Genomic DNA, 60,948 nt, shown 5'->3' with positions numbered 1-60,948 from the left:
ATAAAATTAATATATTCCACGGTCATGGTGCAGGACTAGCACTCGCCAAATCACCGAGCTTGACCTCACCGTCTCCATTCTGAGTGAGTGAGTGAGATTTTACGCCGCTTTTAGCAATATTCCAGCAATATCACGTCGGGGGACACCAGAAATGGGCTTCAAACATTGTACCCATGTGAGGAATCGAACCCGGGTCTTCATCGTGACGAGCGAATGCTTTAACCACTGGGCTACCCGACCGCCCCTCCACTCAAAGTAGCTCATCTGCATGTTGTGTTCATTAAGTGAATGGATGCGTTTCACATATTTTACCATATTTTTTAAAGAATCAAACCGAGTATTGGGCGTGACGCTATTGCGTTATGCTTTGTGGGTAGTGAGTGAGTATGGTTTTACGCCGCCTTTAGCAAACTTCCTGCAATATCACCCCTGGGGACACCAGAAATGGGTTTTACACAAACCGGGCCTTCGGCGTCATGAGCGAACGCTTTAACCACTACACAACACCACCACTCCGCTGTGGGTAACAGCGGCCGGTTAGCCTTGCGGTTACACAAGTTGGCTCTTCACAAAGAAACTTATTAGTTGTTTATCCTGGCGAGGATGGTTATAACAGATGTGCAAAAACAAACTCACTTACAGAAACCTCCCAGTAAAAGAAAACTAGTCAGAACAAGATAAACTGGACTAAAATTTAGTCCCAGAAATAAAGTTATCTTATTTATAAATACATATCTACAAATAAAAAAATATAATCCAAATGGAGCCCAGAATATTGCTTAATTTCAGCTTAGGCAATCTAGACTTGCCAAATTATTCACTGTTAAAATTTATTCTCTAAGGCCTGGGAGACAGACTAAAGATAAACCAGCAGCTGACAGTGTTACACAACAAACAAACAAACAAACAAACAAACAAACAAACACCGGAGTTCACCCAGTCAGCAAGTTTACACAATTCTGTGGTTTACTAGGTCTCAAATTAATTACTTGTTCTATGGGTGTGTTTTTTAACAGGACCAGGTATATATGTCATGAAAGAATTTACAGTACGTTGATTTATCATGACTGTCGATACTTGATGCGTTCAAGAAGGGTAAGATTCTTCAATGAATTGTAACCGTGATACAGCTGGAATAGTGTTGACTGCGGCGTAAAACAAGTTTAAACACACTTTTAAATGTCGTTAAAATATTTTGATTTGCTCCCCAGACAGAAGCCCGGATGTTGCTATGACCTTAGCACGCAGCGCGATGTCGCCTCAGTCGGACTGTCGGCTCGCAAGAGGGCGGTGAAAAATAGAAAAGGGGCTTTCTTGACTGACGTTAAACCGAATATTTTCTCAGTTTGACTGAAACCGTCATGATGTAGCTCATTTTTCGGCTTAGGAGTAGACATATTGAAATATTATACCTCAGATAAGCTGTTTGATTCTATATAAACAGCTGATTAATCGAGATTTGAGACCACGACATCGTGAGCGAAACCGGAAGATCGCTCGGTTTGACTCGAGTCGAAGATCAGATGAACTGAGTAGACACAATCTTTCGTAATATGTCGTTCAGTTGACATGATGAGGTTTATAGGAATTAGCTACCTCCGTAGTTGATGCAGTTGTAAACGAAGTCGAACTAACATTTGAGTTCGAGGCCATTTTACTCTGTTAGCATTTGACAATTGAATCTTTAAACATGGCCGATATCCAGTACGTTAACATAAAAGACATTCGCCCGGGGCTGAAGAATATCAACGTGATGTTTATTGTGCTCGAGATGGGTAGGTATCGCTCGGTACGAGCGGAATAACTAATCGATGATTGTTTGCAGAAGGCAGGAGGTGAACCATCCATTTTTGACGATAGACTCGACTGGTACAAATGTCAGGCGAGTCTAATGAGCAGAATCGGGGGTGAAAGGTTATACTATACGGCTGCTATGTACTCCGGTCGTCAGTTCATCTTGGCTCTGAGCCAGAATATCTGGAAATCTCCGTGAAAAGCTGCTGAGGGAGAAATGATATACAAATTACGTTACTTTAATTTTCGTGCCTCAGAAGTTCATTTTTAGGAAGTGTTTGTGTAAATCTTTATATGTAAAGATAAAAACACACCATTTTTTTAACTTTTAGAAGGTAAAAAATATTTTAAAAGTCAAATCTTAAGTCTGATGAACACTGTACAAGTTCTAACCAAGCTTATTACATATTTGACATTGTATTTTATAACGTCTTTTTGATATTAAGAAAATGGGGCGTTATTTTTTAAATGTAAATAATTGAAATTTTACCTTTTTCAGGTAAACCAACAAGGACGAAGGATGGTCATGATGTAAGATCGTGTAAAGTAGCAGACAAAAGTGGCTCCATCAATGTGTCTATCTGGGATGAGGCCGGCGACCTTCTCCAGTCCGGTGATATATGCAGATTAACTAAAGGGTACACACTCTCGTCAGTGAGGAGATAAACACATGTTTTCAGATTTGCGGGTGTTAATGAATATTCAATGCCCTGAGATTAAATTTAGAGGTGTTAAATGTTTAAATTTCTGGGCAATGAATACTCCAAAAATCTGCAAATCTTAAAACATAATGCTTATGGACATTGTAAAAACTCCATCTTCCTGAGGCAAGGGCGTTAACTAGGGCTGGGACGGGTAACTCGGGTACTCGGGTCGGGTGGGTACTGAGTAGGACCCGGGTACCCATAGAACTACCCGGACCAGTGGTTAGTCACGTGATATATTGTTGAATGACAAAAACTTACTATAGCTCAGGGGTAACACTACAAGTACAAGTCGCTAATGTTTGCATTTCTTTCTGACGATGCACACATTCCTTTTGACTTGTATATGTTTGACTAAAGATAAAGCTTCAGTGTACGCATGATCGGATTGTTTGATACATGTATCTAAATAGTTTTAGCCAGGGCTGCGGCAAAACAACTACCAATCAGAATTTTGTTCCCTACTCTTGAGACCTGCAGTGGGTACCTGGGTAGGGTCGGGTACCTGGGTAGTAAATTTGGATTCGTCCCAGTCCTAGCGTTAACTGAATATAGAAGTCCAGTTTCCACCCTTGCCAAACTTGGCTTGACTCACGAGTCAATGCATAGTCCAATCAACATGCCATAACAAACTTGACATCCGGTTCGTAAACAACATGGATTCCAACGTGCAGATATCGGTCGACTGTAGGATTTGCAAAGCATGTGTTCCGTCAACTGGGCATCAACAGATATTTTGCAAATCTTTTCATGATTTTAATCAAGGTGCTCAAGTTGTTTGATGCACTCCGCGGGACCGTTTTATTACAATATAGATCTTGATTATTGATCAGATCGTCTTGACTGGGATCTGCAATTTTGTTTGAAGCAAATGCAAGTGATATGAGATATGGAATCTGATTGGTCAATAGGAGGGACATAGAAGGGACATAACTCATAATAGCAACTGGTTACTCTATGATCAAGCCTGGGCATTCCAGCCTAGTTCGATAAGGAATTTATCTTACCAACATGTTTTAATATGACATTGTAAAATAATTAAAAATTCATAGCTGTTCAATTGAGCTGAGGTTAGCTTGTGCTGTCACGTGACTTCCATTGACTCCGAAAAAGTGTGAAGCTTTTTGCTTTGAAGTGGGATATAAGGGATTCTCAGAAGTCCACGTGCAGCCTGATTTGCCCATGGCGGGGTATAAGGGATTCATTCCCTCACTGAAAAATTTATTCCCCTCCAAGGCGGGTTATACAGTATTGTCTCAAGATCACATGGACCAATCAGATCTCATCATTCTGACATGGAGGTATGAAAAACCATTTTATCATGAATAAGTCCCGCCTGAGAAAGTTACTGCATGTGTATTTGTTACAGGTATGCATCTCTTTGGAAAGGATGTTTAACAGTTTACACCGGAAAAAATGGTATCATCGCAAAAATAGGAGAGTAAGTGCTGCTTTGACACAACTGATGGTAAACTTCATCCCAGAAATAACTTTTCTTCTTTTTATCTTGAGACCGCCTCCATGGTCTAGTGGATGGAGCGTATGCCCAGAGAGCCAAAGGTCGTGGGTTCTTACCAAAACACGTTAAGAGATGGTACTTGTTACCCTGCCTGGTGCTCAGCATTAAGGGGCTAAAACAAGGACAGTATAATGTGTCTGAGTGGGGTATTTATGTTAAACTGTGGTATCTCAGTGAGCTAGCACTGAAAAATCGGCATCAGTCCGGACTAGTACAAGAAGCTCCCTTCCACATACACACACACACGTGCATGCAAGTCGCTATATAAGTGGATTAATCTTGAACGTGATGTTAAACCCCATGTTGAAAACTTCTTTTACAATTCTGATTTTTGAGTTAAGTATTTACTGTTGATTTTATAAACTTAAAACACACTCAACTTATAATGACTGGAAAATGTTTTTGATGATGAATATAAGGATTATCACTTGATCATCTGTATCGATTATTAGATTTTTATCCAAATGTTTGAAAATGTGAGAAGGGAAGTGTTTTGGACATTGACTGTTGACTGATGTGCTTCTTATGAAGAATTTGCTTTGCCTGTAGGTACTTCAGGACAATAAGACCCGTGAAGACTTTTGTTACAATAGGCGACTAACGGGATCGGGTGGTCAGGCTTGCTGACTTGGTTGATGTATGTGGGGGTGGGGGGTTGGGTAGCCTAGTAGCTGAAGTGTTCACTCGTCACATGAAAGGCCGTCAATTGATTCCCATATGGGTACTATGTGTGAAGCCCATTTCTGGAATATTGCTGAAAGCTGCATAAAACCCAACTCACTCACTCACTTATATTTCAAAGTAAACCTTCCTCAAATATGCGTTACAGATGAGCTGGTTTTCTTTCAGGTTCTGTCTCCAGTTTTCAGAGCTTCCTAATATGAGTGAAGCAAATCCTGATTTCCTTGCCAAAAATGTAAGTATTTGTGGTACTATTCCATTTTTTGAAGAAAGGTGAACGAAAAAGTGAGTGGGAGTTTTGTAGGCTTGGTGAAAGAGAGTATTTGGAAAATATTTGATTCTGATTGGTCATTCAGAGGTTTGAATTCACAAAAACCACATCTGATTGTAACATCGATGCTTGGGTGTCACCCTGACTGTCGATTCACAGATTATTGTTCATGCTATCAACCACTTGTTCCTGGTTCAGTCATGTTTACTTTCAGCTAGCTGTGATATAGCTGGAATATTGCTGACAAAAACTCCCTTTTTAATGGGTAAATGTTACCAAGAAATATCACCTTATCTCTCAATATATGTGATAAGCTCTGAGTATTCATTATGATGCATGATGGGACGTATTGAAATATTTCAGGATCAGCCACCGCAACAACGAAAGTCCCCGACGGAGTCTGACGGGTCCCAGACAATGATGCCCTCCCAGACGCCAGGAAACCGGCCCCAAATGTCCGGTGGCCCGCCTCAAATGGGTGGTCAAGGTGAGTTCAGAGGTTCTCTGAATTAATTCTATTTTTGTTTGGGACCACCTCCGTGGTCTAGTGGTAGTGCACGGGGTTATACCAAAAGATGTTAAAAGATGTTACTTGTTCTTACCCTGCCTGGCACTCGGCATTAAGGGGCTAAAACAAGGACTGGTCGGCTTGGAGTCAGTATACTGTGTCTGAGTGGGGTATTCATGTTAAACTGCGGCATGGTATCTCAGTGGGCTATCACTATCGGCATCAGATAGTGCCAGTATATACAAGCAGCCACACACAAACGTGCAATTATCTTGGATGCGACGTTATAGCCCATTTCACCTCACCTACTTTTGTTTGTCACCCAATATGTTACGCCTGAGGCTGGTCCTTCATGGTGATTCTAGATCTGAATGGGTCCCCAGCAACCGATAATTGTTGTAAGAGGCAACCATATGGATCCAGGATTTGAAATTAACATAATGCCGTTAGTCTCACTAAAAATTCATCAAGGACTAGTGACATTTTGTTGTGGACTACCACTTTTACCATTTTTGTGGAATAGTAAAAATTAAAACTAATTTCAAACTCTGTGGATTCGATGGTCAGACTCGGTTGATTGTTATCATACCCTTACATCATAGGACTTTGCTTGTAATGTCAATCATTGGATTGTCTGGTCTAGACTTGATTATTTACAGGTTGCTGGTTTGCTTGATTATTCCAGTGTATTCCTGTTGCTGCTCTCCCTCAAAACTCGGCTCTGACCCACTGCCAGAGACCAGATATAGCTATATATACAGATGTCTCCCTTGATTCCATAGGATAATATTGATTCTTGCATTATAAACTATATTTCAGGTGGAAATGGTCAGTACCGTGGTCCCCGCCCCCAACATTCTGGCCCCAGGGGACCACCGCCGATCAATGGCAGAGGGAGGGGCATGAGGCGTTGATTCTCAAACTGGTGCTGGAGTTCTACAAGGTTGTCTCCCTTCAATGGTGCAATGGTTGTCTCCCTTCAATGGTGTGCCTGCTCTTCAAGAGCAATATAAGATCAACATAAAAAATGGTCAAAAATGATGGAAATGGTTTAAAAAAATGGAAAGTGTTGTACGTTATCGTTCTAAAATTTATGAATTCTGAAACGCTTAAAAATTAGGGGACAGAATTACTTGAAGCTAGGCCTGATGTCAAACTTGACCATCAGCATCTTTATGATAAACCCATCAGACCCATAATTGACTGTGTGATATAGTGCTGTTCTGGAGACACGTGTACATATTTCCCTGGGTATGTGAGCTGTGAAATGGATGTTTTGCTGGCTGCTTGTGGACGTTGGCTGCATTGGACATTTCCCCATTGTACAGATACATTGCTGCAGATGCATGTGTCTGTTCCATTTATGGGGACATCTCAAGTTCAGGATAATTGCATAACAACCATATTGCATGAATTTTTCATTACGTTTGTCCTGATCTGAAACCATAGAAAGACATTCCTCCGAGATGATTTGGGAAAAATTCTGTGAGAAAGTTTTATAAAAAGTCCAGGAAGATCCAGGTTTATGAAGACTACTGATATTCTACAAAGATTATTCAAATTCAAATTATTTAAATCCGAGTATAAGGTATAATTCTGGTTTGGTTTGTTTGTTTGTTGTTTTACGCCGCACTCAGCAATATTCCAGCTATATGACGTCGGTCTGTAAATAATCAAGTCTGGACCAGACAATACAGTTACTGACATCATGAGCATCTATCCATGCAATTGAGATCCAAGACATGCGAGCCTGACGTATAATTCTGGAGCACTGCACAGTGGTAAATGTGTTCTTTTGTCCAATAAAAGTAGGGGTTTGAATACTGGATACACTTGTAAATGGAATCATTCTGGGAAACATTTTCTATTGGTCAGTGTTTTACTGCAATAACAGTAACACTGAGTGAATGTTGCTTAATGCCTGCATTATTGCAGCTGTGACAGTAAGTAATTTGCCTGTGGTCTAGATTGGTGACTGAAAACATGAGCCTCAGTTACGATGACACAGAATCAGCTTTGTCACATGTGGTGAAGACCTAAGTCAGCTCTTAAAAAAGGCAGGGCACTGGCCCAGTCTTAGGTGCTGCAATTCACTGTGCAGAGTTGCGTCCCTTGGACATGCCAGAAACCTATGATTGTGGGTTCGAATCCCTGTTAGCCCCTGTTTCTAGGGGCCTGTTTGTCAGCACCATACCCGTGCTCATGGGTTTCACCAAAGTGGTAAATGTCTAAGACCTGCTTCACTTCAGGCTTTCCTCCCTAAGACTGAAATACTGTAACGTGACATTAAACCCAACTCATTCACTCACTCCGAAAACAGCCATGAGTACCTATATTCCCCGACCATCCCAACACGATTTGACATCCAAGAGACCCAATAGTTTTTGAATTAAGGGAATTAAGATGATGTTGGAAAATTTATTATTGTCTGGTATGATACTGCCGGCTCAATAGCTTTTCGGGGCGGTGGGGTAGCCTAGTGGTTAAAGCATTCGCTCTTCATGCTGAAAACCTGGGTTCCATTCCTCACAAGGTACAGTGTGTGATGACCATTTCTGGTGTCCCCTGCCGTGATACTGCTGGAATATTGCTAGTAGCGGCGCTACAGAATACTCTCTCATTCCCAATAGCTGGAAAATGTCTGGAAAAACATGACGTAAATCCTTCAAAGTAATGTGATGAAAATTAAAAAGCATTGTTTGTTATTTGACTATTGCAAAATAACGTGTGCGTTTGACTGGTGTTGAGTTCGTGAGACGGATGTATTATCGAGAATGAATTGTGCTGGCAATGAGGATGAGATTCAAAGAAGACTGGTTCAGTATTTCCTCATGTGGTGCGTTAAATATATATTGTGTTGTAGTATGTGAAATAAAAGCAAAGATATAAATAAGAAACAAATTAGTTCGGAGTTTGTTTTCACCAAGGTTGGCACACACTAAGCTGGTATCCTCCCATTAGTGACACGTCTCGTGTGTCACATACCTTAAAACAACATAGGTCATGGCTGAAGGCGCTGACTGGTCTACCCTATGTTACCTAAGTGTTAGAATGGACTGATCCAAGAAAAGTAGAAAAGTAATCCTGTACTTTATGTGGGTCATAATCAAAATGTGTACCCCTTTTGGTCCTGTTGAATAAACAGAAATATAACTTGAAAATTGCAACTTTTAGTGATTTAACAAGAAACATTTTAAAGTAGCTAATAGTTGGATACATTATGCCATCAAAAAGAAACATAATTTGATCATATTTTAAATATTTTCACATCACAATCTTTCGGTAGGAAATGATGCACTACGGCTCATGTGGCATATTTGCAATATTTATTTAGAAATGGCTATCCAAAACAATTGATTTTTCCTATGTTCTGAACACTTGTGTCAAACCATGGATATTTCCTTTGCTGTTTGATATTTCATGTCATTCTTGGAATTATGTCATACATATTTTTGTGTGAAATAGATCCTTACAATGAAGAAAGAAATTTAATATAGAAATATCAGTTTATCAGTAATGTTTATTCCTGATAACTTGAATCCATCCAAGTCCTGTGATAATTGTGTGATATTGCCCATAGGGTATTGATGAAATTATTGTAATCGGTGCAATGTTTCAAATAGTTGAAGAGGACTTCATCTTTTGTTTATGGGGTCACATAAAAGTTCGTGTGACTGAAGTTGTGATGGAAAACCCTCATTTCATAGCACACCTGACTGAAAGACAAGTAAGTTGTAATGCGTCTTGTGTTATTAATAACTCAATAACCACGGCGCCATTGAAACAGAATCTTCAATGAGGGGTGGTCGGGTAGCCTTGTGGTTAAAGTGTTTGCTCGTCACACCGACCTGGGTTCAATTCCTGACATGGGTACAATGTGTGAACCCCTATCTGGTGTCCCCACCATGAAATTGCTTGAATATTGCTAAAAGCAGCGTAAACCATACTCACTCACTTCCAAACAATGATAACACCCTGAGGAAAGCCCAAAGTGATGTCAGCGATGATGAAAGCCTGATTTTTGTCTTTACATTTTTGTTCAAAATTAAATGAAATTTGGTGTGAATGGAATTAGTAGTGTGACTTAGGACATGTTCCATTTTTCGTTCGCAATAGTTGACCTTTCTGGCCTTTGAACTTTGACCATGTGTTCACAAATGGATTGGCTCAGTAAAGATATCCCCAGAAACAACTGGACCAATATCTTAAATGTTAAGTGGCACCCTTTGACGACCTTTTATACCGTTGACAACACATCCAATTGAGCGACAGTGCTGTGGCACAATTTTCTACATTTCTTTCAGAAAAATATATGTTATACATGGAATAAATTATTCTGTCTCGGTTTATAAATTAACTTTTCTTTTGTGAAAATATTCTTCAAAATTGTTTCTCATGATCCAAGGATCTTGTAGGTTATTCTCTGATAGTATTACTGGTGGTGTGTTGATCATTGCTGCAGGAAATCGACCCATCAAAAATGCACGCAACATCCTTCTCACCAACCTTGCTTGATAATTGCTGTGTACTGTACCTATATATATGCTTAATTCAGGCACTTCTCAAATTATGAATGAAGTAGTCAATATTCAACCATGCTCTACTTTTAGTATTTAACCTTTACTCATTAAGAGTAACCTCAAAAATTGTTCATGGGTTCCAAAACCAAAGGATTGGAATCATGTAATATGATGGAAGTGGAATAGTGCAAACAAAATCATTTCTTATAGATAACAGGTAATGCTAATTTGCATGTTATTATTCTGTAGGATGTTAAGTTTATCTTCATTGAAGATTTCTCATTTGGATGATGGGACCAATTAAGTTTTTAAGAGTGTAAAATTATGACCATGCCAAATTTTACCAAATCAGCTGATCCCTTTCAGATGAAGAGAATCTTACAATAAAGTAGAAGTAGGTTTAAAAGACATGTTTGGACATGAATTGGAGACTGATTTGTATATAAAGGGAGGCTACTCTTCCATGACTATGATGACAAATCCCATTTCCAATTTTGGTCCCATGAGAACAACCAAACAACTAATCCAAGTTTAGAATGATTTGGCAAGTCAATTAAATTAAGCATTCTTCCATTTAGGTATTATTTTTGTATGTGTCATTAAATAAGAACTTTATTAAAAAAAAAGATAAGTAGCTGGCACAGTTGCTCACCTGGTATATGTCATCCAAAACAACTTAATGAGGCCCTCATGTATAATCACATCCTGGCTTCGAGTCCAGGAATGATTTTGTTTGAGTGGCCTGCTCATCTAAGGCAGCACTATTCACTGTGCCGAGGTCAGCATATTAAAACATATGATCGTGGTTTCGCATCCCAGAAATACCAAGATGATGTTTCTAGGTTTCTCAGCACCATAACTGTGCATGGGTTTTCCCCAAAGGGGTAAACATCTTCACTTCTGGCTGCTTCAGACAGACATGCTGTCTCACAGCTAAACTGCCGTTCAAAACGGCATTAAACACCAATCTGTTATGTTCCACCCTTCAGAAGGATAACCGATTTTCAATTTACCTTATCTCATGAGATGTTGACAGTTTTACTATGCATGATGGGATAAGTGTTACAAAACATTTGGTAATTTTAAAAATAAAATAGAAATCCCACCATTTGAAGTCACTCTGCTTGTCCAAATGGTGATTTTGCAAGAAGTCGTCTTTGCATGGACTTTTGGTTGTTAAAAGTAAACACCCGGTGTGGGATGAAGTTCAAATGAATTGAGAAAATGTTAGTTTTGCACTGTTAACAATTTCTATGAGTGAACTCATTTCTATATCGAAGCATTTTGGCTATTGTGACTTATTGGTGTAGGAGAGGAATTGTGACCATGCTAGGCTTAAAATGTGACTAATCTGTGGTGCAATGGGGCTAAGCATCGTGTGTACTTATTTTGCATGTGTGGTTTCTTGTATTAGGAGACTTATGCCTGTTTTTTTTAGTGCCAACCAACTGAGATGCCATGCCACAAACATGGACACCCCTACTCAGTGTACCGACCAATCCTTGTATTATGGAAACCCCTACTCACAGTGTACCGACCAATCCTTGTATTATGAACACCCCTACTCCAAGCATACCGACCAATCTTTGTATTATGGACACCCCTCTAACAGTCTACCGACCAATCCTTGTATTATGGACACCCCTACTCACAGCATACGGACCAATCCTTGTATTATGGACACTCCTACTCAGTGTACTGACAAATCCTTGTATTATGGACACCCCTACTCACAGCATACCGACCACTCCTTGTATTATGGACACCCCTACTCACAGCATACTGACCAATCCTTGTATTATTGACCCCTACTCACAGCATACCGACCAATCCTTGTATTATTGACCCCTACTCACAGCATACCGACCAATCCTTGTATTATGGACCCCTACTCACAGCATACCGACCAATCCTTGTATTATGGACCCCTACTCACAGCGTACTGACCAATCCTTGTATTATCCCATTACTGCATAGCTCCTGGAAGGGTAACAAGTACCACCTTTTAACGTCTTTTGGTATGACCAGTGATTGAACCACCGACCTTCCCCTCTCTGGGTAGACACTATCCACTAGAACAAGTAATCTGAATAGATTTTATTCCTACTTTACCCTTTGCACAATACTGAAAGTCTCCTATTCCTTATACTTCCATCTTACTGAGGCAAGGGCGTCTACTGATGTCAAGTCCAGTTTCCAACCTTGCCTAACTATGCTGGAATTTCCAGGCTCGATCATAGCACCACCAATGGCTATTAGAGTTGTCCCTTCTATGTCCCTCCTACTGACCAAAAAGGATTCCATCTCTTAAATTACTTGCTTTTGCTTCAAACAAAATGGTGGCCCAAAGTTAAAACGATTTGATCGATAATTAGGGTTTATGTTGTAATAAAACAGGTCTTACCCCCACCCCCCACCCCCCACCCCCCAATTGGGATACGATGACATGCATCCACCACCGGAATACTGTTCATGTACCAGCCTTGTTCGGCAAGGGTGGAAACTCAGTTATAGATTAGTGACACTCAACTGAAACTTTTGAGCTTAAATGTCATCCAGCTGGCTGGTAAGTACATGTATTTGTACAATACCAGTGTGTAATGTTAAACCACGACAAATTTCATGTACTGCACACCAGACTTCTGCTCAAGACAGGTCTCCTAAGAATCCAGTGACATGTGCGTGGTCCATACCACAATATTCCAGCAAATACAGTTGCCTGTAAATAATACTGTCTTGGCCCAAGAAGTTGAGGTTTGAGAACGATCAACACTGGGTACAGATATTGACCGTATCGCCTTTGGGCTTGGGATACCATGTGACCAATTTGGCCCTGAATCATGTTCGGCTCTGGGGTCATGTAAGAAATTCCTTGCAAGGCCCGACTTGACAAACAACAGGGTCAACAGTATATATAAAACACCATCTTTTTTATTGTCGTCATGCACAGAGGTACTAAAACAGTCAGCTACAACTACATTTGGCTAAGAGCGTTACAAAAAAGTGGCATGAATGAATCACTAGGTTGATGGTATACTAATTAACGTCAAAAAATGAAAATCTATCAAAATTGCCTCTATTAAATGCAAATACTATATACTTTGAAAAAAAAAATCTCTTCACAAATATTCATCATGTAAAACATGTTCATAGATAATATATAGATAAAAGATGGGGGGAAAGAGTGAATGCATGATAGATGAGTGGTTTATGTAAAAAAAACTTTTAAAATTTCACAACCCTTAGTAATGATAGAAGAAATTTTGCTCACGCCAAAGAAGCAGTTATTCACCAGATACTTCTGACTAAAATAACATCCTACTACATTTCTTGGTCATAAATATATATATTTGTAGTTAAAATAAACTCGTTCAACAAAATAAAATTTTGATTGATAATCAGAAAAACGCATGTAAAACGGAAGCGTCACATGGCATTTTTTGTATTCCTTCAATACAGCTGCAGAATGACATCTCAGAAGTGACAGTGCCAATGTAGTGTTAATGTGTTGAAAAAGGACTACCTCTCCAAAACTTGTTCTGAAAGGAATGAAATAATGAAACTATATACATTACTGGTCCTGCCATTATAAAATTCGGATTAACATTTCAAAAACTGACAAAGTACAAGGTTTACATTGAGAATCATACACATAGCCAACAGAAAACACCTTAGACATTAAGTCTTGCTTCTGTAAATAGCATAAATAGATTTTTTTTTTCAGTCAAGTAGTCACTGATATGCTTGAAGGCTGCTCCAACCAAACCCTGTCAGTCCACTGTCAGTATTTGACACAGCTAGCTGTATCCTTGTGACTCGATCCTAACAGTTTGCACTAGCTTGTACAGATCCACTTCCTTCTCAAGTCAGTCAATCCGACTGTTGATTAAGTGTCTTTACCACTGTTCTGTTCAGAGTTCAGAGTTCAAAGGTCGGTATCGAACCAGGCCATGCCTTGATTATCCCCTCCTTGGGGCTGTTGGGGGAGACTGGAGTCGAGAGTTTCGAAATTAAGATCTCCTGATCCAGGGCCCAGATCGGGCAAATTGTCCATGTGGCCATAGCCACTACCGTGGTGGCTGCCGATTTCTAGGCCTTGCATTGAATTTATTGGGACTTGTCCTTCATAATCTGGAAGAAATTCGTTCCTTGGTTCAAATGTGCAGATTTCAGTTGAAGCCTTTTAATTTAAGAAATATCTGGATATCAGGTCCAATAATGCAATTGTACATATCTGAATATTTTCATGCTCTCAATTAAATCATACTAAATTGTTATTCCTGAACAATTACATTGCTATATATTTCATTCAATATTGTTTACTTTGGCAATGCCTGAACTATTAGTTATATTGAATACACAATGCCTTTATGAATCCCCTCTACTAATTGTTTAAAATTGCCCTGAAACATCCATGAAAACCATGATTGGGTGCCTCACCCTGAGTGGGTTCAAACCCCAGATGGGACTAGAATATGTACTTTATCTTAAACAATTGTCATCCCAAACCTAACATTTGTTATAGATGTATTGATACTAGTCTGTGGGAAATTAAATCTTGTAACTTTACACGATGTCTTGTCTGAGATAAGGTTAGTGTCTATACCTGATTGTCCTCGATCCATGTCATGTTGGCTACCACTGTACATACTTCCTTGACTTCCATGATGGGGAGGGGCATACAACGTGTCACTGGTACCCTCCGGGGGCAGGTTCATCCCGACATTGAACCCTGGGGGCTGAAGTAAACAGACATGTTAGCGAGGCATCTTCACTTCGTATCTCACAAGCTCAATTCCTTAAGTCCCCAGATGGCTGGTAGACCAAAATGGTTTTACCACAAAACACAATTAAAACGCTCGAGCAGGCATAGATATGGCCCCAAGTCCATTAATCATAGATGAGTGAGTGAGTGAGTATGGTTTTACGCCGCTTTTAGCAATATTCCAGCATTATCACGGCGGGGGACACCAGAAATGGGCTTCACACATTGTGCCCATGTCGGGAATCGAACCCGGGTCTTCGGCGTGACGAGCGAACGCTTTAACCACCAGGCTACCCGACCGCCCCTAATCATAGATGAATGAAAAAACCTGGAGGAACTAGCTGTTTTTTATGAAAGCTATTACACATAAACCACTTCTCCAAAATGAGTTGCGGAATACAAATTTGGCAAACAAATTATGGGGCAATCATATTTCTGGTAAATGTTGATTGATCTCAAATGGATTTCTTTACATTTTACCATTAGATAATTAAAGTTTCATTTAATGGAAAAACTGAAAACAGCGACAACATGCAAGTGTCCTTTCCACAACCATTGCGAGTCACCTTCGACTTATTCAGACTCAAAACTATGACGCATGTTCCAAGGACCTACCTCTGACCAAGGGATGTTCTGGTCTCCTCTGTACAGGGAGCTGGTCAGTTCCATGGACAGTCTCTTCTTGTAGTCCTGGGGCTTATCTTCAGACATGCGGAACAGCACAGCAGCGGCATAGGTTGCTGCAGAGGAAATATGTACGTCAGCAACATTTAAATCTCACAAGTTGTGTTTATTCGTTTGTTGTTTAATGCCGCAATCAGCAATATTACAGCTAAAGGAAGGCGGTCTGTAAATAATACAGTCTGGACCACAGTCCAGTGATATCATGAGCATCGAGCCACGCAATTTGGATACGATGGCATGAATCAACCAAGTCAGTGAGCCTGACTTAGGTATGGGGCTGACAAACCTAGAAACATAATCGGGGCGAACCGGGATTCGAACCCACAATCATAGGTTACTGGCGTGCCCAGGGCACGCAACTCTGCACAGCGAATCGAGGCGCCTTAGACGACTGGGCCACCCATGCCCCCCATCTACTGTGCTAGGCTGAATCCAGTGGACATAAATGAATTTCTATACTGATGCATCTTATTGTTTTGAATATGTACACATTACCACTTACCAACACCCTCATTCCGTGAGTGTAGCAGCTCGGTGAGGGGGGCAGTGGCGCCCTCTTGTTCGATCATCTCGGCTCCCTCCTTGTCAGCGGCCAGCTCGCACAGCACGCCCGCTGCCACTCTCTGGATGTTCTCAACGGGGGAATACAGCAGCTGCAACCACACAACCAGCTGAACTTAGTCTGCGTTTACAGCATCATGCATAACACAGGACAGTTGGCCCACAGGGGCTGGCACGAGCAGGGTTGTGTCAGTACCAACATATCGACATAGCCATTAATAACAAAATTATTGCTCTATGAAAATGACCTTTGTAGACCTAGAATTAGTTTAGTGCTAAATTGAACAGGTTGATCCATTAAATGTCCAAAATTGAAATCAGCCTTCTCACTGTTCATAAAAAACGTGGTAATAATTTGTGGCAGTGAATTTCAAATTTTATTGATATGATATATGACAACATCCCAAGTCATGACACTGGACTAAAAACATTTCAGACACTCAGCACTTGCAGTAGCTTCCAGGACATTTATTCTCAAAAAAGAATGTGCTTTGGAATACGAGGAACAAAAGCAAATCGAACCTTAAGCACTTCTGCAATGACATGTCGGTAATAATTTCTATTGTAAATAATTTCTGATAAAGTCTAAGTACCTGAACGAAAAGTGGGATACAATTCAGGCCTCTGATGACTGCTCTGTTGTGAGCCTCGCGGGCGAGGATGTGAAGTGCCCCAACTGTTCCCTCAACGATCTCCTCCATTCTGACACCATCGACATAGCTGGAACCGCCATTATTGGAACTGATGGAGGCTCTCTGCAACAAAAACAAGGCATCTGAAACTTTTGCTCTTAGTAAGACACTAAATAAGTGATAAATATTTTTACAAATTTTAAAAAAGAAAACAGCATTTATGTTCTCAATCACATGAATAAAGTTAATGCTTAACAGAAATAAGTAGGCATGTTTACAATGAGATTACTAGAAATTATTCAGAAGCAAATTTGTAACATATGCAAAATAAACCACTGACCCGGGTGCTTGTGTAAAAATACACATGAATTGCTTTGCACAAAAACCCTGAATAACATTACACTGTATAATTATTGTACCACATCAATGTCGGCATCTATTCATAAACTCTGTTGAAGGGAGCATTGTTTGACCTGCCATGTATTATTAGCTGTGATGTTCCGACCAAACGAAAACTTGAATATCTTACAAAGCACATGGCAACTTACCCTTTGAGTGTCCTGGTGTGCTCTGATGAGGAGTTGTACGATGCGGGGTAGAGCACCGTGTTCCCGGAGTGGGGCGTGGTTTGCAGGGCACAGGGCGAGGTTACGGATCAGACCAACAACAGCCTTGATGAGGGGCCAGCGACTTGGTGGGTGAAGGAGCTTGACTAGCACTGGAAGGCCGTAGTGGAGGCGCACAGCATTCTGGGCCATTTCTGCTTCTGGGTGACGGGCTGTCAAGTGGCGTAGAGCACACACCTAGGAAAGAAATAAGGAATAACTTATTGGATGTTTGCATAAACATATATGGATGGACGTTTGCATCAAAAGGTATGCTGATGGCGATGTTTTCATTATTTTAATAGCAGCCGGGGAAAATAAAGAATGGGTTTGCATGCTAAGCTTTCTCCAACTTGCAACTTGCAACCATAGGGTAGCTGTACAGGAACAAAGAATGTGCTTCACTCGCTGCACCCTACAGTTTCAACTTCCAACATAGCACAGGCATCTAATTCACCGATTGTGAGGTGAGATGGGGTTTAACGTCACGTCCAAGATAATTGCACTTATATAGCGACGTGCATGTACGTGTGTGTTTTTGTGTGGCTGCTTGTACTAGTCCGGACTGATGCCGATTTATAGTGCTAGCCCACAGATACCATGCCGCAGTTTAACATGAATACCCCAGTCAGACACAGTATACTGACTCCCAGCCGACCAGTCCTTGTTTTAGCCCCTTAATGCCGAAAGCCAGACAGGGTAACAACAAGTACCATCTTTTAACGTCTTGGTATGACGCGGTTGGGGATCGAACCCCGGACCTTCCGCTCTCCCACTAGACCACGGAGGCGGTTCACCAATTGTGAATTTTTTTTAATAGGGTCCCGGTTTTTCAGTACATAGATATGTTTCCAAAAAGACGGAATTGTGAAAAAAGTCTTGAGAAAATCAAGGGAAGGTAATCATGGACTTGCTACTCACAGCTGGTTCGGTGATTTCCTCTCGGTCTCCGGCCTGCATGATGGTCCGTACTAGCGCCTCGATTCCGCCAACCTGGCATACCATCACTTTGTTCCTCTGGTTGTTGCAGGTCAAGTTGGACAGAATACCTGCGGCACAGGTGACTACATTGATGTCGTTGGATGTTAGGAGTTGGACCAACATCTGGAGGAGGCCTTCAACTGCATCCTGGATGGATGAAATCAACATGAAATCATGAAACTCCGGCACAGTGAAGGATAAAGAAGCTAAAAATCTATTAAGTAACATGATGTTAAGCTGATAATTCTCATGGCACTGGCTTGCTACTTCATGAAGAAGCAAGCAGTTTTCGAGTAGCAATACATAGAAATGTTTGTTTTTTAATGCCACACTCAGCAATATTCCAGCTATATGTTGGCAGTCTGCAAGTAATCATGTTTGGACCAGACAACTCGGTGACTGATACCCTGAGCATCGATCCACGCAATTGGGATACGATGGCATGCATCAACCAAGTCAACAAGTCTGACCACCCGATCCTGTTAGTCACCACTTACAACAAGAATAGTCTTTTACGGCAAGCATGGGTTGCTGAAGACCTATTCTACCACGGATCTTCACGGGTCGGTTTCTTGGTCGCAATACATGGAAATGAAAAGACTGAAATGGACGACACTGTCAGTATGGCTGAACAGAGATTATTGCTGAACACCGCATCAGCAATATTGCAGCTATTGCAGGAAGATGGAACAAGTGAGAAGGGTTCAATGGGTAAATTTCTGCTTCATGTAGCATGTGACACTTACAATTCTTGTTGCAGCATCAGACAAGTTTCTGAGTGTCCACAGACAGTTCTGGACCAGCCTCTGACTCTGATGACCAAGGTGCATAGCCAGGCTTGCCATTCCTCCTGCAGATGGGAAATACAGATCAATATTTACAGTAATTACCATTATCATCTTAAAGCTTCATCTTACTCTCAAAATGTCTTTGCCATGTTTACCATTGAAGTCCATAAACTAAGTGGGTTTAATGCAGATTTTACAGTATTCCAGTTATATCACGGTGTGTCAGCTTAATGTGGGCGGAAAGCCCGAAGTGATGCAGGTCTCAGACTTTGACCACTTAAGTGAAATCCACGAGCACGGGTATGGCGCTGACAAATCTAGAAACATAATTGGGGCTGCAAACTAAGACAACAATCTACTGAAACAACAGAAAGATACAACTTTAAGCAAGAAGACCAGGCATCATACATCTAAATTTCGAGGAGCTTTTTCTGAAATATCTATCTTGACGGTTAAAACTCCCAAGACACTGAACTGACAATAGCGCTCATAGGTAGGCTACATACCTGCTTCTACAATGGCTGGCTTGTTGCTGGAGCAGACCGATAGCACCTTCAGAACACGAGATGTTGTCCACAACAGTTTTTCATATGTGTAGGATTTCATGATACGGACCAGCTCTCCGGGTCCTCCACTGGCTAGGATGATCAGCTGCAGATGAGAATTCCATGAGTTAGCCAAACACAACAAGCAGTATTATCTGGAAGGGACAGTGGTGAGCAAGTTGGGTTTCCATTTATATCGCGGCATGTCAGCTTGATGTGGGAGGAAAGCCCCAAGTGATGCAGGTTTCAGACGTTTAGCACTCCGGTGAAACCCACGAGCACGGGTATGGTGCTGACAAACCTAGAAACATAATTGGGGCAAACCGGAATTCGAACCCACAATCATAGGTTTCTGGCGTGCCCAAGGGACAAATCTGCACAGCAAATTGCGGCGCCTAAGACGACTGGGCCGCCTGTACCCCCTGGAAGGGACACGCTCGGACCTGTTGTGGAGTATACTACATGCAAGTTCCTCCAATTATCTGTACTGAAGACGGGCATTGTGATGGAGTTAGAAAATCAAGTTTGATACCTGGTTTTCTAAGTGAGTGAATTTGATTTTACGCCCTTTTTTAAACAATATTCCAGCAACATCACGTCGGGGACACCACAAATGGACTTCACAAATTCTACCCATGTCAGGAATCGAACCCGGGTCTTCTGCATGACGAGCGAACACTTTAACCCCTAGGCTATCCGACCGCCCCGGTTTTCTAAGTCTAGACAATAGTAATACTACTATGAACCTGAAATTGTTATTAGTGTATGGACGACTGATTTTGACAACATGGGAAAGGAGTGAGCTTTCCTGCCTGGCACATGCATAAGAGGTTTGGGAATGGGAACTATTTAGTGGCACAACTAATTATGGATAGTTGATAGTGAAGGGGACTTCTGTTGAAAATATCTGAACATTTTTCTAGTATGACGGCCAAAATACAGGAAATTGGCAATAACAGAGGTAGGGTATTCACAAGTCTAAATCATGTTCCAATAAGACCCAGCTTGTTCGTGTCATGTCATGTTCTCAAATAGATGTTGAATCCTAAAACACTCACTTTGCTTTCCTGGTTTCCATAGGCAAGGATCTGCAGACAGTCGGTGGTGATAGCGAGGAACTTGACATTGTTGTTTCTTTGTAGGAGTGCAACCATCTTCTGTAAGCCTCCCGCCAGGCGCACGGCCATCTTGGACCCCTCTTGATGGAGCAGGAGGTTGTGCAGTGTGGTGATTGCATAGAACAGGACTGACTCCACTGGTGAACTGGAAACAGACACTCATGATATAAACTAAGTGAGTGAGTATGGTTTAAGCCGCTTTTAGCAATATCACGGCAGGGGACAACAGAAATGGGCTTCACACATTGTACCCATGTCAGGAATCGAACCCATGTCATCGGCATGACGAGCGAACGCTTAACCACTAGGCTACCCGACCGTCCCTGATATAAACTATGCTTATAAGTGACTTCCTACTCAAATCAAATGCACGGAACTAAATACTGACCTCCATAATCATATTTTCAGGTTATTTTGCAGTTGGTATACAAGCTGAAATAGTAGCTACCAAATTCCTGGCATATATTTGACAAGATCCTTTTCTGGGTAATTTATATTAGGTATATTGAAGGAAAATCAGTATGTACGACTGAATAAAAGAAAGTTAAGGAATACACATTTCATTAATATTACCGTCACGGCTTAACATTTTTTTGTACTGATTATACACAATATCGTAGTTATTAGTTAGTTATGACTGAAATGTTAAACATTGAAAATGACAATTCTTGCATGCAATTAAGTCAACAGTTTTCCTTCCTCCTTTCTGAAATTGTTTGAAAGATTGGTTGGAGCTTTCCTCGTACCTGAGGAGTTTGACAAGAGCTGGTATTCCTCCAGATTTGAATATGGCCAGGAGACCCTGTCTATGATGTGACAAGTTGTGCAGGGTTCCGGCGGCACAGCGAGTGGTCTCCAGGTCGTCTGTGTTGTTCATGGCACGCACGAGAGCAGCAACCATTTGGGGGGAATTCATGATGGCGTGGCGACTGGCCTCTTTCTTTGACAGCTGGTGTACCATCATCGCTGCTTGGCTCACCACCACTTGGTCCTCGTCATTCAGCAGTTTGATCAGCTCGGGGATGGCCCTTGTTGCCAGATCAGCATCATCCTAAACAACAAACAGTATGTATTAATCTGTTTCAAATGAAACCAAATTAATTATATCATTTTATTTATTTTAACATTGATAAAGGCTACTTTCTAGAAGAAACTAAGTTTAAAGATAGAAAACTGTTTACTTGTTTATTAACGCCGCAATATTCCAGCTATATGACAGTGATCTGAAAATAATCGAGTCTGGACCAGACAAGCCAGTGATTGATGTGATGAGCATTGATCCACGCAATTGGGATACGATACACATGCATCAACCAAGTCAGCGAGTCTGACCACCCGATTAATCGCTTCTTACGAAAAGCATAGTCACATTTTACAGCAAGCATGGTTTGATGAAGACCTATTCTAACCGGATCTTCATGGGTAAGTTACAAGCTTGAAGTGTATAAGCTTACAAATGTTGGTGATTTTTGCCTAAAGAAAATCTCCATTAAGGAAACACATGGACCTTAAGAAATATGGACATCACATCCTGTATCTGTAAGGAATCAAACCTGGGCTGATAAGCCAACATAGTAACCATTGGCCTATTCAGATGTTTGTGCATGTTGTTTAAGTCTGCAATAAGTGGTCCATAAGTTATCCAGATAATCCAGTGATTGATTCCACAAGTGAGGCAAGACTAAGTACCTGGTAGTTGATGAGATTGACAACAGCGTGTTTCAGCATCTGCGATGGTTCGCTGAGCCTCTGAACTGCTGTGGGCTGGTCAGGGTGTATTTGTGTGGAGGGGATCTGGACACCAGCAGGCAGCGTCTCTGGGAACATGGCTGCTCGCACTCGTTGGGAGCGGGTTTGATTCAACTGCTGGTTGATATCTGAGAAAAAAGGCATCAACGTTATTTTTTTATCAGATTTATTGATGTATCTGTATTAGGATCATGTCACTACATTTCTATTCTGGAGTCGACATTTTTGTCATCAATTGTAATTTATACTTAAATGAATATGAATAAATAAATTAAGATTAGCTGACGTTTCTTTAATCTCTCCACTATTAAAGCAATTAAATGACATCATTGACTTAATGATTTCACGTACCATCCACCTGTTCCTGGCCATAGCCGTCGCTGAAGTTGCCTGGCCCCCAGTCAAACATCATCTTGGATGGATCCATGTTCTCATCCTCTATTTCTTCCCCGGGGCCAGTCTTGCTGCTGATGGAGGGGGCCTGCAACACCACAACACACCTTGCATTGTCTCAACATTCCCAGCATTGATTCCATTTGGTTCCAACATGCCAGGTATAATAAGCTTATTGACACGCCTATCTTAATGTGGGACTGATACTGTACAGATTTGGTTTTGTTCACACGTCACATATTTACCAGGGAACTGGCTTAGAACTAATACAGGGATGACAATGGGTATTTTCCTTTTCCGTCGAACCGTCTTTGCAATGGAGCGTGGTCAGTAAATTGGAGGTGTTGATGGGTGAAGCCATCAGATTTTAACAAATTTATGGTCAATAAAATTCTCAGAAGATTCTCACCCCTGCTTATATCAAAATAGATCATTATCAAAAAGCAAACTGTCTTTGCTTTTTATCTGTTAAGGGCAGAGGCAGTAAAAAAGAAGAATTATCTTCAAGTATCAAGGTTTCAGATCTGTTCATTTTTAGGATATTAACCAATGGTAATAGAAAAGTGGCCAAAAATATTTTTCAAATTTGGAAATTAGAAAGTCAAACATTGCTGAAAATCATAAAACAGGTTTCTAGCATATTCTCACCTGTGTGGTTGCACCTGAGTGGATGCCAGAATCTGTCATGTACTGGTTCTGCTGCCACATCATGGTCTGTTGTTGCTTGTTCTCCATTGGCATGTCGGACAAATCCATGTAGTTACCGCTGCTAGGACCAACTAAAATACAAAACAGTCATTAATTGGCCTGTCATGCTATGAACAATGATCATACTATGAACATTGTGTAAAATGCAATATTTATCTATAAAATTTATTTCATTTAGAGAAGTGACAACTTATGCCGGAACTACTTTCAGTCTACCTCAATGACACCATGGTTTTGAGGGTCACACCATGAAAGAAAACAAATATAACACTGTCTTTATCTTGTGAAATAACATGTTATATTTCATCTCATGGCCTGCAAAGTTGACATTTTCACTTGTGGCTGCACCATTCAATGAAATATCTTAAAAAGACAATTACATCGTCTATATATTCTCCATATAGCCATTGAAACCTGGACAGTACAATCTTTTTTCTGTCAGCTCAGCTCCCATACATCATCCACATTGTAACACCAAAATCTACGGCAGCAGTTTGCAATATAACCACTTTTAAGACCCCCCACCATCTTGTAAAATTGCTTTTGGTCCATTAAGCCAAGCTAAAATACTGGAAATGTCACATGTTAATACATACCACTCAGAATAATTTTTCATACAAGCATTAAGTAAACAATATGCCACTTTCAAGACAGAAGGAAACACCTTGAAAATCCCAACTGTGCTGCTAACACGAACAACTTGTTACCACTATTTAGTGTTTTACAATGGGCCCCCTACATCTCACGTTTACAAATTATTTCAGTTATAACTGACTAACGAACTAAATTTCCGCTACATCAAACAGTTCTTATTGAAATCTTTAATACCTACAAAATACACAATTCACTAAGACTGAATCTGCAAACAAATCAATATTCCTTGACAGTAGACACAAATTAATTTAAATCTGCATACCTCAGCTTGTGTATTTTCACAGCAGGGACTGGTTTATAAAACTTCTTTTTTTTCCAAAACACTACCCCTCCCCCTCCAAAAAGGAATTCAAAATCTGTGTCAAAAAGAACAGTTCAGGAAATGTCAATGGTAGCATTAAACAACTAGTGAAAGCTAACAATATTTACCTAACTAGGTTCACAGAAATTCCTTGTTGACGAATACACTTCCCTTCATATGCCTTGTCCAGGCAGGTACGAGCTCACGCATCAACACGAAACTCGCTAGGCTATGTTTACAGATAGCATACTAAACATGCTACCACTGCTCTATGACAAGGAAAAATCGTGGTCCGGGATTTTACTAGGATTACGCCTTGCTCCAAAATAGATCCTGCCATGTCTTGGCAACTGTTATATTTAGATGATCAATACTTGAACAATATACCATCCGACCTCACTATGCCGTTAGCACATTGTTTTTTATCAGCTGAAAAGTCTCGCAAAATGTTGTGAATCCTTATACTTAGTTTTCTGAAAGCGAAACTTCCATTTAGAAATAAATAAAAACGGGCATTAAAAACGTATGCTAATTACAAAAGGTATGTGGTGTTTACAAGTGCCAAACATTTCTACACGCCTTCCTTGTTTTTCAAAATTGAAATTAGCCATGCATGAAATGTTACTGTGTTTTTCATAAAAACACTTGCTTTCCTAATGTCGTGGGAGAAGGCTTCAGTTTATAAATAATCAACTCGGATATAGCAAAGTGACTGACTCATAGTCCTGTTACTTACACCTGTTGTGACACTGACAGATAAATAAACATTCTAGCCTCACTGCATTTTACTGCATGTCATAAGAAATGAAAATTAAGGTTTCAAACAGTTGAAACCAGTAACATATTCAGAGCTCCAAATAAATTTTTGAGCAATTGAGTTTTTACGTAAAGGTTTCTACTTTAATTGGGTTATTACATTTTTCATTGGGGGTCATTTTTTAATAGCTGGTCTATTCACTATCAGGTTTTTCCCCAAACGAGTGAACATTTTAAGATTTACAAAACAATGAAATAATGTTTTAGATATGTTACTATTCTAAATATCTAGTATTGACCATGTTGACTCTGAAAGTAAATTTGTTCGTAATGGTGTTTTGGAAATTAGCTCCTTTGTACACATGCTGATACATTTAATGCTTGCGTTTCTGCACGCAGGTTAATTGAAAGTAAATGGGTTTTGAATAAAAATAATAGTTTCCCTGTGTCACTTTGTTTGTAGGTTATTTAGTTAGTGTGAGCGAGTATGGTTTTACGCCGCTTTTTTTCAACATTCCAGCAATATCTTGGGAGGGACACCAGAAATGGGCTTCACACATTGTACCCATGTCGGGAATTGAACCCGGGTCTTCGGCGTGACGAGCGAACGCTTTAACCACTAGGCTACCCGACCGCCCTGTTATTTAGTTAGAAAGTGCCAAGACAAAAACATAATAAATCTATGCATGCAGCACACATACCATCAATGATCGACTCAATGTCCAGATTTAGTCTCTAAACTGATCTGTTAATCTGAGTTCACTGTTTTCAGTAATGAACTATTATGTTATAATTAACTGAGGCAACAGCACAAAGCTGACTACCTCAAGACAATTGACCAATAGATATTCTCATGCCAGCCATATTTACACTACGTAGAACAGGTTTGAGGCTCTCTTCTAACTAGCACCCAGCACAAGGCTATGTAATGTTATCAGGGAAAATGACCCACTTATAAGAGATGTATGATGCTGGGTAGGCAAATAAATGTTTTTCATCCATACAACCAGACGTTTGAGTTACAGAATAGCCGCATCAGCATTTGTTTCTAACATTTGTTATTGTGCAGTGTCGGGAGGGAGGGTTGCTGAAACAGCCTTTTCTTTTAGTTTGGCGTAACTTGACACTGAATGGGAGCCGCTGATTGTCTAACCACTATCCTTTCTAAAATAGTATAATCGAACAAAAACAAAATGTCTACACTTAGTCATTGTAAATAGGGATCTACTGAGGATATTGTGTGGAATTATTGTCTGCACTATTCATTTCAAGTCGCCTGTATATATCCCAGCCTACCCCACATCAGTGGCCGATAGCGTAACCATCCTGCTCATTTATACATTGTTAAGCTTTAATACTGAGTTTGTCGGAGCTTAGAAAAAGCATAGATTGTTTTTCAAATTATTCAGATTAACAAATGTCTGCATCTCGTATCTGATAGCAATGGCCCTTCCTAAACAAACAGTGTTCCCATTTACCGGTAATTACGTTTTTTTACCGGTAAAATTAGGCTTGGACCGGTAGTCCATGTGACTGCCAGTCCTGGCAAACGAAGTACCTTATAAATCAGTGATATTCATGTAAGTATGTTTTTCAATCTAAGTCAGCTATTTCTATCTCTAGGATAAAAATATCCATCTGTAGCAACTTTGTCTCGAAAAATTACAAAAGAAGAGGAAATCTATACTGTAGTTTGTGTGAATGACGTATAGATCAAACTTAGTCACTTCAGAGAAGACATTTTTGCACTGAAACTGATGTTGAAAGAAATTTTCTTTTCATGCATCTTCATTTGTTGAAAGTTGGGACTGGCAAATATTAGGGACGAACTAGTAATTTTAGGAGTTGCCAGTCCACAAGCACTGGCAGTTTCAAAAGCCAGCGAGAACACTGACAAAGACCTTCCCAATAGTAAATTTCTGAATTAACAGGGTCCAGACTATCAAGGTTTCACTGTAGACTAACTAGGAAAGGAACTGTATACTCACTGGTCCTAGCAGGGTCCCCAGACGCATTCATCTGGTAACTACTCATTGTTCACTTGTGGTCAAATCTGGAAAGAAAACGTAAGTTATTAGGAAATCAGTCATTTTGTAAATCATGGTAAATAGTTTCCTGAATAGGATACTACATTTGACAGGGATTAAAACCTTGCATGTTCAATTAGTCAACATATTCAGGGTAATTTCAACAAGACCTCACATATAATGTTTACAAGATGTATTAGCTGCCTCAAGCTGGATTGTTTGAGGAACTGGGGATATCCATGATTAAGTGCTAATATATCTCATTCATACTCAAATTAAACGATTAAGTTGAGTAACATGACTCGCCTTGTCAGCCTGTCAGTATAGGTACACAATGTCAGGATCTGGCTGAACAATCACTTGACATGCCTAGACCTCGGTGACAAGATAATGTATGTAGGTTTCAAAAGCTATAAGTGTTATTGCTACGTAAATAATAGCATGATATTCTCAACATGTTTTGTAAAGTCAATCTGCCAGAGTTTTCCACTTGGATGACCATGAAAACATGCCAAAACTGTCACATTATCAACAACAATTACAACTTGTCAAAGACAAATTCATATTGTAAAACATCGCATAATGCCCAAGTAACAGTGAACCAACTGAACCAGATTTGTATAAAGTCACAGGAAATAAATTATCCTTTTTCTCATCACCTGCACAAGTCCATCTCTTTGCACAGCCTAGTCAATCAAGATGTCATTTTGCAATGAATCACTGAGCCTGCTCTGAATTCTGTCCATCAAAATGTCACAGTCCTCTCCAAATCATAAAACATCTCGTCAAGACCATGACAATAATCCATGCATCATAAACCCCATAACTGGAAGAGAAGCTTATGAGAATGTAGCGCGTCTTTCCCACAATAAAGAAGATGCCGCATTCCAGAAAACACCATGTTCAGAAATAAGAAAATTCAGCTGCAACGAGCAATAACTACTTCCTTTCATCCGTCTGACAAAAAGTTGACGCTACTAGCCTGAACTTTGCTATCAGCATCCTTTTAAAGACAATTTAGTGTCAAAATATATGGACTAATATCCGAGGTTACTAGACCTATGCTTTGAACAAATAATGTAACAGTCTCTGACTTAACCTATCTTAAATAAAAGACATCCCAGCTCATGTGAGTACAGGGTTGCCCGTCTGACCTTGCCGTAAATAAATAATCTTGTGATGTATTTAAATTTTAGGAAGCATGTTTTCACATGGTTTTTCATGTCAGTTGTAAATGATTAATAGTGAGTAAGGGGCTTCCATGGCATAAACCATTACAGTTAAAGTTACTTGTTATCCTTCAGGATCTGTATTCCCAAAACTTCTAAGGACTTCAGCTTTTGTTACCAAGGTTACAAAGAATTACTACATATATATATAAGGTTAAGTAATAGATATCCCAGGTCACAATTTGAATAAGTTTCATAACATAACATAATAGTGTACACATATCCGATTAAACTGTGAATCAAAGCTAATGAGACAATCAGGGACCAAGTGAGTGAGTACAGTTCCACGCCGCTTTTAGCAATCTTCCAGCAAAATCATGGTGGGGGACACAAGAAATGGGCTTCACACATTGTACCCATGTTGTGAGTTGAACCTGGGTCTACTCGCGATGAGTAAACGCTTGAACCACTAGGCTACCCGACCGCACCTCAGTGAGTTTGGTTTTACGCCGCTTTTAGCAATATTCAAGCAATATCACGGCGGGGGACACCAGAAATGGGCTTCACACATTGTGCCCATGTCAGGAATCAACCCGGGTCTTCGGCGTGACGGGCGAACGCTTTAACCACTAGACTACCCGACCGCCCCGCACCTCAGGGACCAAGGAATATGTCCAGATCATTCTACCAAGTACTTGAGTTAGTAGCAAGTCACATGATAAACCAAGTGTTCTGAAAAGGTTATTGAGTGTGACAAGGTAAGTGTCAATCACCAGTGTCAGATCAGCTCTATTCCAATGTGACACGATACATCGACATGTCTCCCACCGACATGGAGAAGTAGGCCACAAATCAGTCTGAGTAGACACCAGTATACCGTCTACCACACACATCTACAAGTACTCGACAGTCGCTGAGCACTTCAACAGATTACACTTGAAATCATCATTCACACAGACAAATAGTTTGATGTATCAGGCTTCAAAGTTGCGATCTAAATTTCAATTTGTCTACTGTCTAAAATTCAGAGGTAGCCAAATGACTACCTTGAAAAATATCTGGACTAAATTCTATTGCTACACATATTTAGACACTAAAATAAACATGTCTGCTGCTAATTGTACTCGCAAATAATTCCTCCAAAAGTCAACAATGAAGCGAAATACATAAATATCAATGTAATAAGTATGTTATTTTAGTTGATAGTAGATTATATAGGTATACCAGCTTATCCAATAAACTAACATAAATTGCATCATTGTTCGAGTCACAAATAACAAAACTAAGTACAGTTTCCATTAATATACAATAATAGTTATTTGATCAAAGATAATTTCGAATGCTTTTGGCTACCTACAATAATAGCTTACATTTTAATTTTACCACTGGCTACCTGGAAAAATTACTTGTAGCCCTATGGCTATTTGGTAAAAATTTAAACTTTGAGGCCTGTGTATTCAATAAAAATGTTCAGACGCAGTCAACCTCAACTGTATACTTGCAAACACTGTTAGAAATTAAGAACTGTAACTGGAATTAAACTGGATACAAAGAAATTTGCTTTGATGGCCATTTGTAAAAAACAACATTACCTGTCTTGGATATATATCTGGCAGAAGCCTCTTAAAAGAATAATCTCTCAGACTTTTTAGGTTTACTGTTCAGGGCAGTCAACAAGCAGACTATGTCTAGCATTGGTTGTCACTGATGAAATGCGTACTAAGCTGTTTTTGTACTTTTGTAAGTGAAAGATGACCAGGGCTTCTCAGATGTGACAACTATTTACCTGTCAGAGCAGCTAAACACTGGTGAAAAAACCTTGGAAAAATCAGCCACCAAAGTTCTGTAGTTAGTAGACCAATAATTCAACATTCGAAAACTTTGCTAACCAAGATCTGCCATTTGAACAGAGGCTCAAAGAGCGCTGGCAAAAAGAATCTTTTTCAAATAGTTATCCAAGAATAGCCGTCATTCTGACAAGGGCCTTAACCCTCTGCCATGACATGAGCGAGTAGGCCAGTGTGTCGGTGGTTGCACAACACTTCCACTCTAACAATAGTATTCGCATGACATAACTGTCAGACAAACATTTGTCTCTAAAACTTTGAGAAAAATAAACAAATTCAATGTCAATGCACAAATAATATTTTTGAAATACCAAAACAATTAACATGGTCATGATTTAAATATTGAGCAAAAAAATTATCAAACTTGTGATAAGTGAGACAGGTCTTTGAACCTTACACTATGAATTGTACAGGAGAGACCACCTCTGGGATACCATCGGAGAGACGCATTCAAATACTATTTCCTCCCTAGTGAGCATAGCCATGGACAAGGGTGTAAAACGAGCACTCCCTCTATCCCTCCTGACAAGATAATCCCCCAGTGTTTCTCCACGCTTCAGCGGCCCCACTCCTTCACAATGGATGACAGGACAAGCTGGGAGGCAAACCACCTGTCACCTCGTTGAGGGACCGTTGCAATTCAAAATTATCCTCACTACTATAGGCCATGTAAACACTTCATCCCACAAGGGCCCTGTGGCAAAACAGAGACAATGAATACCCACCTAATCCCTACCTTATTAAATCTTCTAGCAAAGTGTTAAATGTTTACAGAATTAAGGATTTTAACAATTTTTTTAATAAATTCAAATTTTGAGAGAAAAACAAAACACTTGCATCACAGACAGACAAGCCCCCAAACATGTGGCCCACATTAAGACTAAGCAATGATGATCAGCATGCAAGATCATGTAGCTATGACGTCAGCAAATGTTCCCGTGTCAAAGCACATAATAAATCTAAGATGTCAATGTCTTAAAATGCAATAAATGAGGGCACTTAGACACAGGTCAAGAAATGACTGAAGATTCTTATCACCTCCTTGCCACTGCCAGATAAGGTGTATCACAACCAGCACTTTTTACTTGGTTATACACAACGTCACTGTTGTAAATCAGGTTTCATATGGGGGTAAGGGGGGTTGGCAGTGGTAGAAATCTAGCACAGGAATGAATTTGGGAATACTGTATTAAAAGCAGCAAACCTTAGTATTCCCTAAATTTCCAACAACATTCTCAAAATATTAATTGTTAAACTTAACGTGTTTTCAAAATTGTCTCGAGTCCTAGGAGATGTGCATCGTCTACAGTATTTGAATCTGAATACCAAAACCATTACCTTTTAAAACTAGGGCTATAACAAAGTCCCTCAATTGTCATGCTAATTTTGAACACTGTTCAATAAAACCTAAAATAATTCTATATAGCCTTAAATTTAAAAAAAACAAACACTTTTTAAATGTATGCATCTCAAATGAGAGCTTCAAACAATGAAAGCAAAACAGTCCTCTCAAAAATTCCTCCAAATGATAACATCAGATAAGACCTACCTAATGAAAATGGTTATCTCCCAGCAGGGTATCCACTGTAATCCAACTGAGGGGAAATCTGATGGGCAGTTGCCCTCCAACACACAAAACTAGAGTCAACTGTTCCTACTTGAACAGTGAATGAAACTATTAAACAAGGAAGGAGAGTAACTGTTGAGAAGGAGCTGATCCTTATCTCTGGCTGGGCTACAGCCACATGAGCTTGGGTGCTGTAAATATTGATAACATATCACCAAGCCAGCCGCTTTGACACATGTCACAGCAAATAATGAACTCACCCACTCCCACAGCAATGGCTGTCAGCTGCCAATAATGGCCTCTCCCATCGGAGCAGTTTGACATATGCCAATCTGTGTCGGCTGACATTTTGGCAGGCACAATAACACTCCACGGATCTCATAGTGCTACAGTATTAGCCTGTTATTACCAAGTGGTTGAGCCATGCTTAACTTCATTTAAAAACACACATGGTTATTTTTGCTCCATATAATTTGGCGTAATTGTGGATTGTGTAAACATCCCATATGCCAAATTTGAGTAAAGATATACTGGATGTCAGATTTTAATTTGTACGAACCTGCAAGTGCACACAAGTTCCCTTCGAAATAATGAAGCACTGTTTAAAAAAAGTAAACTCTGATTTTGGATTATATCTTTTTTTTAACTTTTGTTGAAAAATGCACATAAACAAAAAGAAAATTATTTTAGAATAAATAGTTAAAATCACTGGCTAGGATGACAGCGTAATTTGTTTTTTTCTTATCGAGGAAAAGCGATCAACATACATTAATCCTTATCTGTATCAGATTTTGACATTCACCTGCCTGAAGACAATTGACACGGTTGAAGGGTCACCTGTAAGGTGCCATGCTAAATATAACCCATAGGTCATCTCGGCCAATTAAACCGAGGTGGACAAAGGCGTGGCAAGTGGCAGCTTTATTGACAGTCGAGGTGACCAACAACACTGTGGGGCCAGACACCTCAACAATAGAGCTTCTGCTACTACCAACATTTGTATAGGTGGTAACAAGGGCAATTACCTCTTCAACAGGTATTGGTAATTTATAGGCAACATGCCCATGCCTTGTCTGAGAGACAATGACGTTTATCCCTGTGTCTATAGGCCCACTATTTGTTCCATTCATAAGACAACTTATTACTTTTCAATTACAGCACCTTCTTGTCCTCTTCATAAAATATACCTTTATAATGCAAGGTTTAGATTGAATGAAGCCCAGTCTGTCAGGAAATGAACAAACTACTTCGATTGATCACAATCGCAAAGTAAAAATATTGATTCTTACCTTCAGTGTTTGTTTTAATAACATTAAACACTATTGAGTGAAAACGTAAGTATTTTCAGCCATTGTGCCATACATCTGTGTACATTGAAACAAAAATGGCCAAGAGATCACATAAGAGCACATGCTTTTATCCAGTCTTAAAAACTATGGGGGATCCTGGTGTCCTTGAGTTTTCTATGGAAATGAAATCAAGGGATACCCTTAATCTTTACCTTTTAACATTAGGGTTATGACAGACAATGGACTTTCGAGTCTAATTTCGAACACTGTTAATCTTTTCTTTTACTTTCCAATTGACATCAAAGAGGGATTGTCAAATTTAACCTAAACTCCTTACAAGCAGTAGAAGCTAAAATATTTAGGCTACTAGTCCTTTTGATAACATATAGCAAAAGCCTTAGAAAGGGCAAATTTCTACTAGTCCTTAGGATACCGTAACTATTCAGCACTAGTGCCAATTTCTAACGCTGCTTACCATTTAGTAAGTGAGCTTTGCTATGACAAAGTAAAGTACAGATCACTTCTTTGATAGGCATTTAGAAGTTGGAGTAGCGAGTAAGGTTAGGAATTTATGGTTGAACAACTTTTTTATTACAATTAAGAGCGACGTTTCGATGTAGGTTCTAACACTGTTACCAAGCGTAGCGAATGAACAAATGTAAATATTTTAGCATTACTAATCTACTGCAGTCCCAACAGTCAAAAGAGCGTCCCCTTAATTCCAATGTTGCAGTAAACACTTTATATGTAGGTTTAAAACTTATCGTTTAAACATATGCCAATGTGATAAACTCACAATGATCGTGTATTCATGTCATGCTGACAAGATACAACAGCTGCTACATTGACCTACATACAGCCGTATAAGGAAGTGCAAGCACTCCACTTCTTGACACACAATATCTTTATGATCACCATGATGCTATTGTTAGCTACCAACATTTGCTCTGGACCAGCAATAGATGTTTTGGTCCTTAACAAATTTTGAGCAGTATATATTGGATTACAAAATGTGTGATCATCGACGCTACTCAATCTCATTCAAATCTGACATGACCCGTAATGGGAAGTCCTCAGAAGCGAGAACTTAGACCTGATTTTAATGAGATTGCTATACTACTTTGCGCAAGAAACGCATAGATCATGTAGATGGCCTTTGAAAATAGTTTCAAACTTGTGAATGGAAAGTATTCCATATTGGACTCAAAACTGTTAACGCTGCACTCAGCACTAGTCCAGCTATAAGACGACAGTCTGTAAATAATCGAGCTTGGACCAGAGTTTCCAGTGATTTACATCATGAGCATTGATCCATGCAATTGGGACAGATGACATGCATCAACCAAGTCAGCGAGCCCGACCAACCGACCCCGTTAGTCGCTTCTTAAAACAGGACTGAAAACAAAATCTACATTTCCTTTTTTACTAATAAAGTGTCACAAAATGGGGTTTTGTCTGATAAGAGTATATTGTTGTTCAATGCCGCACTCAGCAATATTCCAGCTATATGACAGAGGTCTGTAAATAATCAAGTCTGGACCATACAATCCTGTGACTAACATCATGAGACTGTTCAGTAACATTATTGTGAGAAATAACTATTTGTAGACCTGAAACTGGTAAATCACAAGCATCAGTGGCAATGCATTTACATGTTGCCCAGTGCATGACTTCATCCACCTCTTGACACCATATTGGCACTTGAGATCATCCAAGATCAAAGGGACCTTGCATAACCACAACATCTAGATAGCTCCAGGTCCCTATGTCCCAGGTATACTGTCCATTACTGTCAGAATTGGAGCAGGAAGGTCGACGTTGGTATTTTTTTTCACCAAAGGAGAGAAATAGATCAGTGTGTATCAACAACAGAATAAGTGTCAGACTGGATGCTGTGTACATGAAGTTGACAGATTCAGTAACGATCTTGGCAGTGAGTGAATGAATATGGTTTTACGCCGCTTTTAGCTTGACCTCACCGTCTCCATTCTGAGTGAGTGAGTGAGATTTTATGCCGCTTTTAGCAATATTCCAGCAATATCACGGCAGGGGACACCAGAAATGGGCTTCACACATTGTACCCATGTCGGGAATTGAACCCGGGTCTTCGGCGTGACGAGCGAACGCTTTAACCACTAGGCTACCCGACCGCCCCGATCTTTTGGAGCCATTTACTTGATTTAGGGGGGGAAGAACAGATCTTGTTCATACCCATGACAACGTCACAAAAGTGCATATCATCATTATCATGGCGAGATTTTACGTACTCAGGTAGTCTAGGCTCTGCAAGCACCATTTTCAGCACCCAACCCAAGCCTGTGATGATTTCCTGAGAACACAAAACATACTGCCATGGCTGTCAAGGTTCTGGATATGAACCCAGTTGAGGACGAGCTGGACAGACCTTTACATCAATGTCTACCAGAATCAGCAGCAATTACACCACGCTTTTCAGGAAAAATGGGCCATCATTCTACAAGAAGTTGTTCTTGATTCAACAGGCAGGTGTAGCAGTCATTCAGACCAGTTTCCACCCTTGCCGAAAAAGGCGGGAATTTCTGGGCTTAATTGTAGCGCCACCAGTGGCATCCTGTTGACCAATCAGATTCCAGCCCTCATAATTCAAATTGCAGACAATCAGGACCAATCACCTACCAAAAACTGCTTTTCAGTGTTCAAAATTAAACATGAAAGTCAAGGGGTTTTCATAACCCTTATTTTAACGATCCACATTAAGGTTATGAATCAAATACAATGCACTGTCACAGCCCCAGGATATGCCTTAATTCAAAACACTTGTTTAGTGCCAAAAGGTTTAGTCTACAAACCTGAACCTGATATCATTTCCACTGGATGTTTTAGTGTTAACATATGGAGCTAAAAGCTAAGAAATTGAAGTCATCAACATCACAACCGATGCATGAGTAGTGACCAGCATTAGAAATTGTCACAAGTCCTGTAGTCCTTGCCCAACTGCCCAATAGTTATGGTATCAAAATACTATCCTAAGGACCAGTAGAAATGTGCCATTGTATTAAGGGTTTTGCTGTATGTTATCATTAAGGACTTGTGGACTAAAACTGTCAAGTTTCTACCGCTGGTGACACCCATGCCCTTGGGTATCATGAGTGAGTTGGGTTTAACACTGCTTTTAACATTATTCCAGTTACATCGCGGCGTGTCAGCTTAATGTGGGAGGTAAGCCCGAAGTGATGCAGGTCTCAGACGTTTACCACTTCGGTGAAACCCATGAGCACAGGTATGGTGCTGACAAACCTAGAAACATAATCGGGATTCGAACCCACAGTCATAGGTTTCTGGTGTGCCCAAGGGACGCAACTCTGCACAGCGCATTGTGGCGCCTTAGACTGGGCCACCCGTGCCCCCCTTGGGTACCATGATACTCATACATGAACTGTCATAAGTGACTACCAGACAGGAAGTGCTTATGCTGACCAGCTGGTGTCAAGTGCCCTGGTTTAGTAAACACCGGGTAATGTAGCCCCAGGACATAATCAGAGATTCAGACTGAATGGTCACTTTCAGGTCAACTTATCCCCTCACCTGTGAGAACAGTGGCTGTAATTTAAGAAAATATTCCAGATGAACAATGGGACAATAATATCTCAAGCTTGAGAGACATTGTGTATTATCTAGGGGTCCTAAAATGCACATGGCTATGGTCTATAACTAGTCTTCTTCAGAAACATATTTTGATAGAGAAATTGAGAAACACATGTATAATTTAATTCAAAATGGGATTTTTAAAAATTCTTATTTTCTTTATTGCAGATGTATTTTAACACTGTACTTTAAGATTACACTAAACATATGCTTTATCTCTATTGGTCGCAGTAAAGTACAAAGCATTTCAACCAAACCATCACATAAAGTGGAACTTCATTAACATGATTTATGGAAGTTTTGCTGACATTCCCATGGTAGAATATCGGCCTGGCGGAACAGCCCTAGATACGTCTGTGCTTTTATGACTATCACGACCCAAGCTAAAACTTATTTACTTAGGTAAAAACCATAATCTTACAAACACCATTATTTTCACTATCCATGAACAATATGCTGAACTAGCAAGCCCATGGTTAAGGATTTATGTTACCAAATGGTTATCCAGTTTGAAAGGGTCTATATGCTTTGTGCATTTATGAGATCCAGGTAGTATGGCAGTAATAAGATACATGACAGTGTTGTGTTACATGGCGTTAATATGTAAACTACAATTAACCAAGCTTAATACTGGTGGCTTAAGTCACACATTGTTGCATTGCCATACTTGCTAGAAACATGACTGGCCTGTGAAAGTGAATATTAGAAAAAGAAAATGGGTTAATTATTTTAGTTCATAAAATTAAAGCTTGTCTTATCTGCTCACTTGTGACATACACAACGTCATCAGAGTTCACAAGTTTGAGACAAGTGAAAGCCTTGGGACTTCTTTATTTCCATCAAACTCTAGTTATCATCTCATCCCTGCAGCTGAACTGTGGACAACTTGGATTCCAGGTCTCACATAGCTTCATTTTCTAGTACACCGACTGATCTTCGTCATAAAAAAATGCCCTGATGACTCCTTTACAATATGAATGATATAGATCTAGAAGAATGTCATATCAAAAAGTTTAAATATCAGGGAAATACCAATGTTGTCAACAACATAATCACTGCTCAATTATTGCGTAATTGGATGTGTCATGAATGCAAACTTCAAGTAAAGAATATTGACAAATAATACTGGACTAATTTCCAGGATTATTTATTAAGAGGGGAGATTAGTAATTGGTTACACAGCACTTTGTTGCTATCGAAATCTTGGCTAAATATTTCGAGAAACTAATTTACCTCATGTGAAATACAAACAGTGTAGATTATATATATCTTATTTTGATTACTTAAGTCATCTTTCAAATGTGAAGTTGATAACTCAGATTTCTCAACAACAAACTTAACAAAGCTTGTAAAAGTAGCCTTTTCGCCCTAAATTCAACAATGGTGTAAACGAATAATCAAAATAGTTCTTGGGATCTCAGGCAGTGTCATTTCCTGTTGAGGATAATAATCTTGTTTACATATAGTGAGTTGAGAATTGTTTTAGTACCAACACAAAACCTTGTATGTGTGTTCGTTCCTGGGCTCAGACAACTGCATTTTACTTGTGACAATAGGGTGACCACTCCTGCAGTGATTCTGAGCTCGGCCATAACCGGGAGCCGGGCAGGGTCATGTCGGCCATTTTGCATCTTTCTTTCCCGATCTTTTTGCAGAATTCCACCCCAGAAATGCAATATGCACATACAACTGTTCGAATACACGATGTGTTTTTCTTACATGATCAATACACAACCAGTATTGCATAACAAAACCAAGCATGAGCACAGCAAATTAATTCATGCGCTACATGTATGTAAGACAGTCGGTTGATTCGGTCGAACGAGTACGAACGAGATCGGGGCATCGTTTATTTTGACGCATTTTAGCGCTCATACGGCCTTAAATTAGCTAATACGATGCTCTTAATACATACAAGACGCATTCGCTGTTGTATCTTACCGAAATTTGGGCCCAGATGGACCACTGAGCGTCTCGAAACAGCCTTATATCGCTCTTCTCGTCAAGCCTTCGCCAATGTTTTACCGACCCTTTCACAATATATTCAAATTCCAAGATGGCGTCGTGTCTAGGAGCATGCGCAGTTCAGGGGCACCTGCTATACAGTGGTTCAGAATTCATAAAACCTACGCCACAACATGTAGTTCCTTCATATTCGAAATAAAGTTCGCTTTTGTATTCGATAATTAATTTATTGGTACACTGATATTAATCAAAACACAGCACAATACAATAACACATCAAGTATACTTACAATAAAGATTAAACTCGTATTCTCAAATGTAAATAAAGTTCACTGATGAGTGCAAGTTCCTCCTACGCGGTGATGTGTCTGAATGGAATGCTAACAAACTGACACGGGAACAAAGAAGCAGTTTACTACCGCACGAATTATTCGCTCTGCACGTGCTTTCACTGCAAGCTAAACATCAGTGATTTTATCAAATCGCCAATGACACGTGTTCACAAATAATCATGCTGTAAACTATCTGTTCCTTAAAACTTGATTAGCACTCACGCGGTTCGAGGCGAAAATGGGTTTGACAATGTTGACTAATAGGTAATTCGCAGGTAAAACGACACACCTTTTGACTCATGCTTAGATATGCGACATTGAATCAGGAAATACTGGTATGTCAGTCTGTCGTCGCTCCTAAAAGTTATGTTCATGCTTGAAAATGCGAATTTTTCGTACCAATACGACATGCTATATATACAATTAAATTGGTGTTTCAATTCTGACTGGTAATTTTCATAGGGGTTGGTGTGAGAAGGGGAATATGGAGGAATGAAAAAATGACATTCAATATTTTTAAATATTTAAAATTTGAACTGGTAATTTATTATGGGGTGGGGTCATAAACCAAACCCACCCCACACCCTCTATAATATATTACCAGCCCCTAATATAGCCATAATTACTCATTTGACTTTTGAAAAACATACCGGACGTTTTTATCTACACCTATATCACATTCAGCATTGGCGAATCTGTGACAGGTCTCCCACGTTCGGGGCGGTCGGGTAGCCTAGTGGTTAAAGCGTTCGCTCGTCACGCCGAAGACCCGGGTTGGATTCCCGACATGGGTGCAATGTGTGAAGCCCATTTCTGGTGTCCCCCGCCGTGATATTGCTGGAATATTGCTCTAAGCGGCGTAAAACCATACTCACTCACTCTCCCACGTTCATCTACTCGTATATTAATGTCATAAAATATTTGTTACGAATATTAAAAATGTCACCCACGAGGTACCAAAATGTGTGTTATTGTTGTGAATAATGTATTAATTATTTAAATGGAAACAGATAATGGTTTTCAAATATAACAAATCAACTAGTCGCTACATGGCTGAAATATTGCAGATGCGACGTTAAATTTTATCTAACTCACTCACCCAGTTACGGTTGTGTATGGAATGAACAAATACAAATTTTCATTTTCATTTATAAATTCCTCCACGTAACGGTAAAAAAATATGTACTTGCAACACTGGCGTGAAGCTGTATATTAATATTTACCCAATACATTTCTGTATTATATAATGTAATTATATTTTAAAATATCTAGACACGCTCTGTCTAGAGCCGCGTCATATCAAAATACGTTAAAAGGTGGTACATATTGTTACCCTGTCTGGTGCTCGGCAATAAGGGGCTAACACAAGGACTGGTCGGCTTGGAGTCAGTATACGCTGTCTGAGTGGGGTATATTCATGAAAAACTGCGGCACAATAAATCGTAATCAGGCCGGACAAGTACAAGCAGCCACACACACACGTGCATGCACGTCGCTATATAAGTGCAATAATCTTGGACGCGACGTTAAACCCCATTTTAATTGCAGTTGGAGTGTCTACTGATATGCCAAGAAATACGAGAATAAATTCACCGTGTAAACTTAAAGAGTTAAAGAGGACTATCATTTTTTTTCTATTCTCAGTTCAGAGAAACAACACCATGCTTCAGCTATGCATGCTGTACATTGCAATTGTAAGGCAGTTGGTCGCACGTGGGACGTCCGTGGTAGATAAATTCCCAATGTCGTACTTCATGCAGACCTTGTTACATTGTGTGTTGTACGTGGATGCTGTGTATTATTAAAATAACTACAAATTGTAAATGTAGCAGTACTATTATGTTAATGGGTATGTATTTAAGACTTGCCCGTGCTGCAATATCACGACGAGGGACACAAATAATTGTAGCCATGTGGGGATTCGAACCTGGTTCTTGTACGTGACGAGCGATTTATTGAGTCATAAGACTACCTATACATTTACCTTTTCATTCAATACTTATACCTGGTATACTGTATGCTCTTCTATTCCTCTTCGGGGGTACGGGAGACCCAGTCGTCTTAGGCACCGCACTTCGCAGAGTTGCGCCACTTGGATACGCCAGAAACGTAGGATCGTGGGTTCGAATCCCGGTTCGCCCCGCTTATGGTTCCAGCACCATCACCTTGCTCGTGGGTTTCACCGAAGTGGTAAACGTCTGGGACCTGCATCATTCGGGCTTTCCTCCCACAATACGTTGACGCGTCGTGATATAACTGGAATACTGTTAAAAGCGGCGGTAAACCCAATTCACTCACTCACTCACTCACTCTATTTCTCTTCATGCGTCAATGCAGTTTTGTTATGATATCCGATCAATCATTGTGTTTGTTTGTTGTTAAACGCCGCACTCAGCAATATTCAAGCTATATGACGGCGGTTTGTAAATAATCGAGTCTGGACCAGACAATCCAGTGATTGACATCCTGAGCATCGATCGAAATTTGGATACAATGTCAAACATTGTGAGTGAGGGAATATTTTCAGCAAGTTTCAAATTATTTCACTTCAAAATGCCATACAATCGCGTCTTAATTTGCCAAACCACTGATTGATAGCATGGGCACTGACCAAGGGACACATGCACACAGAACCGTGATTCCCATTGCAGTGGTCAAAGCTGTGCTGTCGGACAGTAAACTATTTCATACCAGCTAACTGCAAGTTGTGGGGCATTTTAATGAGGATTCAACCTTAAATCTTTTCCTCTATTTAATCTTCTCTTTACCGTTTTGTTTTGTTCACCAATATTCTAGCTATACGATGTCTGCATTAAACAAGCGGTGATTGATATTATGAACATCTTGCCATGCCGTCGGGTATACGATGACACCAACAAAGTTGCCGAGCCTAACCAACATCTCAATGTATTGTCACAATCACTGGATTGTCTGGTCCAAGCTCCATTATTTACAGATCGCCGTCATATAGCTGTAACTTTGCTGAGTGCGGCGTTAAACAACAAACAAACCTCTTACGACAAGCATTTAATATGAATTCACTGAAAAAGTTAAATATGTATCCCGCAATCGTTTGTGCGTTCACTCGTAAAAGAAACACCTATGTGGATATTGCCGCTGCTTGGTGATCGTAAATATATTGTTTGTTGTTAAACGCCGCACTCATTAGTCCAGCTATGTGACGGCGGTCTGTAAATATCGAGTCTGGACCAGACAATCCAGTGATTGACATCATAAGCATCAGTCTCTAAGCGATTGGGATACGATGACATGCATCAGCCAAGTTAGCAAGCCTAGCCACCCGATCCCGTTAATCACCTCTAACGACAAGCTGAAGACCTATTCTCAACCCGAATCTTCACGGGGAGATCGTAAATATATACCTGACAAATCATTCGAAAAGGGATAACGTTTTTTTTTTCATTACTTAAGATCTTGTGGATTTCTCCTACAAAACTACAACCCTGGCACAATGTATATATTGATCGTGACCCGTGAAGATCCGGGATAGAATAGGTCCTCATCAACCATGCTTGTCGCAAGAGGCGACTAATGGGATCGGGTGGTCAGGCTCGATGACTTGGTTGATGCACGCCAATTGCGTTATTCGATGCTCATGATATTAATCACTGGATTGTCTGGTCAAGACTCGATTATTTACAGACCGCCGTCATATAGCTGGAATATTGTTGAGTGAGGCGTTAAACAAAAAACAAACAAACAACATGAATCGCAATCTGAAAGGCAACTGTGTGTGGGTCTGGCCTTGAAGTGAATCTCGAAGAGTCCCTTTAATATACACTGTTGTTTTCTCGTTGATTTGTTGTCGGGGCGGTCGGGTAGCCTAGTGGTTAAACCGTCGCTCGTACCACCGAAGACCCGGGTTCGATTCCCGACATGGGTACAATGTGTGAAGTCCATTTCTGGTGTCCCCCGCCGTGATATTGCTGGAATATTGCTAAAAGCGGCGTAAAACTATACTCACTCACTCACTGATTTGTTGTCACATAGTGGGTGGAGGAAACAGAATCTCGTGCAGGGGACGACAATAGTACCGCATAGCATCTCAGTTCCGTCCGCTGGGAAATCCTGCTGCTATATATATATAACTTCAATGGTTATGATCCATGCGTATCTCTCATCACGTGACCAGGACGTAAATAGTTTCTTTCCCATCACCATACTATGTACTGTGTATGAGATATCACGCTGATGGACCAGAAGGATGGCCCTGCGGTTAAAGCTCTTGTCAACCCGAACACCCGGGTTCGATTCCGAGTACAATGGGTTAAAGTGAGGCCGTGGTGTAAAATATTCAAAAAGGTGACAAAAAAAACTCATTCCCGTTTGAGCGAGTGAGGTTTCGCGTGGTTAATATTCCAGCAATACCAACATGAGGCTTTACACAGTGTTGCAACGTGTGGAATCCAACCCAGGTTCATGAAAGTTATCGTGGATAATTTGTTTGTTTGTTTGTTGTTTAACGCCGTACTCAGCATGCAGTATTCCTAGCTATATGACGGCGGTCTGGACCAGAAAATCCAGTCATTGGCATCATGAGCATCGATCCACGCAATTGGGATACGATGACATGCATCAACCAAGTCAGCGAGCCTGACCGCCCGATCCCGTTAGTCGCGTTGCTGAAGACATATTCTCACCCGGATCTTCTCGGGTCAAACGTGGATGAGTAATATCCGGAACATTAGCTTTAGGGGCGGTGGGTTAGCCCAGTGGTTGAAGCATGCGCCGAAAATCCGGGTTCGCCACATGGGTACAATGCGTGATATAACTGTAATATTGTAAAAAGCAGCATAAAGCCATACCTAATCAATCTCACTCACTGACTAGTGTCCAGCTGTAAAGCGACACATACAACTAATAAGCTATACACATCTAACCACCCGTGCCACCTCACGATATGAAGAGCTTCTCGTCGATAGTTATCGACATTCAGTACTTATTTCTTATTTGGTTGTTGGGAGTGTGTGTCAAGACTCGATTATTTACAGACCGCCTTCATTCAGCTGGAATATTGCTGAGTGCGGCGTTAAACAGCAAACACACAAATAAAGATACTCTCACTACTAACGAACACCGGGACGCTAGAGACATATTCTGTCTCTGAATCCGGAGTCTAATTTCTCTGTATAAGTCTTTGCCTTGGAACTCGTAGTTTAAATAGATACCTAATACATCAGACTCGGACTCTTCGACAAATGTTAAAATATTTCTTGCACACGGGACTTTTTGCATAAAGGGCGCTATATAACACTGGAAATGTTATAATTTAGAGTGAGAGTCAATATTACGAAAATTATTATAAACATGTTCATATGACCATAACGTTTTTATTTTTATGTAGTTTGTAACTTTCGGAGTGATTAAGTATACATAAAACATACAACCTTTTACCGTAAATGAGAACAAAAGCTTTATTTTTCAAACTTAAACAGGAAATCAAGTTAGGAGTAAGTCCATGGCCCAAGGTGATCTTTTCACCATGGATGTTGTATTTACCATCTGTAAACCCGTGAAGATTCGGGGTAGAATAGGTCTTCAGCAACCCATGCTTGCCGAAAAAGGCGACTTTGCTTGTCGTAAGAGGCGACTAACGGGATCTGGTGGTCAGGCTCGCTGACTTGGTTGGTGCATGTCATCGTATCCCAATTTCGTTGAACGATGCTCATGTTGTCAATCACTGGATTGTCTGGTCCAGACGCGATTATTTACAGACCGCCGTCATATAGCTGGAAAACTAGTGCTGAGTGCGGCGTTAAACAACAAACAATCAAAACTTACTGTCTGTACATCTCAATGTACAGAAATTCAACTGGGCTCAATGGCTGACTCTTGTTCAAATATTTGCAAATATATGAACGTTTTTTCCAACATGTACATTTTGTGTAGCCCCAAATCCAAAACTTATCAATGCTGAATTTAAAAAAAGTCCAATTCTCATTATTGTGAACACGCACATCTGATAACTTGCATACAATTTCTGAATGTGTTTCTTATCTCTTGAATTATACAGAACCAGGTTTTTGTACAAATATTTGTACAAGTATCACTTGTCCCCAACTTTATTTTCATGATTCAAATAAAACTGTCACGATGTAGTGATCTGAAATGCAATGTACTTTTTAACAAACAACACAAATGACTAAAAAAGGTAAATTTTATTTGAAACATATTTCAAACATCTTTGGGAAATTTCAGCAAAACATTGAACACAATTAAATGAAACAACTTAATGATATCATATTTTTGAACACCGGGTTCATTCATATTACTGTAGGGGGCGGTCGGGTAGCCTAGTGGTTAAAGCGTTCGTTAGTCACGCCGAAGACCCGGGTTCCATTCCCGACATGGGTACAATGTATGAAGCCCATTTCAGGTGTTCCCCGCCGTGATATTGCTGGAATATTGCTAAAAGCGGCGTAAAACCATACTCACTCACTCACATTGACACAGGTGTTTTAAAGCAATCCTATTCTGATTCCACCTTATATTAGGATTCCACAAACCACAAGCTAGAAATGCTTTCCATTGGCTGATGCAGTGTCGCTAAAAACGACATGTTATTAATGCCTGATGTGATGAATAGCATTGGCAGTTACACCAAATCTATTGATCAGCTTGATAAAATTCCACCCCGCCCTTTAAACAAAAGGTCTTCGCCGTACGACCACGGGACTCGCACTAAAAACAAAACGGGAGGCGTTGTTGTGCCTGCAGCCGGTAACGTATATAAATAGACAAGACTTCGGTGTATATGCGTTACATGCTGGAGGCCTGTCCGGTCGCCCACGCCTCCCGTTTTCTGTTAGTGCCCCTGTGGTCTGAGTCGCGAGTCCCATATTTTTAACATAGCCTATTGATCAGATCATAGACATTAGACATTATGACGTGTGTGTGTGTGTGCGTGTGTGTGTGTGTGTGACGCGAGTTTCGTAAAATCATTAGGTGACATAGACACAAGATTGCAATAAATTATTTTTATTATCAACTGTATAATGTAGCGGTAGTGGTAAAGTTGTCCTTTACATGTATATTCAAAACTATATCCGTAAGATAAGACCCATGAAGATCCTGGATAGAGTAGGTCTTCAAAAACCCAAGCTTCCCGTAAAAGGCGACTATGCTTGTCGTAAGAGGCGACTGACGAGATCGGGTTGTCAGGCTCGCTGATTTGGTTGATGCATGTCATCGATCCCAATTGCGTGGATCGATGCTCATGATATTAATCACTGGATTGTCTGGTCCAGACTCGATTATTTACAGACCGCCGTCATATATCTGGAATATTGCTGAGTGCGGCGTTAAACAACAAACAAACCAACCGTAAGATAAAAAAAGTCAACATGACGTCAACACTGACACAATGACGTCAACAAATGAATATTACGTCCAAAATGCTGTCAACAAGGGTCTTTGCATTACGTCAACAATGCTGTAGGGCGTGAAGTCAATATGCAGGCATTTTAATAAAGACATGATAATTTGTTGCCGCCGCGTCGATGCTTCCTTCCCATCAACGTTTGCTTGTTACTCAAGCGCTTCGTATGCCATTCGCCCTATAAATCACCCCACTCCAAAAAAGCTCCCTGTCAAATTTCAAGACCAATGTGTAAATTAATCTATCTAAGTGCCCAGGACTTAATTTACATGACTGTCCGTATTCTCTTGTGTATATTGTGCAGTATATTGTTTTAGTTTCATGGACGTTTGAGTTGAGTTTGGTGAGTGCCGCTCGACCTCTAACAAAAAAAATGAACTCGTGTATTGTTATAAGCAACCCCCCCCCCCCCCCCCCCCCCCCCCACACCCACACCCACACACACGTTAAATTTTGTAAGTGCCGCGGAAAACAGGATATTTACTATACACTTTTCCATTATTTACTTCTGCGTGTTGGGCGGTTGAGTGGACCCGCCCCTCGCGGAGAAAGTTCAAGTTCAGTTTTCTGCATTGCATGTATATTCATGGGCTGTAACCTGGATATGCTAACACGTCTGAGCGTCTTAATTCCCCACTAAAAATGTGACGTGCATCAAACAACGCGGCGAGATGCTTCACTAATATATACACACAATCTGCTTGAGGCGTGTTTAAATTTCGGATTTCCATGAATTAATGTGTAATTTGACCGCTTGAGGATTGCTTCCGCAGTTCCTGTTTAGAATAGGTCACCAGTAACCTCTGCTTGTTGTCGGAGGCGTCTTAATGGATCAGATGATCATGCTCAGTGACTTGGTTGAAGGCATGACACCGTAACCCAACTGCTTTGACGCTGTGTTTGTGCGTGCGTGCGTGCGTGCGTGCGTGCGTGTGTGCGTGTGTAATATATACACTGGGTGATCGAGGGAGAAGGACCCCCATGGGGATCAACTTAGGTTTGTTTGTTTTTATGTTGTTAAATGCCGCACTCAGCAATATTCCTAGCTATATGACGGCGGTCTGTAAATAATCGAGTCTGGACCATACAATCCAGTGATTGGTGTCATGAACATCGATCCATGCAATTGGGATACGATGACGTGCATCAACCAAGTCAGCGAACCTGACCAACCGATCCCGTTAACCACCTCTCATGACAAGCATAGTAGCATTTTACGACAAGCATGGGTTGCTGAAGACCTATTCTAACCCGGATCTTCACGGGTTTCCATCAAGGTACGAAGACCACAATCAACCAAGTATCCGAGCCTGACCGCCCTATCCATCTGGATAGCCACTTACGATCACAAAAATACTGTTAAAAGCGGCGTTAAACCCAACTCACTCACACTACGATCACACAGGTTGGTTAAAGTGTCCGCTTGTCACGCCGAAGGTCAGGGCTCGATTCCCTACATATATAAAGCCCATTTCTGGCGCACCAACCTGAAAACTAAAAAAGCGGCGAAAAACAATAATCACTGAATAATTACTGATTTGTTATCTGGCCACTTTGGGAGGACTAGTACCGTCCGGGTTTACGACGGTTCACGATAGTAGAGGATATTTGCCTAACGATTATAATACTTATCTATATATAACTATTATATTATATATACACATGTCAAGGAAATAACTCGGTGCTGCTGTCCTCTTAAAGATCATATGTGGGACACGACTGTCTTAACTGTCGGACTTCCTGGTACACTCGTGTTATTAACTTTCCAAGCACTGTAACCTCACGCTCATCGGACACGGAACGATCGTTAAGTGTGTATCAGTTTAACAAGACAGTCCATGTTTCCGTCACTTCACACTTGAGCATTCACAATAAAACTTATTTCTCTCTTAAACGACGTCCCATGGTCCACGGTTGCCAGGCAACGTGGTGTAACGTTAATAACAGGAGGTATAAAGCGAAAAAATAGAACTAGTCTTGGCAGTGACGGATTATTAATTGTCTTGTTAGCGTCTATGCATTAATTATCTTCGTTTTTAGCTCCTAGAGGACAAAATAGACGAATAAAACACAAAAGAATGGCTTGGTAGAAAGGTGAACGACCAAATAAATGGATATTTATACATTACTATTTTTAACCTTTTTAGAAGGCATTTGCACTTAAACTCGATACCTACATTTCTATAGATTGGTTTGATGGTTTTTAAAAAAATAAATCATGAGTATACAGGTATTGCTAATTCACCAGGTGACCCGTGAAGATTCCGGGGTAGAATAGGTCTTCAGCAACCCATGCTTGCCGTAAAAGGCGACTATGCTTGTCGTAAAAGGCGACTAACGGGATCGGGTGGTCAGGCTTGCTGACTTGGTTGATGCATGTCATCGATCCCAATTGCGCGGACCGATGCTCTTGATGTCAATCACTGGATTGTCTGGTCCAGACTCGATTATTTACAGACCACCGTCATATAGTGCGGCGTTAAACAACCAACCCAAACAAAAAAATCTATTGCGGAATCCCTCCATGCATGGTGATATGTCTAGTAATAATAACGGCATTTATCAAACAGTATCGCCATACCCCGACCAATCATGGGCTTAACACAATGTATAAGTCACTTCAGACTTTCCTGACCCATGAAGATCCGGGGTAGAATAGGTCTACCATGCTTGCCGTAAAAGGCGACTATGCTTGTCGTAAGATTGCTGAGTGCGGCGTTAAACAACAAACAAACAAAAGCCATGCTTTCCTCCCACATAAAGTTGACATTCCGTGATATAACTGGAATACTCATTCACTAACTACTACTACTACTACTACTACTACTACTACTACTACTACTACTACTACTACTACCACTGTCAAAATTTAGATTTTCTTCACAAGAGCTTTTAATTGAAGACTACCTTCGTGGTCTAGTGAAAGAGCGTCCGCCCGGAGCTTCGATCCCCGGCCGCGTCAAACCAAAAGACGTTTAAAAAAATGGTATTTGTTGTTACCCTGTCTGGGGCTCGGCATTAAAGGGCTAAAACAAGGACTGGTCGGCTCAGAGTCAATATACTGTGTCTGAGTGGCGTATTCATGTTAAACTGCGGCATGGTATCTCAGTGTGCTGGCACTATGAATCAGCATCAGTCCGGACTAGTACAAGCAGCCACACACACACACGTGCATGCACAAATCTTGAACGCGACGTTAAACCCTATTTCACCTTTATTCAAGGTATTTCTTTTCTGTCATGGTTGGTACATAAGTACGTGATTATAATAACCTATTCATGAATCACAATCACCTCTTACCTTTTTACATACATATAGATCACGAAGATACAATATTGTACTGTTGTTGCCGTATGCAATATTTTCATTCACGTCATTTGGTATATATGGAGTATATTTGCCGGGCGCTTCACATACTTACGTTCACTCACTCAAGAACTTGCGAGAGACGTTATCGTTTAAATGTATTGACAATATATTTGGGAACAAAATATTTTAAAATGGGCTGAACTTTGCAATGATGTTCCTTAATGAGTAAATAACTAGCGCTGACATGGTATTTATTAAAATTTAAATTAATATAATACACGTTATAAAACAGGCCTGGAACTTGGTAATTGCTAGGTTAATCAAACACTCAAGTGAATCTTTGATATCTACTGTTTAGAAATACTATTAAAACAAATGTTTTGGGAATCTGTAAAGGACTGAGGAAAACAACCTTAAAAGATCCATTGTGGAAAACGAGAAAGAAAAGGGGAGATAATTCAGCGCGGAACTGCCAAGCTCATTGAAACGTAAGACACGAATACTATCCTCATTTCAATGAAAACCACCTCAGTATTTTCAAATGTAAAACAAAAGAAACTCAGTCTTTGAAAAACTGTCGTTTTTTAGGCGACGTAAAAAGGCAAAATAACTTCCTTTTTTAAAATAACTTAATAAACAAGATTTCTTTTAAATGAAATGGTTGCGAACTTTATTTAAACCCCACTAACGCCTCGACGTTGAATAGAAACCTATGTATTGAGGTAAGAAGACTGGCATTTTGGACAAGGAATTATTTGGTATTAATATTGCATCGAGAATATCTGGTAACACCTACCATCTAGAATATTTTGATTGATAACTTTATTATATGGTATTTTGTGCAGAATTGATACTTTTTAGAATAAAGGCGAACATAAAAACAGATAAAGTGTTTCGATTTCACCCACACCAGACCCTATCCATATCTCACCCATACTCCACCGTCTTTCAAGCTGAGGGATGTTGAAATGCTATTCGAGATGGCTCTAAATTTGAGAGATTTTGAAAGGAACTATACCGAGAATGTTTCAGTTTCTTAGGGGTGTTGGCGGCGGAACCGGTGAAGCGTGAAGAGTCATTATGCATACAGGTTAGGTGAGGTGAAATGGGGTTTAACGTCGCGTCCAAGATTATTGCACTTATATAGCGACGTGCATGCACGTGTGTGTGTTTGTGTGGCTGCTTGTACTAGTCCGGACTGATGCCGATTTATAGTGCTAGCTCACTGAGATACCATGCCGCAGTTTAACATGAATACCCCACTCAGACACAGTATACTGACTCCGAGCCGACCAGTCCTTGTTTTAGATCCTTAATGCCGAGCGCCAGACAGGGTAACAACAAGTACCATCTTTTAACGTCTTTTGGTATGACGCGGCCGGGGATCGAACCCCGGACCTTCCGCTCTCCGGGCGGACGCTCTACCACTAGACCACGGAGGCGGTCCATCATGCATACAGAATATCGACAGGATACAGAATTACGAATATAACTGCGTTGCGATGAAGAATATTCGATCTTTATGATGTTTTTACGACCGACAATAACATAGAACAACCTGTACGGTAAGTGAGTGAGTTCTTGAGTTTGTGCGTGAGCTCGCGAGCTCGGGCGTGCGTGAGTTCGTGAGTGAGTGATACAGTATGTCAGAGATCGGCAATTTACATCCATCTACCAGGGTACATAAATAATTGGTTTTGGACCAGACAAACCAGGGTTGATAGTATGAGCAACGGAATCGGGGCACGAAAACACAGTTACCACCAAATCCTCATTTACTTCGACCTTTTCAGGGGGCACGAGTGGCCCAGTCGTTTAGGCGCCGCGATTAGCTGTGTAGAGCTGCGTCCCTTGGGCACGCCCGAAACCTATGATTTTGGGTTCAAACCCCGGTTCGCCCCGATTATGTTTCGAGGTTTGTCAGCACCATATCCGTGCTCATGGGTTTCACTGAAGTGGTAAACGTCTGAGACCTGCATCACTTCGGGATTTCCTCCCACATTAAGCTGACACGCCGTAATATAACTGAAATACTGTTAAAAACGGCGTTATAAACCCAACTCACTCACTCGACCTTTTCAACAAGCCTGGGGTCCTGGGCATGTTTCCTGATTGGGAATCCCCACGGAAGAGTGGAATATGATGTCCTTATATCTTATACATTTTCTCAAACTTGACCATACCACGGACGAGTTCATAACAGCATAGCTGTGTAAGCCATTTACCAAACCACAAAAAATAAGAATTACTCTTCAGTTTTGTATATTTTGTAAAAACTCAGAACCCTGACAACATGACTTGCTGACCAACACACGGTGGCTGTGACATATATGTCAGGTTTGAACTCGAGATGAGTACGCTGTGCATAAACTCAACGCTTCTACCGAAGGATCTAAGAGTTACCTCCCTTCTAACACACGGCAACGTGCGTCTCGGTTATCGGTGGATATTGTTGAACAAGTAAGGCTGTGCACGCTGTGACGAATAAGTGAAAGAATGAAAATTTGTTTGTGCCGCATTTACTATTTTGCACAATTTTGGGGACCGTTTTTATTGACTACGTTGGCAGGCATGTCTTCAAATGTCAAGTATACCTTTTTTATGTAACAGGTACTTCTTTTTTAAAAACAATAAAAGAGAGAAAAAAAAGAATATTAAATAACATCGGACAATATTACTATTTTATGACAGCGGAGTAAAATTATGTTGTTTAAATTATATCGGACGGCGGTATATATTTTTGGGGAGACTGATGTGTTAGCTGCGCCAATATGAAGTGCTAGGAGCATACCTTTTGGGCCAGTATCTGAGGGTGTTCCCGCGACTTTACTACGCGTGTCTTGGCTCATACCGACGGCTGGTCTACCTGATAAAAAACCCCGCTTGGGGATTCTGCTTTAAAAGTGGTCCCCAGCAACATGTTGAATGGATCAGATGATTGCTTTCATGGAGTGGTGCGTTGCTCTCTCATCACCCACTGGTCCAGTGTGTGTGTGTGTGTGTGTGCGTGTGTGTTGTTTTAACGCCGCACTCATCAATATTTAAATATTTGTATGACCGCGGTCTGTAAATATTCGAGTCTGGACCAGACACTCCAGTGATTTACATCATGGGCATCGATCTACGCAAATGGGATACGATGACCTGCATCAACCAAGTCAGCGAAGCTGACCATCCGATCCCGTTAGTCGCCTCTTACGACAAGCATGGGCTGCTAAACATCAATTCCAACACGGATCTTCACTTTTTGTATTATAAACGTTTACAGTAACACAAATGGCTGTGACCCTGTTATGGCGAAGGACTCGCTGTCAGAAAAAAAGAATAACTGCATGCACATGTCTTGTTTGTTCATTATCGACAGGACAGTGTGCTGCTTCCTTCCAATCCCAATTCTTTGTTTACGGCTCCGTGTGTCTGCAGAGCAAGCGTGTGTTTACCAGCGTTCGCAAAATAAATGTCGCAAGATCCATGACATTCGTCTGTCACGAAAGTCCGATACAATCACTCGATGCTTCCAACGGTATAGACTGACATTAATCTCAGAAATAAAGTTATCTTAAATAAATAAATAAATAAATAAATAAATAAATAAATAAATAAATAAACATTCAAATGGAGCCCTGAACAATCCTGATTTTCTGGCAATCTAGACTTGCCAAATCATTCAAGACTTTGGTTAGACTCCTTTTTTAATTTATTCTCTATGGTCTGACAGAAAGGCTACCCACGGTGATGACCAGGACCGCGTTCCACAAAGCGATCTTAGTGCTACGTTGATCGTAAGCCTATGATAAAGTATGGGAGTTACGACCAACTTAGCACTAAGATCGGTTTGTGGAACAGGTTCCAGGCCGGCTTGACCACTGTCCAGGGCTATATATAGAATAGCACCCGTGAATGAATGAACTTTTGGACAGCATTCATTCGGTCGGGGCAGATAATCTGGAATTCCTCAAAGTTCGTTGGTTATTCTCCAATTATTCCACTTGATAAAACCAAGTCGATAGTGGTGTCGGTATGCTAAGCTGCTTTTGGGTGCACTGTAATTTGCAGGTATTAGTTATTAATGACAGACTGAACAAGAGCGATCACCCTAGAGTACACCGGATTTCGTTGTCGTTTTGTCACGGCGTGTCAGCTCGAGGTGGGAGGAACTCGGGATGTGATTCAGATCTTAAAAACCAACGAGCACGGGCATGGTGCTGATACACCAAGAACCATAATCCACTACCATGAGATTCTGGCACTCCTGAGGGATTCCACACTGCACAGGGAATTCCGACCCTCTGTAGGTGATCGGTGTGGGTGCTGGTGCTGGTGCTGGTGCTGGTGCTGGTGCTGGTGCTGGTGCGGGTGCTGGTGCAGGTGTGTGTGCGGGTGTGGGTGTGGGTGTGGGTGTGGGTGTGGGTGTGGATGCGGGTGCTGGTGCGGGTGCGGGTGTGGGTGCTGGTGCGGGTGTGGATGCGGGTGCTGATGCGGGTGCGGGTGTGGGTGCTGGTGCGGGTGTGGATGCGGGTGTGGATGCTGGTGTGGGTGCTGGTGCGGGTGTGGGTGCTGGTGCGGTTGTGGATGCGGGTGTGGGTGCTGGTGCGGGTGCGGGTGCTGGTGCGGGTGTGGATGCGGGTGTGGGTGCGGGTGTGGGTGTGGATGCGGGTTCGGGTGTGGATGCGGGTGTGGGTGCTGGTGCGGGTGCGGGTATGGGTGTTGATGCGGGTGTGGGTGTGTATGCGGGTGTGGGTGTGTATGCGGATGTGGTTGTGGATGCGGGTGTGGGTGTGTATGCGGATGTGGGTGTGTATGCGGATGTGGATGTGGATGCGGGTGTGTGTGTGTGTATGCGGGTGTGGGTGTGGGTGTGAATACGGGTGCGGGTGCGGGTATTAGACGGTATGTTTTCCGTCCCTGCTTCATAACCTACAATCTCTTTCTCTTTAAGAATGTGAATTGGGGGCGGTGGGGTAGCCTAGTGGTTAAAGCGTTCGCTCGTCACGCCGAAGACCCGGGTTTCTATTCCCGACATGGGTACAATGTGTGAAGACCGATTCTAGTGTCCCCCGCTCTCATATTGCTGAAATATTGCTATAAGCGGCGTAAAACTCACTAACTCATTAGAATGTGGATTGGATGGGCGAACGCTAAACGCGGCCTTCACCCCGTTCTGGACGGTTGCGCATTTGTCCACGTCAAGATGAATCCAATAGAATTGGAGGTAGAAATGTTAATATTAGGGAAAGACAAACCATTGAATTGAGAAATATGATCGTGCCAATGACTGGAAAACCGTCAGTCACAAGAATACTGTGAACCCCAAAGATCTTTATCACCCCTCCCTGACACTGTTGCGCTTGTCTTCAAGTCTTCATAGGTCGAAGGTCATACTGGGTGGGTCCGGCGAACGTACCCACTTACATATTTCAGATCTCTATACGGTTTCGTGATTGAGTGGGTATCGTTTTATGTCGCTTTTAGCAGTATTCTAACACTATCACGACAGGGGACACCACAAATGAAATCACATGTACCCACTGCATGGTATGTTGGGAATCAAACCCGGGCCCCCAGCGTGGAAAACGGTCGCTTTAACCACTAGGCTACGCACCGCTCCTGAATTTATCGAAGATACAGCATAGATGAGCGATAACCTGCTATCCACAGTAACGAGATTTTATAACGTAATTCACTTGAAACATCCTATTTACTGGGGACTTTTTCTTCTGTTTCCGCGGTTTTATTGTCGATCCCTGGCGGCAGATTTTGTTCAGGGGGATTGTTGGTAGACTAGGGCTGTAACTCAAAATTGTGTTTTTCAGACCAATAATTTTGATCTCTGCCAGCAAGTAAGGAGCAAAAACGTCTCATCGATTCCGTTTTACTAAAATTTAAAAACGAGATAATGATTTTTTTTTATATTAATGTTCGCCCTCACAAAAAAATAATAACAATATTATTGCTAAATCTAAGAGGAAGACACACATCCCCAACCCCTTTACAGCTTAAGGGGAAGTATATTTTGTTTGTGTAATTCATATTTTGTTTTCCTGTATCCCTGTTAAATAAAGATATAGAAAATGTTTTTCACTAATTGTGTACCTTATTTTGTGTCATTTTATTGTTTGTAACACTTGGTACCAGTGTTTAAATTATGACGTAGATCGAGTCGCTTTGTTTCGGAAACGATTTTTTATTAAAAAAAAGCTGAAGAAAGATCAATCTAACCTGCGTTTTTTATGAGCGTGGTAGTATTTTTATTGCCACATCTGGGGATACTTTTTCACAACGGCGGTGAAATTTGAGATACGAAAACTTTTTATTATTTAACGTCGGAATGAAAATTCAGGATTCAGGACAGGATTTGTTTATTTGTTTGTTGTTTAACGCCGCACTCAGCAATATTCCAGCTATACGACGGCGGTCAGTAAATAATCGAGCCTGACCAGACAAGCCAGTGACTGACATCATGAGCATCGATCCACGCAATTGGGATACGAAGACATGCATCAACCAAGTCAGCGAGCCTGACCACCCGATCCCGTTAGTCACGTCTTACGACAAGCATAGTCACCTTTTACGGCAAGCATGGCGCCGAGATTCTCTGTGCAGAGTTGCGTCCCTTGGGCACGCCAGAAACCTATGATTGAGGGTTCGAATCCCGGTTCGCCCCGATTTTGTTTCTAGGTTTGTCAGCACCTTACCTATGCTCTTGGGTTTCACCGGAGTGGTAAACGTCTGAGACCTGCACCACTTCAGACTTTCCTGACACGCCATGAAATAACTGGAATACTGGTAAAAGCGGCGTTAAACCCAACTCACTCACTCACTCAAGATTACTTCAGCATCGTGGACGTTCATAACTACTGGAACCTTCAGATGATTTAGTTTCTACTCCTTGAAGCATTGGTTAAAATGACACAAATAGACTAAAACCTCACATCACTCAAAGGTGTTCGGATATAGGAGAAGTGAGACATACTCGTCCGCGATGTTAACACAAACAGCTGACGCATGCGAGGACTGCTCGTGTTATCGGCTGACACATTTACACATGTTTTACCATTTTGATCTAATTACGATGAATATAATGAACAAGCTAATCGGATGTCCGAATTATCAGTCCTTAATGAATAAATGTTTTTAGTTGCATGATTAATTCATTCGGGAGAAATATTCCGCATTTTCAAAGTAATACTGCAACCATACGAAACCTGCGTGGTTGCTGTAACAATACTGCACCTTCGTGGTTGCTGTAACAGTACGGTGCCTGCGTGGTTGCTGTAACAGTATGACACCTGCGTGGCTGCTGTGACAGTACGACACCTGCGTGGTTGCTGTGACAGTACAGCGCCTGCGCGGTTGCTGTAACAATACGACACTTGCGTGGTTGCTATAACTATACTGTACCTGCGTGGTTGCTGTGACAGTACGACACCTGCGTGGTTGCTGTAACAATACTGCACCTTCGTGGTTGCTGTAACAGTACGGTGCCTGCGTGGTTGCTGTGACAGTACGACACCTGCGTGGTTGCTGTCACAGTACGACACTTGCGTGGTTGCTGTAACAATACTGCACCCTCGTGGTTGCTGTAACAGTATGACACCTGCGTGATTGCTGTAACAGTACGACACCTGCGTGGTTGCTGTAACAGTACGACCCCTGCGTGGTTGCTGTAATAGTACGGCACCCGCGTGGTTGCTGTCACAGTACGACACCTGTGTTGTTGCTGTAACAGTACGACACCTGCGTGCTTGCTATAACAATACGACACCTGCGTGGTTGCTGTAACAGTACGACACCTGCGTGGTTGCTGTAACAATACTGCACCTGCGTGGTTGCTGTGACAATACTGCACCTGCGTGGTTGCTGTAACAGTACGACACCTGCGTGGTTGCTGTAACAGTACGACACCTGCGTGGTTGCTATAACAAAACGACACTTGCGTGGTTGCTGTAACAATACGACACCTGCGTGGTTGCTTTCACAGTACGACGCCTGCGTGGTTGCTGTAACAATACTGCACCTGCGTGGTTGCTGTCACAGTACGACACCTGCGTGGTTGCTGTGACAATACTGCACCTGCGTGGTTGCTGTAACAGTACGACACCTGCATGGTTGCTGTAACAGTACGACACCTGCGTGGTTGCTATAACAATACGACACTTGCGTGGTTGCTGTAACAATACTGCAACTTCGTGGTTGCTGTAACAGTATGACACCTGCGTGATTGCTGTAACAGTACGACACCTGCGTGGTTGCTGTAACAGTACGACCCCTGCGTGGTTGCTGTAACAGTACGACACCTGCGTGCTTGCTTTCACAATACTGCACCTGCGTGGTTGCTTTAACAGTTCGACACCTGCGTGGTTGCTGTAACAATACTGCACCTGCGTGGTTGCTGTCACAGTATGAGACATGCGTGGTTGCTGTAACAATACTGCACCTGCGTTGTTGCTGTAACAGTTTAGCAACCAAGAAACCATGCACCAGAAACACGTGTATGGTGGCCGAGAGGGGACATCGCTTTCTCGCCTTCAATAACGGCCGCGAGAAAGCGATAAGGCGATAACACGAGACGAGAAAGCGATAAAGCGATAGCACGAGACGAGAAAGCGATAAAGCGATAGCACGAGACGAGAAAGCGATGGCTCATGTTATCGCTTTATCGCGGCCTCAATTGGAGGCGAGGAAACGATGTCCCCTCTCGACCACCATAAATCGTGTTATCATAATCATTATGCATGATGGTGATTTTGAGCAATGTTCAGAAAGCTTCATCGTTTAAGGTAATTCATAAACGTTGTCAGTGATAAGGCGAAGGTTGGATAGCATGTTCTTCCCAAGGATTCTTTTCAAATTCCAATGCACAAATAAGACATCATTTCCAGACATTATTTGATATTAATCAGGCATCCTGACGTTATATTTCACAAAGAACTGAACTCTTTGTAGACGAACGTCCCACGTTGGTCGGACTGTCCCTGCGTGTGATCCTCCTCAATGGCTGCTTTCGACTCGCCGTCATCAAAAGGGATAACCACACGTCTTGAATGGCCGTCCTCTATCCAGAAAATCCATTCACCTTGCTTTTTTTGCCGCCAGGGCTTGACGTCATCGGACAGGACCGGAAATAATTGCCGACTGGTTTCTTGTGACCTTTACGCTGCAATTGTGCGCAGCGTAGGCAAACGCCGAACAAAGACTATGAACAAATGAAAAGGCTGAAATGTAGGTTACTAGGTGTTGGTACACGAAATGAATTTGAAAACGAGGTCAATAATTATCACGTAACTGGACTGAGCGACTTAAGTTCATGGTGAATGGTCCTGAGGTACACATTAAAACTGGCAGACATGACGTATATCCCAGCATTGGCTGCATTTACGTTCCCATTCCGGCTCTTTGGTGAAATATCTGAGTCACCATGCCACAAGTCAGTTTCTGAAGGGGGTACTAAACTCGGGGGAAAGAGCACTCTGGGGAGGGCTGAATCAGATCATATTAACATGACACCGCTCTTCTGTTAAAGGAGAGGACTATGTACTACATACCGGTGCCGATTTCCAGTGTTGGTCAAGACGTTGTATTTTGTATCTTGTGTGAACTATCATCATCATCATCATCACCATCATCATCATCATCGTCGTCGTCGTCATCACCACCATCATCATCATCATCATACATTTATATACCGCAGGTATCAGGGTACTCACTCACTCTCTGTGTAATTTAGGGAATCTTTTACTTTAATATAAACTGACGTCCCAAAGAAACTGTAACAGAGTTTGAAATCACTCTTGCTCAAAAACAACAAAACATATATGCATGAAGTAAAGTGTATTGAGAAGATCAATATATCAACATAATCAACACTGAAAATGACAATCATACCGCGACCGAGAATGACGTCAGAGCCCCCCAAAGTTGGGTGTGGTACAAAACTCGAGCTTTCAGAATCATGGACAATAGGCAGAGTACATAAACAATCGCTCACGTTCAATAACAAGTCATTAGTAGCGTGGGTGACCACCAAATGCCTCAATACACGCAAAAACTCTTCGACGCACAGAAAAAGGTCAGTCGTCTGATGAGGTCACGTGGGATTTGACGCCATTCCTCTTGGAGGGCCAAGATCAGTTCCTGCCGGTTGGCTGGAGAGTGTGGTCGTTGTCGAACACGACGATCCATCAAGTCCCATAGGTGTTCTATGGGAAACCTATCGGGTGAGCGTGCAGGCCACGGTAGGACGTTGACGTTGTTGGCTGCGAGGAAGTTAGTGACAATTCTGGCTGTATGGGCTCTAGCGTTGTCATGCTGCTAAATGACACCACGTGGCTGCTGTTAGAGATATGGTAGGACAACTGGACGAAGAATGCTATCCATGTATCGTTGAGCTGTCAAGTTTCCGTCAACGATGACCAGCGGTGTCCTCTCCTGCCAACAGATCCCTCCTCACACCATGACACTCACTCCACCAACGGTACGACCTCCTGCACGCAACACGCCGCCGTTCGTTCACCCCTTTGGCGGTAAACACGTTGTCTTCCATCAGCCCTAAACATAGAGAATCGACTTTCGTCAGTGAAGACAACCCTCTGCCAGTCACGTTGTTGCCAACGTCGTACAGTCCGCGCCCATCTCAATCGCAGACGACGATGTTGCGCTGTCAATAGTTGTCCTCTGTATGGTCTAAAAGCCCAGATTCCATGAGCCCTGAGTCTCCTGGCCACTGTCTGTCGACTAACCCTGTGACCTAAGGCATTTGTCGCCGATGACGTCACTGTCAGGAAGCGATTTCGGAGGTGCAAGGTACGCAAGTACCGGTCATCATGGGGCGTGGTCACCCTGGGTCTGCCTGTTCTTGGCCTGTCAGCGGTCCGCCCTGTCCGTCTGTAACGTTGCATCAAGTTGGTAACGGCAACACGGGAGCAGCCGAAGGTTCGTGCAATATGGACGTGGGTGGCTCCCATCTGTACCATACCCAAGGCTCGTGGCATTTCTTTTGTGTTTTTTTATCACTGTGGATGTCGGACTTGCCGTTGCAATCGTTTTATACCCTAACCCGCACGTGCATTTGCAGTTGTCCGTGGTGCACGTGTTTTTCACTTTTTCGCGTGTTATCTCGCAAACATGTTACAGACGATTAACATTTTCTGCATACACTATTGTTGTATTTAGGTTATGTGTTTT

General features: G+C 41.3%; 2 protein-coding genes across 4 annotated transcripts; one reads left to right on the top strand and one right to left on the bottom strand.

Annotated features, from left to right (window-relative positions):
* The first annotated feature begins 1,259 nt into the window (after positions 1 to 1,259).
* LOC124110989 (SOSS complex subunit B2-like) lies at positions 1,260 to 8,378 on the top strand. The gene is made up of 6 exons (XM_046470516.2): positions 1,260 to 1,775; positions 2,294 to 2,432; positions 3,868 to 3,939; positions 4,867 to 4,933; positions 5,333 to 5,456; positions 6,297 to 8,378. The coding sequence occupies exons 1-6, from the start codon at positions 1,691 to 1,693 to the stop codon at positions 6,389 to 6,391; spliced, it is 582 nt and encodes a 193-aa protein (XP_046326472.1). The 5' UTR covers positions 1,260 to 1,690; the 3' UTR covers positions 6,392 to 8,378.
* Positions 8,379 to 12,908: 4,530 nt separating this feature from the next.
* Positions 12,909 to 39,079, bottom strand: LOC124110990 (catenin beta-like). 3 transcript variants are annotated; one of them, XM_046470518.2, is made up of 16 exons: positions 39,015 to 39,079; positions 27,226 to 27,290; positions 23,467 to 23,597; positions 22,777 to 22,906; positions 22,366 to 22,553; positions 21,423 to 21,727; positions 20,617 to 20,821; positions 19,520 to 19,664; positions 18,972 to 19,075; positions 18,166 to 18,372; positions 17,188 to 17,442; positions 16,601 to 16,762; positions 15,949 to 16,099; positions 15,378 to 15,502; positions 14,604 to 14,736; positions 12,909 to 14,128 (listed from the first exon to the last, which is right to left on the bottom strand). In XM_046470518.2, the coding sequence occupies exons 2-16, from the start codon at positions 27,269 to 27,271 to the stop codon at positions 13,923 to 13,925; spliced, it is 2,493 nt and encodes an 830-aa protein (XP_046326474.1). In that variant the 5' UTR covers positions 27,272 to 27,290; positions 39,015 to 39,079; the 3' UTR covers positions 12,909 to 13,922. The 3 variants fall into 3 exon arrangements, with proteins under 3 accessions (XP_046326474.1, XP_046326477.1, XP_046326473.1); XM_046470521.2 differs by lacking the exon at positions 39,015 to 39,079 and adding an exon at positions 38,702 to 38,857 and having other exon boundaries at positions 12,909 to 14,177; XM_046470517.2 differs by lacking the exon at positions 39,015 to 39,079 and adding an exon at positions 38,702 to 38,857.
* Between the last annotated feature and the right edge of the window lie 21,869 nt (positions 39,080 to 60,948).

The sequence above is a fragment of the Haliotis rufescens genome, unplaced genomic scaffold (genome assembly GCF_023055435.1).
Source record: "Haliotis rufescens isolate VD_foot unplaced genomic scaffold, xgHalRufe1.0.p SCAF_4, whole genome shotgun sequence".
NCBI lineage: Eukaryota > Metazoa > Mollusca > Gastropoda > Lepetellida > Haliotidae > Haliotis > Haliotis rufescens.
Note: the sequence above shows the minus strand (reverse complement) of the source record. Positions and strands in the feature narration are given on the sequence as shown.

What these genes read in the sequence shown, in the direction of transcription:
- LOC124110990 (XM_046470518.2), bottom strand. Translation starts at nt 27,271, where the DNA reads ATGAGTAGTTACCAGATGAATGCGTCTGGGGACCCTGCTAGGACCA. An exon ending in CACACCAGGACACTCAAAGG is followed by an intron (nt 16,763 to 17,187) that starts GTAAGTTGCCAT and finishes TTTTTGTTGCAG; the next exon opens with AGAGCCTCCATCAGTTCCAA. An exon ending in GTATCCCACTTTTCGTTCAG is followed by an intron (nt 16,100 to 16,600) that starts GTACTTAGACTT and finishes GTGTGGTTGCAG; the next exon opens with CTGCTGTATTCCCCCGTTGA.
- LOC124110989 (XM_046470516.2), top strand. Translation starts at nt 1,691, where the DNA reads ATGGCCGATATCCAGTACGTTAACATAAAAGACATTCGCCCGGGGCTG. An exon ending in ATATGCAGATTAACTAAAGG is followed by an intron (nt 2,433 to 3,867) that starts GTACACACTCTC and finishes TATTTGTTACAG; the next exon opens with GTATGCATCTCTTTGGAAAG. An exon ending in GCCTCAAATGGGTGGTCAAG is followed by an intron (nt 5,457 to 6,296) that starts GTGAGTTCAGAG and finishes ACTATATTTCAG; the next exon opens with GTGGAAATGGTCAGTACCGT.